Source organism: Salminus brasiliensis, chromosome 14 (genome assembly GCF_030463535.1).
Source record: "Salminus brasiliensis chromosome 14, fSalBra1.hap2, whole genome shotgun sequence".
NCBI classification, from domain to species: domain Eukaryota; kingdom Metazoa; phylum Chordata; class Actinopteri; order Characiformes; family Bryconidae; genus Salminus; species Salminus brasiliensis.
This window is the reverse complement of record NC_132891.1, coordinates 29756203-29827876: the sequence shown is the minus strand read 5'-3', so window position 1 is coordinate 29827876 and position 71674 is coordinate 29756203. Positions and strand designations below refer to the sequence as shown.

General features: G+C 39.4%; 5 protein-coding genes across 7 annotated transcripts in view; 1 reads left to right on the top strand and 4 right to left on the bottom strand.

Annotated features, from left to right (window-relative positions):
* The window catches only part of atp6ap1b (ATPase H+ transporting accessory protein 1b), an 11662-nt gene extending 2862 nt beyond the window's left edge, over positions 1 to 8800 (bottom strand). Inside the window, exons 1-7 of the mRNA XM_072696091.1 lie at positions 8660 to 8800; positions 5336 to 5462; positions 3632 to 3706; positions 2876 to 3066; positions 1992 to 2023; positions 1783 to 1868; positions 1378 to 1619 (exon numbers count right to left, since the gene is read on the bottom strand). Coding sequence (XP_072552192.1) covers positions 1378 to 1619; positions 1783 to 1868; positions 1992 to 2023; positions 2876 to 3066; positions 3632 to 3706; positions 5336 to 5462; positions 8660 to 8787 — 881 coding nt within the window. The 5' untranslated portion in view covers positions 8788 to 8800. The remainder of the gene's footprint in view (positions 1 to 1377; positions 1620 to 1782; positions 1869 to 1991; positions 2024 to 2875; positions 3067 to 3631; positions 3707 to 5335; positions 5463 to 8659) is intronic.
* A 2306-nt stretch (positions 8801 to 11106) lies between these two features.
* gdi1 (GDP dissociation inhibitor 1) lies at positions 11107 to 20016 on the top strand. Its single transcript, XM_072697020.1, has 11 exons — positions 11107 to 11599; positions 12701 to 12808; positions 12994 to 13093; positions 13514 to 13648; positions 13902 to 14100; positions 14972 to 15103; positions 15215 to 15314; positions 16455 to 16626; positions 16867 to 17011; positions 17102 to 17156; positions 17739 to 20016. Exons 1-11 carry the CDS (start codon positions 11555 to 11557, stop codon positions 17889 to 17891), a joined length of 1344 nt encoding a protein of 447 aa, XP_072553121.1. The 5' UTR covers positions 11107 to 11554; the 3' UTR covers positions 17892 to 20016.
* A 2289-nt stretch (positions 20017 to 22305) lies between these two features.
* Positions 22306 to 38679, bottom strand: itih6 (inter-alpha-trypsin inhibitor heavy chain family member 6). Its single transcript, XM_072697241.1, has 18 exons — positions 38584 to 38679; positions 35624 to 35659; positions 33062 to 33216; positions 31192 to 31302; positions 29715 to 29962; positions 28556 to 28725; positions 28337 to 28453; positions 28068 to 28239; positions 27695 to 27960; positions 26330 to 27611; positions 25355 to 25387; positions 25064 to 25081; positions 24900 to 24953; positions 24758 to 24778; positions 23691 to 23744; positions 23440 to 23553; positions 22923 to 23297; positions 22306 to 22574 (listed from the first exon to the last, which is right to left on the bottom strand). Exons 1-18 carry the CDS (start codon positions 38677 to 38679, stop codon positions 22306 to 22308), a joined length of 3591 nt encoding a protein of 1196 aa, XP_072553342.1.
* Positions 38680 to 40055: 1376 nt separating this feature from the next.
* On the bottom strand, positions 40056 to 55039 carry pfkfb1 (6-phosphofructo-2-kinase/fructose-2,6-biphosphatase 1). 3 transcript variants are annotated; one of them, XM_072696051.1, is made up of 14 exons: positions 54912 to 55039; positions 49715 to 49840; positions 49501 to 49597; positions 49341 to 49407; positions 48074 to 48148; positions 47854 to 47910; positions 47634 to 47755; positions 46895 to 47102; positions 45745 to 45891; positions 45560 to 45664; positions 43868 to 43997; positions 43691 to 43753; positions 43519 to 43583; positions 40056 to 42736 (listed from the first exon to the last, which is right to left on the bottom strand). In XM_072696051.1, exons 1-14 carry the CDS (start codon positions 55000 to 55002, stop codon positions 42677 to 42679), a joined length of 1413 nt encoding a protein of 470 aa, XP_072552152.1. In that variant the 5' UTR covers positions 55003 to 55039; the 3' UTR covers positions 40056 to 42676. The 3 variants fall into 3 exon arrangements, with proteins under 3 accessions (XP_072552152.1, XP_072552151.1, XP_072552150.1); XM_072696050.1 differs by lacking the exons at positions 49715 to 49840; positions 54912 to 55039 and having other exon boundaries at positions 48070 to 48148; positions 49501 to 49519; XM_072696049.1 differs by lacking the exons at positions 49501 to 49597; positions 49715 to 49840; positions 54912 to 55039 and having other exon boundaries at positions 48070 to 48148; positions 49341 to 49487.
* Positions 55040 to 68796: 13757 nt separating this feature from the next.
* Positions 68797 to 70215, bottom strand: LOC140577257 (P2Y purinoceptor 1). The gene has a single exon (XM_072697149.1). The coding sequence runs from the start codon at positions 70115 to 70117 to the stop codon at positions 69110 to 69112; it is 1008 nt and encodes a 335-aa protein (XP_072553250.1). The 5' UTR covers positions 70118 to 70215; the 3' UTR covers positions 68797 to 69109.
* Between the last annotated feature and the right edge of the window lie 1459 nt (positions 70216 to 71674).

Genomic DNA, 71674 nt, shown 5'->3' with positions numbered 1-71674 from the left:
GACAAAAGTATTGGGACACGCTTCTTAATCACTGAATTCAGGTGTTTCATTCAGTCCCATTGTCGCAGGTGTACAAAATCAAGCACCTAGCCATGCAGTCTGCCTGGCTGTCTGAATTTGAGCATGGTACTGTAATAGGATGCCATCAGCTATTAAAAACGCTTTTTAGGAACCACAACAGCAACTCAGCCACCATGTAAAGTTACAGAGCGGGGTCTTAGAATGCGGAGGTGCATTGCGCATAAAAATCTCCAATGCTCTGCTGACTCTGAGTAACTGCAGAGATCCAAATCTGCTGTTAGAGCTGCAAAGGGGGGACTAGGTTCATATTAATGCTTATGGATTTAGAATGAGATGTCATAGCTGCGATGTGTAGGTGGCCCAATACTTTTATCCACAAAATGTACTTAAAAGATTTGACTGTTTGATATGCTTTTAATGCAAGATATTAAATCCTCTACAAAATATACCTCCCATAAGAAACTAATGAACCACTGTCCAGTGGCAAAGCGCCCCTAAACAATAAATAGAAAAGAATAATTTACTTCTAATATAGTTCATTTTTGCAACCGCAAAGCGGTTTTTAATAAAAATGTTCAGGCTAATAGTTTTTTTTCCCTGACTGTTCTGGAACAACAAACCTTTAAAGCTTGTAACATGGATTAACCTATTGTTGCTTTCAAAATCCCAGTTGTTTTCCTACGTTTTGACATTATTTAAAGAATGAATGCACCAAAATGACTTGAAATGAAATCTTTTTACATTGATGTCCGCCAAAAATTAAGGTCTTTTTTCTTTTCTGGTAAAGCATTTTGGAGGTTCAAGGTTCTTGCAGTACACCGTCGATATATTGGCTTGCATGTAGCAGTTTTGCAGTGACTCCAGTAAAGAGCCCTGGCTCAGAATCACGGTTTTACGTTTCTAGCAACCCTGTTTAGACTATTGGTCCCCCAGAAGGTAAACAAGAGAATGCAGAGTCTGCAGTGTGGAGCTATTTTACAGTGGAACAAGAAAACAAACCAAAATATCTGAACTTTTATAAAACCATAACTGAAACACTCTTACCATTAAGAAAAGCCTCTACTAAACTAAATCAATCAGTCCAGAATGTCTTAACATAAAAACTGCTTCTAAAAATAAAGGGATTTTACTGAACGGATTAGCAGGTCATTTTATCAAAACTGTGTGACTGGGTTATTTATGCAAACACAAAGATCGGGTCGGTATCAGCTAATGTTCAGCATTAAAAGACTAAGATTGGGGGCAAAATGACCTGATCGGAACATTCCGAGCAATTTTATTGCTTCAAATGTGTCCAATAATTGACCAAACAACAACTAGGGAAAATTACAGCTTAAACAATATGGACCAACTGACCTGGACTCTGTTTCATTGCAAACTGAACCATCCAGGGAGATTGTGTTATTGAAAGTAAGAGGGGCTAGGTCAAACGGGGATCCTTGCTCATAGCTGACGTTCAGAACATTAGCCCAGAACAGAATACACGGCCCGCTGGTGGTGCTGTTAAAAAGAATGGGTGGTTTGACGGTTGCTTCTGCTGACATCTGCAGGAGCGAGCGTCCTGCAAATCCTTCAGTCATGTGGGTGTTCTCGGTGACCTATGGAGAATGGGAAACAGAAGGAAAAACCTGGATGTGTAATGTTGGGTACTGACGGACTGTTATAAAGTGTTGATAAGGTTGGAACCCAATTGTGGTTTGTAAACTTGTACAAATGAAAATAATCAAGTTCTGTAAAGTTAGGATACAGTGTGGCGCTTACATGGGAAGGTCTCAGGCCTGTGTAAACAGCAGTGTAAGGCAGACCCCGAGTCTTCAGTAAAGCCAGGACATCCCCAATGGTCTCATCTATGAAGACAGACATTGGAAAAGAAAGCAAACAGTGCAAAATTAAGTGATATTATGCAAAGATTATTCATAGTCAGACTGTCTAGATTGGTTTAAGAAAGGGACAGGAGAAACAGAACTCACCACTTTTCCTAAGGAGCTCCTTTGACTGAGTGCTGCCAAATAATGCAAGAGGTTTATTAGCTTTCCTCAGTCATTCAAGTCAAATTAATTAATGCAATATCACAATATGCTTATATTAAATAACTGGACCCCAACAACAGTTACAAAGCATGTCATATAATGTAATACACAATATATACAAAATTATTGGGACTCCTGTTCATTCGTAGTTTCTTCTAAAGTCAAGGTATTAAAAAGAGAGAGATCATCCTGCTTAGTCCAGGGAAAATGGCTTTCTTCTAGATTTTGGAGCACTGCTGTGAGGATTTGATTGCATTCAGCAACAAAAAAGGATTTTGAATGATCACCACCCCACCTCATCCCCAACTCTCCAGCTCATCCCAAAAGTTTTGGATGGCTCACCATCCATCATTCCAGAGAACACAGGGGGGGTGGGGGGAGAGGGGGGCTTGTATCCTTCCAGGCCACGCTGCCAGCAAGTTCATGTTTATCTGCTTCAGAGTGTCATATTGTAATGGCAATAATTCTCTACAGGGAGTAGACAAGCTGCATGTCTGCATTTGCACATCTGAGTCAGCAATGAAACTTAAAGTAATGCATTCAATGAAAGGAGTGTCCACAAACATTTGGACGTATTGTATATACCACACCAGATAACAGATGATAGGGAATTAGCAGTTTTACATTTAAAAAGTGCAGAACTAGATGATCTCTATGAGTGTCAACTTTGCACTACAGGAATTGTGAATTTTGAGTGAAGACAGGTGCAAACAAGGTCTTCTACTACCCATTTTGATCCAACGCCCCCCACCCCAACCCTTTGCAAAGTTCACCTCATTACAAAGAACATTAACGATTACATCCCTTAAAAAAACCATCTTTACCCAGATGTGTAGGGAAGGCTGAAAACCAGAAGAGAAGGCTGTGATGAGCTCAGCTGAAGCTGGGTGAGTCCTGCCAAATCAACACGGCGCGCTGGAACCCCAAGTTCCTCCTGAAAGAGTTCCTGCACTGAACCGGCAGCAGACCAGGCCAGCGATGGCACTACCAAGGGTGTAGATGCGTCCAATGCTGCCTGGAATCCAAATACATACAAATGTTAGTACATTTTAATATCATGCTCTAGTCTAGCTAAACAGCTAGGCTACTGCAATTGCAAAGACATGTCATTACATACATATATTACACATGCTGGGTATGGGCATCTTTATAGGTTATATATCAACTGCCCAAAAAAACCTGTTATCAATACCATCCATAAACCCCATAATATGAACCTTTAATATCATAATTAAATACTATTCCTAGTATATTTATGACTGCAGTTCAGAATGTGTCCAATACACAGCTAGAACATATTAGTAGTGTATACCAGTGATGGCGCAAATGAACTGAAATCAGTCACTGAGAATTTCTGTGATTACTTTTTTGCATCTTTGCTTTTTTTTTATAGCTTGCAGTGTGTTGTGCTTGGAGATGAGATAACTAAACAATTATTTATTTATTTATTTATTTAAAGATTTTCTATATCTAAACAGTAACTGAAGGCTTTTGCTAATAAAATATGCTGAAGCATAGGCTACGTTTCTCTGGATTAAAAACAGACAAAGTGTTTGCTGTTAATTCCATTTCAGACTTACCTCCAAGTTTACAAAGATGCTGTCTTGCTTGTTCCCGAACACACCCCCATATACAGTGAAGTCATCAATGCTTAACTGCGCAGAAGAACATAAGAGAGGGTCAAGTTAGCAAAAGTTAGTGAACCTGTGTTCTTGCAAATGCCTGCATGAGACTGTTGCTTTCACTTTCTCACTCACACACACACGGTTTGAAAGCAGAATATGTGCACACCATGCATTCAACCTGTCTTAGAGGTTGTGAGCTGTGAAAACGTCACAGAGAAGAGAAAGAAGAAATGAGAAGTTGGATACTGCAGGATGGAGGAGGGGTTCAGATAAAGGCCTTTCTCTCAAACTTCAGTTATTTCACAACTTCATTAAGATGTGTTATAACTGTAACAACACCCAGCCAGTGTTTCCCAATATCCCTGGTGTGTTTTAGTGTTTTCACTAGGGCTGGGCGATATGGTAAAAATACTATATCACGATATTTACAGACATTCAGGATACATGATATTTATCATGATACATGTGATCACAGATTAAATACATCAGTACTACTATTCAGATCCTCTCCCACACTGAATACAGTGATTTTAATTCAACATCTGCTGCTCTTCATTAAAAAAAGTCTAATTACACTGCCTGTAATGAAACCTGATCACCAATACCCTTGATGTGTTTAAAAAAGCATATTGTGAATCACAATAAAATGTTTTATTGTAGAATTTAATGTCCAATGTAGAAGCAATTCAAAACAAGGACTGCAGAAAACCTGTCGGGGCCCAATGTTAAAATTAAGGACCACCAGGAGCCATTCACCAGCCACCACTTTATTTAATGTATTTATTCATTTATTTATTTAAATTATTTATTATAGTTCTAGCCAATCACATTTAACAACGTATTGATGGATGCAATGATCCACAAATTTATACAGTGGTGTCACAGCAAAAACAACGATCAGCTGAAAATCTGCCTTACATTAACATCACTTTTCTATTTTCAGTTTATTATAGGTATTATTATTTATTCTTTTATGATAGATATATTCAGTTCATTATTATAGATATAGCCATGCTTCAGTATTTCAATCATAAAGTAATATATGAAGCAACCAACTAACATTTTAAGCTAATACATTAGCCACAGGTCAGCATGGCAGTCACAGTACAATAGTTTATTATTAGATATTTTACAGCTTATAATAAATTATAATAAACCATGTTAACTTTCCATTATTCAATTACATCCATGCAAAATGTGCCTTCCATGATCATGATTGTTCTATTTTCAGTTTATTAAAGATGTTATTAGTTATTAGTTTATGATGGATATGTTTAGTTCATGTGTGGCAGCCATGATGCAGTACTTTATTATATATTTTACATATTACATATATTTTTATTTATAATAAACCATTTTATTTTTCATTATTCAATTAAATCCAAGCAAAAAGGAGGACAAACAGAATCAAAGTAAGTATTCAGAAAATTCTGTAAAGTAGAGCTAGTATGATGTTTCGCTCCATCTCTATAAAGTACTACTGATTACAGTTCATCCACAGCTAAACCTTCCCGTGAGTATATGGCAATTCTGGGGTGCCTTCTGGAAACTGTAAGAGGAAGTGCGAGTCCGTACAGCTCAGAGTCACACTCCACTGAGACGACAGGACCAAGACAGGGTTTACAATGTCCACGCTGATGAATCAGAGGCCGTCCTCACCTCGTCCTGAAGAAAGAGCACCATGGTGTGCGGTGAGGTTGTCAAGGCAGATTTCAGATAGGACACCAACTTCCCACCGGAGACAATCTCTCCAGCTGCTGGTTCAGCCAGGGCCGGCAAAGAGTACCTAGGATAAACATAAGCACTTAGCAAACACTGAGACTGTACAGAAGCACAACTTCAGCTTCAACAATGAGTCACTGCTTGTAACTTTAATGGTCTCGGCCAAGCTAGGGCTTGGTTAGTGTTGGGCTAGACCTTAAAAGTCAGGGGACGGAGTCGCTAAAATTTCCTGAGAAAAAAATGATGAAGAATCTTAGGATAACAACTTAAGAAGAAGATTTTTCTTAATTAAATGCGACTCAAAAAATTTATTAAGACACTGTTTTGTTGTTTTCTTGTGTAGCTATTTGTGACATAGCCTATTATGTTACATTTTACAGCTTATAATAAATGATAAAACCATATTTAATATTCATTTTCTATTATTCAAGTAAATCAGTGCAAAATGGACATTAGAAGTGAAGGTGGACAAAAACTCCTGATGTGACAAAATGGAATGTCATTATTTTCCTTATGTAGAAGAACTTTAAGAACAACCTCCACTTTTTATCATTATATTATACAAAAAAATCTAGTAATTCAAGGCAAGTTTAGGACTACTGTAAGAAGATATTTTTATAATAGAATTACAATTATTATAGAAATAGAATGTTTTTAGTAAAAAATACAGATCCAAGACTAATTTTCTTTATTTTTGTGAATTGTTCCAAGTTTTACTAAACATTTTATTGGCATTGAGAAGAAACCAAAATGGAGGGTAGTATTTTTTTACTTTAAGGAACTCAAATTAGCTTAATAAGGTCTAAGGTTTTTTTTTCAAAATTAATTACACATTTCTAAATTATTTATTAATTCACATTACATTTTATTCATCATAACATTACATGTACATTATAATTATTATTGTTAATATAATTATAATTGTTATTGTTATGTTGCATTATTCACTGTAATTTTTATTTTGGGACCAAGGTATTATAAGTTAACAATAAATTTGTGATATGAAGACCAAACAAATAGCAGTTGACAAACCGTGAAGTCAGCTGGCTAAAATTACCCGCTAGTTCTCTAAACAGGCAATCAGGCATCACAAGATATATTATGGAAAGAGCTGCTTGGATTCCTTTTACTGGAGGACATGTGGCCCTGTGTTCATTCATCCAGAGAAAGATAAAGACAAACCCACACACATCCATGTTCCTCACCCAGACTAAATATCCCATGCAGATGCCGGTGCTATCACCTCAATGTTTAAATTAGCAGTACAAACTACGCATCATCTATTTCTGTAGAGGCTAAAAACATTAAACACATCATCAGATATCTGTTTAAAATATCTGTCAAATCATCTGTCCAATGGCAAGATTTTATTTTTAAGCAATCACCTGCCGATATTATATCTCTCTGATATCACTGCACGTTTGTGGTGTTGCACTGATATCAATATCGTACTGGTACTTACACACAGTATGAATATATATATATATATATTCATACTGTGTGTAAGTACCAGTACGATACGTACGATTTTTTTTTTTTTTTTTTTTTTTAGAAACCAACCATTTAAACACCCAGTAAAAGCCTGTCATAAAATAGGTATTACTATGAATTAAATGGTATTACATTAATTAAAGTATGGTAATTAATTAATTACCATACATTAAATGGAACGTTTACATTTACAGCATTTTTGTTTTTTATGTGGTGTTTTTTTGGTTTCTAAAACCAAACGTTGAGTTTAAGCAACTTGTTTAAGCACTTTTTATTTTTAAACTGTAATTACTTTCTCTGATCTGAAATGTGAATTTTGAACACTAATTAAAAAGCTGTTTGATGAAGCTTAGCATTATGATTATGCTCCCCTACCTGCACGTGTTTCTGCATTATGGCCATTTAAATGTTTTCGTAGCTCTGAAATCTTTCAGATGTGCAGTTCCTCAACCAGTAAATGCTGTTATTTTAAGTTTATTATATCTTATATTTATGTGCAACCTATAAAAAGTGGAACACTACAAAGGATTCAGAATTTAAAGACCTCTATCGAGTATTTAAGTCAGAATTGGTATCAGTATTGGTACTCTGTATCGGGAGATACTTGAAAATCTGGTAGATCTAGTAGACTGTAGATAAAAAATCTGGTATTAACAGAATGTGGAGCCACAAATTATAAACAAAGATCTCTGTACCACGAATAGGATAGTATTTAGATTTCAGTTTTTGAAATCTGCCATTACTGGTGCCTCACTATATATGATAAAAATTTCTGAAAATCACCCATCCCTCATCCGGACTGACCAGACATCTGCAGCAACAGAAACACTAACTGGATTTCTATTAAAGGTGGGTGGTGTGGCACAACAGATAACACCACTATCGGTCAGTGAGCAACCACAGCATGTGGGAGACTGGGGTTCGATTCCCGGTCTGGGTGACTATGCTGCGCTACACCAATAAGAGTCCTTGGGCAAGACTCCTAACGCTACGTTGGCCAAACCTCTGCAATACGAGTAACCTTGTAAGTCGCTCTGGATAAGAGCGTCGGCTAAATGCCACAAATGTAAATGTAAAGGCTTTACTATACCAACATCACCACTGTTTTAGGGCCACCAGTTTGCACATCCATAGTAATTATGTACTAATAAAGGTCATAATCCTAATCCATAGTTAATCCATCATTCAGGAATGTCTAATCCAGGTTTACTGAACAAAGACAAGACCTTACTCTCCTACAACTCATAAGGAGTGTTTGCACCTGTCAACACCAGCCTGACTGGCCTGCATCAAACAAGGTGGGTGAAGGGTGGGCGGCCTTCCTCACAAGCACTGGTTTAACCATTTTGCAGAACTATAACAACTGGCAATTTATCTAGCTTTCCCTGGGTTTTTCTAAGGGAAATCAAACAGTTTTAGCACGTCAGATATTAAAAATATCGAGTGTAGAACATGCACATATATTTCGCACTTAAGACAACAGCTTAGCTAGTGCTAGCTATAGTTATAGCCCGTGACTTCAGTACAGTAAGCAGCTGGACCTGGAGACCTGTAGCAGGTCCAGATTTACTGGTAAACTACCGACAGAGGTGCTGATGTTAACTTCAGTTAGTGAAGTGATAGTAGAAGAGATGGAGCTGGCGCTGGAGATGTATGCAGGAGAACTGACTAGCCCCGGTAAGTGTGAGCCCAGCGCCAGCTCGGCCAACAGCAGCCCGGCTTTAGCTCCAGAAAAGAGGAGGAAGCTGAGGAGCTAACAGCATCACCTACCCGTCGCTGGTCCACATGATTAGTGGCACTTGGGCCCTGCATGTACTTAACGAAATAAGAGTAAATAAAAGCGAAATTAAGGCCATCTTTAAGGCACTAACAGACCGACAACCGACTTCTTCCGTCATCTTCTGTATCACGTGAAACTTGCCGACTGTCATGTGAGCGACTGATGACGCGTTCCGTTCATGGACGTCCTCTACGTTGCGTCGGCCTGCGCCCAGCGGCAGCAGAGCTTCATATCATAAGGATCGGCATGAACGACGCTCGGCCAGCCGACATATGGTTTACATCTCCGGCTTCCAATGCAGCACATGTTATTAGAAATGCGTGATTTTGAGAGATCATATAAAGAAATGCAGCTTTTTAAATCACAAAAATACTTAGTTCCGCTGTGTGTTTTATCACGGAGGCACATGTCGCCCAAATAAATAAATAAAAAAGATTACGAAATGTTGAATTTTATATCGTAATTTTTAAATCTTATATCCTGTTATAAAAATTACAATAAAGATATAAAACATCTTGTCATGCAATATTTAAAATTAACACGTCGTAATTGTGAAATAAACATCTCGTTTAGAGATTTGTCATACAAGCGAGATATGTCGTAATTAACATCTCATTGATACATCACGTCGTAACAATGACGTAATTGCGCTATGAGATTTGTCATACAAATGACATCATAATTAACGTCTCATTGTTATGAGATCACAACAGAATAAAGACGTCATTATGAAATAAACATCTTGTTTAGATTTGTCATACAAGCAACATTTATCATAATTAACATCTTGTTTTTATGAGATTTGTAATAAAACATCTTGTATTTAACATATTATAGTTATATCACAACATAATAATTACATGTCATAATTATTAAATAAACATCTCGTTATGAGATTTGTCACACAAACAACATTTAATTAATATCTCAATGATATGAGATATAATAATGACATGTAATTAAATATCACGTCATAATAAAGAAATGTCATAATAATGAAATATACATCTCGGTATGAGATTTGTTATACAAATGACATGCCATTAACATTTCATTGTTATGTCACATCGTAATAAAGACGTTGTATTCATGAAATAAGCATCTTGTTTGTCATACAAGCAATGTCGTAATTAACATCTCATTGTTATGAGATGGCACGTCGTAATGTTGACATGTCGTAATCATGAAATAAACATCTTGTTGAGATTTGTCACACAAACGAAATGTGATTTATTTCTCATTGTTATGAGACATAATGTCATAACAACATGTAATTATTAAGTAAACATCTCGTTATAAGATTTGTCACACAAACATTTGATTCATGTAACTCATTGATATGAGATATTATGTCATAATAACATGTAATTATGAAATAAACATCTCGTTATCAGAGTTGTTAAACAAACATGTCATGTCTTACAAACAACATGTAATTAGCATCTCATTGTTATGGGAATGCTTTGTAATAATGACATGTCTTAATTATGAAATAAACATCTTGTTATAAGACTTGATTACATGTGGTTGTAAATAAAAAAATAAACATTGCATTGTCATGGGCAATCACCCTGTTAAAATGTACCGTAATTATGACAAAGAACATCTTATTATTTTGAGATTATATTATATAAAAAAACATAAATATCTTGATTTTATGAAATTTAGTATTGTTATATTGGCTAGGTTGTTTTTAAAACATGACTCAATGGTGCAGTTGGTTGAATTAATCCAGTTTTACTGTGTGCTTTGTTTAAACCACAGTAGAATCTATTAAAAACTATTACAATTATTGATTTATTAATAATCGAGTATTCTGAACAACACAGAAAGCTAAGTCTATGTTGTTTTAATGACATAGTATCTCATAATAATGTATGATACTTCACGGTAAAACATATACTTTCTGTAATATTCTGTGTCATAATTATGACATATGCTGTCTTTACAACATGAATATTGTAATAACGAGGTGTGCATTTCATAATTGACAAATGACATAATATCCTGTAATAACACCATGATAGAGAAGATTTTTAAAAATTGCTTGAGCATTGCTAGTATTTACTGCCACCTAAATTAAAAAAAAAAAAATCCAAACAGATTTATTTTCAAAGGGAAAAGGCTGGCTGGCTGAGTTTGTGGAATCATTAGCAATTATTATTTACAAATTATTTACACATTTACAATTATTAACATATTTAAGCTAATTACTTTTTTAATTACTACAGTTAATAGCAATGGCGTAATACAGGTAAATGGAAATTAAATATAACAATCATTTGCAGATCTACACCATCATAGTTTAGTTCATAAAGACCCTACAGATAAACCACCACAACCATCATCACCATCACCATCACCATCATCATCATCACCAGTGGACCACTTTCTCTAAGAGGCTTTTACCACAATGCTGTAGGCGGAGGGATACAGACATTTCACTCGGATCCCTGAGCCTGATGCTCCCTACCCCAGCCGCGGTCTGAGAAAATGAAAGTGATAGAAATGTTTATGTCTCTTATTAATATTTGACTTATTAAAACGGTCCACTTGAAGGACGTGTTTTCATCCACGCCTCAACCACTCATGTCGATGACACCACGCCGCTGAACAGGGGCGAGGAGTCTGCACTATATCGCGACGCGAATGTGTCCGAGCTCCCAGAGTCGGTGCTATGGCCAGGGCCATCTTTGGACGTCCTCGCCGGTCGCACTAAAACTCCAGTAATAAATCCTGACCTGTGCCACATTCACGGCATCTGAGCATCGTTTGCACCGACATACGTTTGCCTCGCAAGAAGCTAACTCGAATTAAGGCGTGGCATCTGATTGCTTCCCCTTTGCACGGTTTTCGGGACACACCAGGCTTCGCTGTAATTCAACATGGATGAGGAATATGATGTGATCGTGCTGGGCACCGGGCTCACAGTGAGTATATCATGCCTTAAACACAGCACGGCTGTATCTGAAGGGCGACGCCTAGATGCACAGATCTGGGCATGTTTCCCTGGCTGGATGAGAAAGGAAAAGGGGGGACTGCTGGAGGGAGGCTGGTGCCCAGTGTGTAAATAGATGCTGGGAGGCCGACTTGCTGACGCATCGCCTCCGGTGTGGTGCCGTAACGGTACTCCATGGCTTTAAGCTACGCGACCACCCAGCATTGTCCACACAGGCTCCATTAATCAGCATTACTAATGCTTTCCTCGGCGATTATCAGCTGAATGTCACGAGTTTAATGGATAACATGTTAAATAAATGGACATCGGGGCTCTCCTGTGCCTTCAATAGGAGTGGCATCAGGTGTCACGGTCGTGCGTCAAAAAAGGCAAACGCCTGGATGGCTCTCAGTAAGCCACACTATGGCTAAAGTTGGCAGAACTGGTGTAAAATAACCGGTCTCAGTGCCATGTTAGCTAATGGCTGGTGTAAACAATAGGCTGTACTCTGTGGGCTCCATTCAGGGTCTATAGACGCTCAATTTGGCGAGCTACGCTTTGCTAGCCAGCTAGCTAACGCTCCCCGGAGGTAAAAGCCACAAGCTGCACGACAAATGTGCTAAAACGAATATTTAATATAGCCAGATTAATTAATAAGTACCAAATATTGGCCCTGGGAAGCTGAAGGTGCGTGTGCGTTATGGCCGCTGAGCGGCGGTGTGCAGTGATGAAGGATCCTTGGGTGGGGTAAGGAGATACATCCCAGGGTGCAACGCGGACAGCCATGAGTTAATGAACAAAAAGAGCCTCTAAAATCGTTTATTTATTAAATAACATACGTAATCATTTTAATTTTAATGTACTTGGATATGTCTGACTTATACTACGAGGCTCAGTGATTTATTGTTAATTTTGTTAATGTTGGTATTTGTTTTCATAATAACAATACACGTCATTCACAGCAGTGCTAATCTCAAGCCTGTCTAAAATAAAATCACAATTAAATAATAAAAATAATCTTACACGCTACAGTGAATTAATGCAGTAATTAAAGTGCTTTAATTAATAACATTATTGTGATTATTTATTTCAGGAATGTATTCTCTCTGGGATCATGTCAGTGAATGGGAAGAAAGTTCTGCACATGGACAGGAACCCGTATTATGGAGGAGAAAGTTCCTCCATCACCCCTCTAGAGGAGGTAAGGTCGCTCAGCGTTGTGTGAACTGGTGTGTGGTCCACACACCATATTCTGTCTCCGTTAATGAAACTTTTTTGGGAGGGGTGAAGCATGTGTTATTGTCAGGGTTTCAGACGGGTATCATTTGGTATGCAGTTGACCTTTTATGTAAATGGTGACCTTCGTATGTGCTTCTTATCCGCCAGCTTTATAAGCGATTCGAGCTTCCAGATGGGCCTCAAGAGTCGATGGGTCGAGGAAGAGACTGGAACGTGGACCTCATCCCTAAATTTCTCATGGCCAATGGTAATAAAGCAACCAGATTTGAGGGTTGGCTAAGTGATGGGTTTGTTAAATACGTTGTAGAAGCTAGATGAGACCACTTTTCCTCGTCTGATACAATACCAAATCTTGAGTGTCAGGAAACTTTACTTTTCCAGTGTTTTATAATGCTAAGCTTTAAAATGAACAGGTTTCTATTGAAGCAAGGATTTTTAAGATGAGCAAGTAGGCCCAAACCATCATACAGTGTGAGTGTGTGCTGTCCCAAGCTTTTCTGTGTGCTGTCCCAAATTTTCTTCAGTTATCTGCTCGATACTATTAGATACACCCCCATTAAATCTGATATGCCATCACTGATGATAGTACTACAGTGCTTCGGAAAACTCACCCCAGTGTTCTACTTTTTTCCAATGCTAAACATCACATTCTGTCTGATTTCTACAGGGCAGTTAGTCAAGATGCTGTTATATACTGAGGTGACCAGATATCTAGACTTCAAAGTGGTGGAGGGAAGCTTTGTGTACAAAGGAGGAAAGATCTATAAAGTACCCTCGACGGAGACTGAGGCACTGGCTTCAAGTATGTATGAAGAAACACTGTGAAGTGTGTAATTTGTTCTCGTTCACTGAAGAAAGGGAGCACATAATTTTCCCGTGGATGAAATATTATTCAGGATACTTTTGTCAGTTTACCTTGTTTTGTGAATATTTGCATTAATGTCAAATATTTTCTTACTTCAACAGTTCAATATATGATTGTGTAGCAAAACCAGAACAACAAACAGTATCAAGGCCCTCCTATCTTACTATCTGTTGTTGTTTGTGTCCCCCAGATTTAATGGGAATGTTTGAGAAGAGACGTTTCCGGAAGTTCTTAGTTTTTGTGGCCAACTTTGACGAGAATGACCCGAAGACCTTTGAAGGGGTTGATCCCAAACAGACAACAATGGGAGAAGTGTACAAGAAGTTTGACTTGGGGCAGGATGTTATCGACTTTACTGGACACGCCCTGGCCCTCTACAGGACGGACGAGTATGAACAACAACTCATTTTACTACACAATTGTTATCCCTGCTAAATGACATTTACTATAGTCTATACTTTATAATATAATAATTATAATCCCTTACTATAAAAGTATTATTCCTATTGAGTGGTAAATATGTTAATAACTCTACATTTATTAATAACAAGAATACATTTATTCACTCTGTGCCATATGTTTAAATGAAACATTCACAACTGAAGCTCCAGTTCCAGCTGGTCCTCTGATGCCTCTGGGATAGTGTGATAAAAGATGAAGTTCAAGAATGAAGTTACAAGGAGTGTTTTAAGCCAGACTGTTACTTGAATGGAGCACAATACAGAACAGCCAGTCAGAACAGAGCTCATGTACATATATCAGCTTTAAGGACACAATAACAAAAACAGCCCTGGTCCAGATTCCCAAGAATCTGGGATCCCAGGATCTTGGTCCTGTTTAACTCTAACAAGAGAGGTCATGTAAAAATACATGCCTGTGCAAACATTATATGTAGACAAAAAATATAAAATATACAAGCACAGTGTGGGATAGGAGTCCCTTAAAGCTATTAAAGACATAATAGGCCTGTCACCAGTACATGATTATTTGGTTAAAAAAAACTTCTTTGTGAACTATGAAAAAAAATCCTTATACAGTAAACGCAGCCTGATAGGCCCTCCCATTTTTAAGTTTTTATATAAGGCTTTAATTCTTATATACAAGTTACCCCATTTTTAATTTTTTTAAATTCTGTAAAAAGTCTTTAATCATCAGATAATCCGTAGATTATTACTAATAATAACAGCCTTACTACTTATTACTATGTAATAAAAATGTAGCTGGAATATACCTTGAAAAAGTTTTTTTGCCTCCCCACAGTTACCTTGAGCAGCCGTGCCTGGAGACCATCAATCGGATCAAGCTGTACAGCGAGTCACTGGCTCGCTATGGAAAAAGCCCATACCTGTACCCGTTGTACGGCCTGGGGGAACTGCCTCAGGGCTTCGCCAGGTGTGCAAAACACAACCCGGGCATTGCGACCCAGTTGCCACAGCCCATCTGTATTACTGGTCTGAGCCATGTTAACATGATTGTCACATTCTTCTGTATTTGTCTTGACAGGCTAAGTGCAATTTATGGAGGAACCTACATGCTGAACAAACCAGTGGATGAGATAGTCATGGAGGATGGCCATGTCGTTGGAGTGAAATCGGAAGGAGAGGTAAACTGAGCTGTAGCTGAGCTGAGTCAGTGTTCAGATTTTAATACATGCCGATGAACTGTTACGCAACAGTTCATCGAAATTAAAAAACAGACCTCTAGTACACTCGTCCGCTTCTACTGAGGGTCTCTTCTGTATCATCTTCAGTGGAAGCCACTGTATACAGTCAAAACTAGGCATCTGGATGCAGGAAGTGTGGGGGGGACTTATGCTTAATACAACAATAAATCTGTTTTAATTAACTCTAGAGCTTCTGATGTTAGGGGGTAAAAGGGCAGATCAGCTGGCGTTAAAAAGTAAGTAACAAATGGAACTAGTCTAGGGTGAGTTTCCCAGAATTTGGCTTGACCCAACCTGTACTTCTTGGAATTGGGGTTTCCTGCAGTTCAGCATCTACCCACCAGAGGGTAATCACTAATTCCCTGTTAGGGATCAGCTTGTTCTGTAGACATGACGTGGAGGAATAATAAATAATATAATATGAATGATTTAATACACATATATGTCGTAAGTAAGTAATAAAAACAGCAATTATTGTCACTATTTACGATAATATATATATAGTTTATATTAAAAAAAAACACTGTATATTTGTATTAAATAAGTCAAATATACATGGTAATTCATTACAAAAATAATTGTATGAAAAAGTTTGTGTTGATGCTGCATTTAAGTATATAATAAAAAATCTTTATTGAGAAAATAAAAATACGGAAATTGCATCTAAAATGGGCTGAACAAATTAAAAAAACCTATTAAAGTTTCCTGTAGAGGATTTATCGACTTTTTTAACCAGAGAACAATGACAAACTCACCCCCAGGACAGTATATAATTAGATCCCTATGGTTTCTTTTAATATTGTTTTTAAAATGAGACTAAACTGGGGGCTCCTAAGTGGCATAGATCAGTTTAACCTCGGGTGATGCCAAAGCCATCCGTGGCCAGAGACTTGCTATGATGCAAGTAGTTGTTCAGTGTTGTACAATTGCTGACGATACTTATGATCAGCTCCATAAAGGGAGTAATTCATCCTGGTAGTGGTAAAACAGATTTAATGGAAAGTTAATAATGCAGAGAAGCACTGAGTATTGCTCGTCATATATATTTAGGTCCTCTATTTTATCTTTCTTCCTTTTTAGATTGCTCGGTGCAAGCAACTCATCTGCGACCCCAGCTACATTCCGGACCGTGTGCGCAAAGCAGGCCAGGTGATCCGGGTCATCTGCATCCTCAGCCATCCCATTAAAAACACTAACGATGCAAACTCCTGCCAGATCATCATTCCTCAGAACCAGGTTAACCGCAAGTCAGGTCAGCACCAATCAAATGCCTTTTAGTCACTGCATCTGTGCCATGTATATATCTAAGCATAGGATTCTCAAGTTTCTTTATTAGATGCACAGTATTGCCTCTAGGGGGCATGCTTACATTTTGTTTTTTAGATTAGTCTCAGCGTAGATCACAGTGTGAACTTTCTTCTTCAGAGTGTTTTGAACTGCTGGATTTGTGTGAGTGGATTGGAAATAATAATCTTTTATGGTTTGTGTACAGATATCTATGTGTGTATGATTTCCTATGCCCATAACGTGGCGGCCCAAGGGAAGTACATTGCCATCGTGAGCACCACTGTGGAAACTGCAGAACCTGAAGCTGAAATTGAGCCTGCTCTGGAGCTCCTTGAACCCATCGACCAAAAGTACCTAATTGTTTAGCTTTAAAACTGTAATGTGTTTTATTAAAAAAAATCAGATTCTTTAAAACAATTTCTATTCTGTCTGTATTCTAGGTTTGTGGCCATCAGTGACATGTATGAGCCAACAGATGATGGTTCAGACAGCCAGGTGAGGCCTAGCTCTTCTATTTTCATGTTTTCCAACTCAAACCATCCTGGAAACAACCTAAGAAAAGAAAACCTTGGGCCTCTTATTTTTTTATTTATTCAGGTTGGCCCAAAAAATTGTAATACTTAAGTATTTGGTTGTTATGTTAGTAGTGGTTTCTGAATAATATATATTATATTATATATTAATATAAAAAATGATCAGCAAGACTTACATATTTGATATTATCAGTGTTATTATCAACAGCGTTACTAGTTATTATCAAAAGAAGTTAAAAACTTCATGTTGTAATTTTAATTGATATCTGTAGTGTTAACATGGAATTTGAAAATTGAGCCCAGTGTTTATTTATTTTTTAATTAAATTAGTATTATTATCAGATATGTAATAAAAAAACAACATCAAAAAGTACCCATACCTTTTCTTCTTCTACTCATTTACCCATTCACAGTATCAGAAATTTTAACCAGGGGTTGCCCAGACTTTTAGATGCCACTGTGTGCTGGGAAAAAAAATACTACTACATATAATCATTTTAGCTGTACGACAGCAACAGTGAACTGTTTTTGCAATGTCTTCCAGGTATTCGCCTCACGGTCTTACGACGCCACCACTCACTTTGAGACGACCTGCAACGACATCAAGGACATCTACAAGCGCATGACGGGCAGCGACTTTGACTTCGAGAACATGAAGCGCAAACAGAACGATGTCTTCGGGGAGGACGAGCAGTGAGGGAAGGGACGAGACGGAGGGACGGAGGAGATGAGAGAGGAGGACGGTCAACAGGGGGAACAGACAGTGGTCGATCGTGAGGGTACCGCTTCAATTTAGACAGATCATTTGGATATAAATCAAAAGTGTGACCACACCAGGTCATAGGTGGTGGTCAGCTGCCCTTAACTTTCCTTCATTTTGTCTTGCTTCTTGTTCCCTTCCCTCCATCTCCCTCTCTCTCTCTCTCTCTCTCTATTTCTCTGTCTCTCTCAGTCTCGTTTTCAAGTACGTACACTTTAGCACAGAGGCACAATGCTCTTTCAATGCTCACATTCCCCCTCAACTCATCCTTCACAAAGCAAGGCTGATACCTTCATTCTAGACTTTTCCGTGACTGTGGTACGCATCGTTTGAGCTACATTCGAGGTCAAACATATCCAAGCCTTATTTGTTTGTGAGTGGTTTTAGTTTACGAATGATGCCTGATGTGTCTTTCTGTCATAATCCACTAACGTTAACGTGTGTCTCGAGTAGGTAGGAACTGTGAAATCACTAAAGAGCTCCAACAAAACCGAAACCCCACATGGTAAACCTGACTTTTGACATTTAACAGTAACCATTTAAAAAACTGGTTAACATTTTAAGACACTAACAGAATCACAAATACGTTTCAGACCTAGAGATTTTCGGTAACAGAGCCACGCTTTAGTTATAGGCAAGTACAAGACTTTACAGCCAGGTCTTCGCACCTGCAGATGTGCTGAACATCATTACATCAAAGTCATAACAGCAGTAGGGTACGTCTATTGGTGGACATGCATGCATCCTTCAGGAAACCTTTGTGATGAGAAACACAGAAAAGTCCTCTTTCCAAACAATACTGCTTTCGCTACACTTTACACACACTTCCCACTCCACACACAGTCCACAAACACGCTCAGCTTCTTTTATTATAGCATTTCTTCAGATTTGGCAGTGAATCGGGTTACTATGAGGCCTGGGTTACGGATTCTGCAGTATGGAATTGCAGAGCTCAAAGACATGACCTTTTTAGTTGCCCGTGTAGAAGGTGAGAAACGATCTGGCTGCATTCGGTATCTATAGCAGAATCAGCAGCAGCAGTTTATATAGGAATATAAAGAATTAAATAAATGAAATAATGAATATTGTGTCTTTCGCCGCTTGACACTTAACATATCTTCTAGTAGTTCTGGCTTTGTAAACTAGGCTGGACCCTGGTCTTAAAACCTCTGAGATCTTTGTTCTCTTTCTCTCTTTGTGTCAGTTTTAACCGACTTTGTGACTTTGGAGCCTGTGTGCTGGAGTGCGGTGTGGTTCCTTACACTCGGCATGCTTCAGTCACTCTGTAACACTGTTTTACACATAAATGTCAGTGTATATATAGTTAACATGTCATGTTGTGTTAGTAACCGAGATTTTTTTTTTTTCTGTTCCTTTCCAGATACTTTTACGAAAAAATCTTAAGTGTGCTCTTTTTTGTTCCGGTTTGTTTAGGTTTTTTAGTTTGTTTGTTTTAACGTAGATGATTCCGTTGACACTGGCCTCTCTGTGCCGCCTGAAGCTGTGCAGTTTTGAGTTCTTATCTATGCTGCTCTCAGTCTAGCTCATGCATCGGTCGGTCGTCCCGTATTGATTTCTGTCCGTCTGTGTTCACCTCCCACTTGTGTAGGATTGGACACCCCAAAACAAATCAGCAAGTTTCTTTGCGTTCATGAGCTCATACAGAGTTGCTTACGGTCTCTCAGACCCACTTACTGTGCTGCAAGTCCTGCATCATTCAATCTCTCATCAATCTTCTCTCACCTGTGTGTAATTATGATATATGAAAGACAATACGTTCTCAGTGGAAACTGAATCCAATAGCATCGGTCTTACTGGCAAGTATAGCTCCGTTCGGACTCATCTTCTGCATCCTTCGCACTTGTTTGATTTCTAGTAGCTGTTTGAATGTTCTTTTTTGTACGTTATTTATTTTCCATGAAGTGTGTCATGAAACTAAACACTTAACACTGACATGTGAACTTCAGACAAAGCAGTTAATGACTCTAAGTTGTGACTTTATCACAGGTGTTTTGAGCAGTCTTGTGCAATGAATGAAAATAAAATTCAAATGTGAATAAAATGCTGAGAAGCTGACTGTCTTTGGTCTCTGTTGGAAAGGCGACAGATTAAATGTAAACGCTTCTTTGTCAGACTATCACCTTTCTTTGGGAAGGTATTCTCCAAAAGTACTCAAAAGTCTACATTGACCAGATGACATGATGCGTGAGGACGTCCCTAACCATCCTAAAATGCCACCACTGAACCTACAGGTTTTCCAGAGAACACCAAAGACCAGGACTTCTGAAAGAGTGTGCTTTGGACAGATGAATCTCGAGTTTCCATGGGATTATTTTGGGACACTCATCCTTTTTAAAAGAGATCAGACACTCATTAGACTCTCACTAACAGATCGACAACAGATCAGTGATGTAGTAGCACCTGAACGCTTAGTTAGAGTGTCACTGAAGACGTCTACTGAATTCAGCTGTTCTTCACTTTATTTGGAGAGTTCGAGTTCAGATCTGTAGATGTTCACCTGAGAAATCACTGATCATCTAACAGGTCTAATACAGACCATCTGAACCTCCTCAGCCAGCTGCTATAGACCTGCTGCTGACACCAGTCTGAAGCTTCACTGGATTAGGCTGAGTTTAAGGGGCCAGGATGAGGGTTAGGAATAGGTTTTGGTTTGAGGTTAGGGTTAGAATGAAGATCAGCATAATGTTCTGGGTTAAGGTTAAGGTTAGATACAGGGCCACTGTGAGGGTTAGGTTTTGGGTAAGGCTAGGTTAGGTTCTGCTTAATGAAAGTCTACTTGACGTCATATCAACAGTAAATCTACTGAATGTCAGTAACGCCTCAACAGAACATCTTCAATTTATTTAACTCAGTGTATTCAGATGCTTCACTACCAAGACCTTTCCCCTTCCCTGACATCAGCTGTGGTGAGAGCTACCTGTAGGCCACATGATGACATTTGATGAGTGTTGGAGACTGGACGTGCCAGGCCAGCCTGATCTGGCCATGATGACAGATGTTTTAAATGTTCTCCTCTTGTGAAACTTCTGATTTCTTAACATCAGAGATCTTTTTAAATCCCTTTCCAGGCTCATCTTCATCTACAACCTTCTTTTTGAAGGCCTCTGAGAGCTTTTTGGATCTGGCCATGATGATACTGCTCATTTCAACAATCTAGAGCAAACGCTGGATCAGCTGGTTTAGGGCTATCATATTTGTAATTATAGATTAGTGAGTGTCCATTTATCACCTTTTGGTGTTTTTACTTCTGGAGATTAGCATGCTAACTGGTAGCTAATTGTAAAGCGTAAAACTATTGTTTAAAATGGCCCACTGGTTATCAGCTAAGTTACCAAGTTAGTGCCAAATTTTTCAGACTACTGTTATCAAATGTCAAAGGGAGGTGTGTTCATAATTTACCACAGATATGGGTTTGTCTTGAGTATTTTGGCAGAATTCTTGGGAGTTATATGTTACATCTGCAGGTTTGGGGGGTACTGGGGTGGTGAGGCCGGAAATCCTGGGCAGCACCCCCTGATCAAACCAAACTAAATGTCTGAGGTTTAATAAGACAGGCTTCTCCAAAGCTCCTCTGAATCTAGAATGAATTACAGTCTAACCATGTTCCAATCATTTGCAGCAGATTTTCTGCAGCTGATTTTAATTTGGGGAATTTGTAGTAGTAATGAATGTGGGGTGTTCAAACTTTTCCTTACAAGGAAAATGCAAAAAAGACATTTCTTCAGCTGTATACGTTTAGTATCTCATAATACTGTTCAAGTAAAGATCAAGCGTTCATATATTTAAATATGTTACAAAAAATGTTTAATGGGCTGTCCTAACTTCTCCAAATGTATTGACCTGTAACAAATATACACATGTCTTTTGCAAATTCATGTAAATTAGCGTTTAAAAAAAGATAATTTATGCATCTTCATAATATATTAAAATACAATCACTGGAAGCAAACTTTTCTAATGATGGATGCTACCAGAAATATAGTGTATTTACTGACTTTATATGATTATTCTTTTGATAATTTATCCTAAATCTATCTGTTCTCATTTTATATGCACCTTCTTTGACCATGCATTCAGTCCTAGATTGCTCCACTCATAGCATTTCTGACTTTTTGAAACTTTCCATGCAAGGTGCCACTGCTTCACACAAGGTGTCTCTAGTCCCTCTTGCTTTGTATTTTGTGTAGCAGTGCGTAACTCATGACTGCTTAAAATAAACAGGCTACATCACTGTTCCTCTCCGGTTCATCAGGTTGCACTGTCAGTGTCCCATTGTCCTTTTTGGCCCCATCGTGATTCCACAGAAATGAAGTCTTGGAGGGAGAGGACGTTTATAGGTAATCCACCACGTAGCTTTTGTATGAGTGACCCAGAAGTCGTTCTACTTCCACTTTGGGTACCACCCAACACTGGGCCATGTGGCGCTTACTTGCCGTGTCTTTCAGAGCCTTATCCTGTAGGGTGACTGGAATGTGCTCATCCCCTTTTTTCAGGAGGCCCATGGCCAGAGAGTTGGTCTTGCTTGTCTGAGCATGGTGGAACCCAGTGCCATGACTGTCCTTAATCCTCACCACCTCCATGCGGCTGTGTTGGAACTGTCCTGTGAAGATACAAGGAGAAGAGGAGGACATCATTAATGACTTGGAGATGAATCTAGGAGAATGCTGCTGCTAAATGAAGAGCTACACTCTACAGCTATGCCACAAATTGATTGAGTTCCAGAAGTGTGAAAGCCCCTCTTGACCATGTGCTAGCTGCTGCAGGTTCTCCTCTGAGGTCGAAATGTGGAAATGTGGGGACAAGTTTTCATATATCACAAATGACCTCTATAAGAGTTCCTCTACAGGATGAACCTGAGAAATACTACATTTTTCTGAGAGCTGTCGATGACTATAGAGCACCATGAACAGTACAGAACAACTTAGAAAGAAACGCCAGGGAAACATACCCAGTAGCCCTCGCGTGAGAGTGGACAGTCCGTAGCCCTCAGCGATGTAGAATCCCAGATGTTCCACTTGGAAGTAGTTGGGGTGACTGTACCGATGAAAGAGGACCAGGAAGAGTACGCCCCTGCCAAGCTCAATCCAACAACTCTGATGCCCATCAAGCACAATCTTCAAGCCAGGGCCAGTCAAAGATCCCTGCCGATTGGTTGGCAGACTTTTAAGTCCCTCCCCCTTCACTAGCACAGAGTTTGTGGTCAGTGTGATTGTGATGTTGCCTTTGGCAGCTCTGATGGTTATCTTGTCAAAGAAGGTACGAATGCGGTCCTCCTGTCCAAGCTTTGCAGGAGCCAATATCAAATGGCCGTTCACTGTAATGTCTGCAGCACAGAGTTTAAGAAGAGCATCACTAAAAAGTGGGGCTTTTAAATACCCATTTATCTAACCTCTAAAGTATACAGACTTAACTATAACCACAACTATGTTATGGCTATATTTGAAGTCAGCATAATTGAATTTCACCTTTGCTTGGATCTTCCAGAAGAAGCAACACATCGTTGGCTTCGCCGTCAACAGTGAAACACAGATTCTGGTGTGTTTTCGGGAGTGTAACAACAAAATGGGGGTCTCCATCCACTTAAAAAACACAACAGATGTTTTAGCATACAACGGATAATGTTAAAGGTCCCTCGCATTACATCTATATTGCTGTAATAATGATGACAGTATAAATTCACAGCTTTGCTGAAATCTGAAATCCTGTTATGATCTACCTGAGGAAGAGAAGACTCTAAGAAAACCTATCGAGGGAGTGCTGTCTGGGGCAGCTGAAACAAAGGGAAACAATTGGAGATTAAAAATTTCGTAACATGTAACATACAGCCAGGTCCATAAGTATTTGGACAGTGATAGAATTTTTGTCATTTCGCTTCTGTACATCACCTTAATTGATTTGAAATGAAGCGATCAGCAAAAATGCATTTCTTCTTTTTAAACATGTACCACAACTGTTGTTTTGTTTCTGTGACGGACGCCCAACCTCTCCAGGGACTCACAGGATTCTCCCACATACTGATAGAGGTTCCCTGATGCCCACAAATCATATACAATACCCTGGGTAATCGGGACGTTGTATAGCAGGATCGCTCGCGCACTGTTTTGGGAGCAATCAAATGATTGAGTGACAGAGATAGAGTTTGACACATGTAGCATCCCCTTTAGTTTGTCCTTGTGCTCAGTTGACCTGTCAGTGTTCTCTGTGGGCAGGGTTTACACTTGACCTCTCTCTCTCTCATAGTGCAGCAGTTCAGTTTCGTTCTGCAGCTTCCATATGGTGGGGAGTTTGAAAACAGGGAATATGAAAAGGCACTTACCCCTGGCCATGTTGCCCATGGTGGGCATCTTAGTGTAGGTTTACAGGTGTCATTCTTTTATTTTTGTAATTAATGATGCATATGCTAGCTGCTTGCTCTACTGCTCTATTGGTGTCCTCCATGATGAGAATAAACCCCCTGTGGACTTGCTTAAATCCCTTAAACCCTTAAATTTACCATTAAAATCACCAAAAGTATAACATAAGAAAATATAACAAGGATTCACCTACATATTTGGTAAGAGAAGGGAAGGCTGCTGAATAAATATACAAATATATTGTTGTCTGGGTGGTGGTGGTGGGGGAGGGAGGGTGCAACCTCCCTGAAATTAACCTCTAGACAAAACTGCAAAGAATTATGTCACTGTCTAAATACTTATGGACCTGACTGTATAATTACCTTAACACCATGTAGTGTTTTACTTAATGCACAAAATATGTATAGGAATAGTTAGTAAAACTACCTACCAGCTGCTTCTGCATCAGAGTCTATGAAAAGGTTTTAGACACAAAATATAGGAGTCATGTAAAAGCAGTCTTATTATAAATGGATGAGAAATGACATACAGCTCGAGTTTGTTGTAGCAATATTTGTGCTTATTTGACTTACATGAATCATAATGGACGGAGTAGTCATAGTCGTAGTCATATGTGACATCAAACTCTACACAATGGGTTTAAAAAAATGAGAAGCTAATTATAAAATATATTTACAAAACTACAAATCTAAAAATCTTGATCATCAGAAAGAATTACAATGTTGATACCACATACCTTTGACAGCTTCAATATCTGGTCAAAGGATAAAACAATATTTATGAATAATGTATACAGTACTTTGCATCTAAAACATCTAAAGAGAAAATCTTAATCATGTTTTATACATACATAAAATAAATGCATTAAAGGCTACAAAACGCCATCAAAAATGCAGCTCATGATGGAAAGTACTGACATTACTTTCCCATCTGACCAGATTCCGCCTGGTAGCACTTTCTGAAAATAGACCACCAGGACAAATGCCAGGTCAAGAATGAGGTAAGGGGCTAAAAGTGTGTGATTTACCTTTTGTCTGAAACTGGATGGCAGTAGAAACATCTGGCAGACAGAGGAGAGGGTGTTTAGGTTATTGGGTCAGTATCTATAACAAAGGCAAAAGGGCTACAGTTTTAAACTTATTCATTGGGTTATTATCTATTCACTGGGAGTCTCATAAAATGGGAGTAATAACAATGCTGGGTGTCCAAAAAAGGACTGTCTAAATACTACAAATACAATTTGTAGAAACTATTAATCAGTTGCTTTTCTGGGGCTGTGAGTGGCTCAATGGTTGAATGCGCTGCCACTACAGCCTGCGGGCCACTTTGCCATCAGCAACGGGAGTCTGAAAGAGCACAATTGGCTGTGCTCTCTCTGGGTGGGTAAATGGCGCTCTTTCCCCTGATGACTCTTAAACTACCACATTGACCGGCACAGGCATCTGTCAGGCAACTGGTGTGGGGAAGATGAGGACCTGGTGCTTTCCTCCAAGAGTGCAGCCTGGTGAAAAGAGCCATTGGCCGGCTTCACTTATATTGAAGTCCTTACCCTCCTAGTGTCGGGAGCATTGCAAATGCTAGGGGCGCTATGAACATGTGGGTTAATTGGCAGCATCAAATTGAGGAAACTTATGAAAGAGGTATTTAGTTTCTTCATGAGGTTAAACAACATATAAAGGTATTTAGGATAGTTTACACCAGTGAGGATAAATATGACATTTATTAGCCATATTAGCCATTATTCACTTTACATGTCATATCAGGAAATCCCGAAAGTACAATAATGTCCTTAAACCATTGCATTTAAAAAACACAACTTTCATGTAAGCTACTCAATATGAGATGCTGGTGAAAAAGGGAAAGATTAGGTTCTGCATTTCAACTTCCAGAAGAGCTGATATGTTATATAGAAATGTGCAGCTGCAGTATAATTAAGCCCTACTGCCAACCACGGAGAACCCAAATAAACTTCAAAGCATCTTTGCATGGTACTGGAACTTACCTAAAATGCCAGCAGCTTCCCACAGTTTGGGTGCATCTGTGAGACCTGGCATAGGTGCAAAGGTGGCAGCCACAAGGGTGGCAATGTCCAGATCCAAGTTTATTTCTGGATCATGGTCTCCAGGTGAGGCAGTGGATAATGGGACTGCCTGGAGATCTGCCTGGAATGTAGGAACTTCAGCTGTGGTGGAATTCTCACTGTCAGGTGAGGATGCGGATTTCCTCACAAGCAGGACTGGAGGTTTTGCTGGGCTGGATGTTGTTGTGATTTTGGCAGGCACAGCAGAAGTGGTGTTTTTAACGGTGCTGTGCAGTGCTGTGGAGCTCTTGATGGCTGGAGTAGCTGTCCTCGTGGAGTTGAGTGGAAGAATAGTGCTCGCCTTGAGGCCTGGAACTGCTACAGTTCTCGTGGTGCTGGTTGTAGTGGTGGAGGTCTTGCTAGAATGAGTGGCAGAGGTGGTTTTAGATGCACTGGGTGGTAATGTTGTGGTCTTCTTGGAAGCTGAAGGTCCAACAGTTTTGCCTGGAGACGGAGGAGTGTTAGCTGGGTGCCCTGTGGTGTGTAACCCTGGAGGAGGGGGATGTGGGCGAGGGGGCTTGGTCAAAGGAAATTTCCCTGCCTTGGGGGCTGAAATGGAGCTGGTCTTTTTGATCCCTGTTGCAACAGTGGTGGTCATTTTAGGGGTAGTATTGGAGGTCTGTGTGACCATGGTTCCCACACTTGCAGTCGTGGTAGGTCTAGTTGTAGTTGTGGTGGAAGTTGCAGCGGTTGGATTTGACTCCTCTGTGTCTGGTTTAACCACTATCAGTGAGGTCACAGGTGTGACAAAGTTATATTTCAGTGAAAGATTAGTGGCTTTCTCCATTAGCAAGCGCTGCACTACCTGGTCTGTGCTGTTCAGTTTAGCCAGCAGGAGCTCCTTGATTGTGAAATAGGCCCAAAGGCGATGCACAAAGGTGGGTATCCTGTCCAGTCCCCCTGTACAACCAAGTGATGCTGCTGTCCAATTCCCCTCAGCCTTGGCGAGTGCAAGCTGGTTCTCCACCTTCACCTTTTGCTTTGAGTCATTTGCTGTTAGGGAAACTTTCAGATCCTGTATTCCTGGCTTAATCCTCCCTGTGACCACCAACTCAGAGCCCTGGAAATAGTTTGGGAAGAGAGCTTGTGTGACATCATAAGCCTGATTATCCAGGTAGGACAGCTGGACATCTGACAGTAGTGGACTGGCCACCTCATCATAGAAGCCCTTTAACTGGAGCGCAGCGTCAGCATCTTCATATACCTGAGAGAACAATCATGAGATTTATGATGGTTTCACTTGTACTCCTGATGTATCACGCAGAATAGGGACTGATTGCAGCCTACCATGCGTGCTATGCCACGGTTCTCCAGGGATAACCTCTTCAGCAGAGGAAAATCTGCATCATCCCCAAATGCCAGACAGAACAGAGAGACTGAGCCCAGGGCACTCTGCGCATTATGCAGGATGAGATCCTGTGCAGTAACTCCGATGGTAGCCTCTCCATCAGTCAGGAAGATGATCATTGGTACATGTCGGGGTGACAGAGGTGAGGATGAGGAGGGGTTGACCAACTGAGCTGCAGAGAGGATAGCTGCATTGATGTTCGTCCCTGAAAAGAAAGATCAGAAGGGAAAGTGAGGGGAGTTTCCAGATATTTGAGTCTCCTGTGTAATGAGGGTTTAACATCATGGGTGCAAGAGTTGTGAAGACACCTACAGCCCTCAGCAATGATTTTCCTGACAAACTCTCTTGCATCCCGTATGTTCTGCTTCGTGGCCTGCACAGTGCGACCTTTCTTCCAGGTGTGGACCTTATCCGAAAACGTGATGAGATTGAAATAGTCCCCCTCACGGAGCTCACCCAGGATAGTAGACATGGCAGCCTTGGTCTGTGTCAGAGTAAAAGATCCTCATTCACTGACCTAGAATTCTACCTGCTTGTCGACACCATATTGCATCTCATTCATTGATTAGATGTTGAGCTACCTGTTTGATCTTAGTGCCGATCATGGAGCCACTGACATCAATGACAAAGATGACATCTTTTGGAACTACCGGCAGATCTCGTGGAGCAAAGTAATGAACAAAGTAGCCATCGTGCACCTGAAAAGAAAGACCAAAGGAACCCGCTATGAAAAGGTTTCTTCTGGCTAAAGCAAGACATGTAACTGGGATATGTTGAGAATTGAGTAATGGTGCATTAACCTGGATGTCTCCCATAATATCTTTCTGCTCCACGTCATACTGGATAACAAAGTCTGCATTGAGTCCTTTGGGGGAGATGCTTTTTTGCTGTTGCAGGGTGGGGCTGTAATGAACATGAGCACAGCATGGGTTCTGCTGCACTTGAGTGGAGGAAGGAGCTTCGGCCTCAGCTGCAAACATGAGCAGAGTTCCAGAGTTTCAATTCATTTCTGAAATCATTGAAGTCCTTAGAGAAACTGCCCCCTAGTTGACTAGCAGGACTGACCTGAGTAATTAACCTAATAATAATAACCTAATAACCTAATGATGCTGTAACATTATCAAAAAGATAATGATTAGTAATGTTTCTCAGGACAAAATGAGGCCTATTCATGTTTTAGCTCGAAATTGCATAATCACTTGGAGATCATTACCTATGTTTGATAAGAAATGGCTCTCATAGTGCCAAGATTGATATGGATGCACATAGAGTTAGCCACCTAGCTGTAGTATATATAGGGGCGGGGGGTGTGTGTGGGGGGGGGTTAAGGTAATACTGTATACTGCAGCCCACCGTACTTGCAAGTTAAGCGACAAGCTGAGTTTAAATAAAAGGGAGGGCAAGCAAACCTGGATGAGCCAATCCACAAAATGTGCCTGGAAACAGTCGAAAACACTCCTAGGACCACCCACATGACTTGTGCTCTCAGATATGAGGCTTTATTTTCTACAAGTGTGGGATTTGAGCCTCAGTTCGCTGGGAAAAGGGGCTAATATGTATTGCATGATTGATGTGAAATTGTGCAATAAAAAAAATTGTGTGTTTTTCAGTTTTGAAATAATGCAGGATAAAATTGTATTGAAGCCACGTAAACATAGAACCATCTGCGCTACTTACACCGCTTCCCGGCCCTGCTAATACTGTATGCGGTAATATTTTGAGACAGTATGTTTGTATGCAAAAAGGAAATACTGCCAAACTCTAAGTATTTGTATGATGTTAGTTACCTTAAAGCTAGCTGATTAGCAAGACTGATTAGTAAGTCAATTTCTGTAGCCTAGCTTGCAACAGTAGCTACACAAGATCATTTTAGTGAACTTAGGAAGAGTTCCAGCACCATCCACATTTCAATTTTACCCCAGATTGTAAGACAAACTGTTGACTTTCTTTGAATTGCACCTGGAACAGTGTTGGTGAGCAGCCGACTGGTCCTAAGTGGCAGGGCTTTGATGAAGCTGATTCCAGTCCTCTCTGCTATCGTAACATCCACGGAGAGATTCTGCACTGGCTGCCCTGGCTTCAGGCCCAATGAAAGCTCATAGTGACCCAGTCGCCGTATCAGTAGCTCCTCATAAGTCAGGGAGAAAGACATTTGGGTTCCAGGAGGCACACTGACAGCTACCCTGAACTTCTCAATCTCACGTTCCCTTTAAATAAGAGGCACAACATATAGCTTATAGCATGTATAGCATATGGGAACAATATATATCCATGTATATATATGAATTTAGCACAGGGTCAAAATATACATTAAACCCACTTAGATTGTTAATTCAGTACTACATCCTGCTAGTGATCATGATTGACTACAGTTGGTAGCTTCTCTGTGCCCCCTCTTGGAGTCATTTCTAAATAACAGCAGGTTCCAAGATCATCAGTTCAAACAAGTGTTCCCAAGTTGTTGGGAGGTATATCCACTTTGCCATTGTAAGGAAAAAGACCAAAACAGTCAGCTGAGAGGAAATTGGTTCGAATGGTTAAAAAACAACCAGGTTCAAGGTACAGATCTGCAATGAACTAGAAGTTGCTGGAACACCAGAGTCACTGTATACAGTCAGGGACTTTGGAGTACCAGCTCCAAAGTTGACACCTTTAAGCGTGACAAGCATTTGCAGCTGACCACATGGACAAAAAAAATAATCCCTCTAGTTGAAAGTTTTGTAATTGTGGCCAAATACTTACTCAGATGAGAGAAAAACTGAGTTGTTCGGCCACAATGGCCATAGGTATGTTTGAAGGAGTAAAGGTGAGGCCCCAAAAATTCTGTACCGACTGTTAGGCATGGTGGCCTGGTACATTGAATGGAATAATGCAGAAAGTGGACAGCCTCAGAATGATTCAGGATAATCTCAAATCATCAGCTGGACAGTTGAAACTTGACATAATTGAGTGTTCAAACTGGACAGTGATGCCAAATATGTATCAGAGGTAGTTGTGGACTGGATAAAGTAGGCTAACGTTATGCTTTTGGAATGGCCTTCTCAATGTCCTGATCTTAAGCCTACTAAAAATTTGTGGACTTTTCCTAAAGGTTGGGTCTGTGCCAGAACAGCAACCCTTTCTTTTTAATTCGGCCAATTCTGCCAAAAAGTGGTCAAATATCCAACCTGGACTCTCACAGAAGCTTGATGATGGCTGCCAAAGGCATCTAGACGCAACTTGCTGAAGGACATTTAACCATATATGTTTGAGTCTGATTTGATTTATTTTGACCCTGTGTTGATTTAGACTTGTGCACCAATCATGATCTCATTTTGGATCTGCATTTGTTTTGAACATGTGTAAACTGTTAACAGTCAGTGCTCACTTAGTCAGTGCCAAAAAAAACATGACTTAATCCCAGGAGAGAATGTAACAAAAACGCCTTCGGACTCACTTGGTGGCGACAAGTCCTGCTGCTTTGCCTTGTTTCTTGGCGGCATCATAGATCTTCCTGGCTGCAGCCCTCTCCTTTACTTCAGCCACGTATGCCTTACCATTAGATGTACTGAGGGGTTCGGTAGGAGAGAAGCAAGTTAAGACAGAGTTGTCCTAAAATCAGGTCAAATGCTCAAAAACACAAACAAGAGGCAAGGGCGACACAGGGGCGAGCAGAAAAAGTCATTTCCCTCAGAAAACACGCTTACTGGAAGACCCCAACCATCACCACATGCACACACACACACACACCCTGTTACCTCATATAGCAACAGAGCATTTCCCCAGGCTTTACACCCCAACAACTCAGCCAGTTATAAAAGCCTTGTATCCTCTTTGCGGCAAAGCAAAGGAACGAAGAAGCTAAATTTAAGGTTGACCTCTTTAACCAAACATATTTAAATAAAAATCAACAAAGACCCACCAAAATAAACTGGCAGGCCTGAAACAGAGCTTGTTTAGGGCAGAGCAGGCTTGAATGGGCAGTTTAACAGCCAGTGGAAAAAAGAGGGCAGAGGTATGTGTGCTATACGAGATGACTGTGCATAGCTGGGTGATGTGATGAACACAAGGCTTTCAGTTAACGTCTGCATAACGGTTCTACACTACACTAAAGACACACATATATCTTGATTGATTGACCAGAACCTCACATGTGTTACGTCTTGTTTATGTAAGTACAAGGAATTAGATATAAGTGTGTGAGAGTATTGTATTTACATGTGTACTGTATGGGTGTTTGTGCATGCATAAAAGTACGTGTGTGTACCTTGGCGACATGCCTTGGTAAACTCCAGTGGGCCAGAAGGGGAGGGGGAACACTCCAGCTCATGTCATTTTCTCTATTAACTCTCTGACTTCTTGCTACAAAGCCTGCTATTCATCTACACCCAAAGTTCCCTCGTTCCCGAACCACTTCCACCCCCAAATCCAGCTTCTGGCTGCTCTACCAGGCTGCCTTTTTCTTATTTGCGGGAAACTTATTTACACTACGCATTCTTCTGGAAGGAAAAGTGGCTTTCAGGCCTCTCACTCACACACAAACGTGTCTGCTTTCTTCAGGGGAGCTCGAGTTCCTGAGAGACGTCCTCTGAAGTTTTATTTTGGGATTACACCTCTTGCTGGCCCGCCTGGAATGAGGACCATGCTTTTTTCCCCTCAAACTGTTCTTTTTCTTTCCTAGAAGCTTACTAGTGCTATTTTCAAGTAATGCTTTGTGACAAATGAGAATATTAAGTCATTCTTGATTATTCATTTTACTGAGATTAATTGCAGTATGTTTATTAAGACTCTGAGTGACTCTTCCACATGAATTAACCATTAAGGCAATTACAACACTGTCATGTCACAGGGAAAAGAAAACAGAGATCATTCTGCTTAAGTAGTCAAGGCAGAATGAAAGCTACACTAGGTGTAACAGCTAAAGACAACAGCTATCCTTTACATTGTGTGAACATTTCCTGAAGATTTGCCTAATAATTTTGGAGGTGTTTGTTAAGGCAGTGGTGGTACACTGTCATACATAATGAAAACTCTCCAGACGCCATTAAAGAGCTTTAGGAGTTTATTAGTTACTTCAATACAAGATTTAATAGCTTGCTTACTTCTTGTTTAGTAACTATGGACTCTATTGCATCTACTGGTCCATATGTGAATCCAGGGAAAGAAACGTTGGACAAACCTGTTCCTTAATCTTCAGAGCAAACCACATTCCTAGCTCATTTGTTTGAAAGCCAAAAGAGGACCTTGAAATACTTACATTGAAGGTGCAGACATAATAGAATGGTTAAAACAAAGTAAAGAAATGAAAAGTGCCATTCGTGACTCACATGGTAAAGTTGGAGATGAAGGCAGTGGGTGGTAGGTCTACCTCAAAGGCTGCCTCTTTGGTGAAATGAAGCTGGTTCCACACTGTACTCTCCACAGTGGTGAACGCATAGCGGGAAACAACAGTGCATTGCACGTGGTAGTCCATGATCTTCAGCTAGGAGCATGATGAACACCAAAGGGACATATTACATAATGATAATAACCATTTTCTCCAATTTAGTCAAAGCCAAATTCACACAGTTAGGTCTTCTTTTATCACACACAGTGCCACCAAGATAGGTCAAGACATGTGAAGCACCACTGCATTATTTCGAACTGCTGCTAACAGCTCAATGCACCCAGAGGAGAAGGTGGTTATTTTAGCTAACAGACGCCTACTGTGGCTAGCATTGTAATGTTTGGAGATGATAGGGGAGAGGGAGGGTCATTCTACCCATACAGAGAGAGAAAGGCACTAGCTTTCTTGTCCATCCTGACTGCAGATGGCTTTGCCATTGGTGGGGTTTTAACTCATGATTTCTTGATGATGGTTCAAGACACCTAATCTACCTCTTATGCTTACTAACAAGCTCTTCCTGAGTCCCCAAATCTGAAATTTGCAGGACTGGGGTGCTCTAGGACTATGGTTGGGAACTTGAAGGACCATTCAGTGGATGGTTCTGTAAAAACCCATATAAATACACATACATGTGAGTGCATATTGTTCAAGGAACCTTCCCAATATGTAAAGGTTCTGGGCCAAATGCCTTTAAAAAGTGCATTCATCCCTTTCTAAAATAAGGTATTTCTTAAAGTTTATTTTTAAAATTTATTTGTGCACTTTGCAGTTTGTTAATCCCCTGCCGTCAGCCTGGCCAGTCCAGGGATTTGATGGCAGCCCACAGTAGAGTGAATAGCTCACTCTCTGTTTGCTTGGCCCTCACTCAGACCACAGTGGTCTGGCTACAAATGCATGAGGAGAGCACGAAGAAAAATGTACTCTTGTGTCGTTCAACAGCACAATTATACCTGGATAGTATCACCAATACTATTCACAGATGAACCAAGACATTGAAGAGACAAAGGAAGAACATGAAGTTCTAGCCCAGCTAAAAATTTTAGTTAGTAGAACATCACGTAAACATTTTGAACATTACGACTTTTGGTTCTTAGTTTTCCTTGAACTTTTTGATTAAACTTTACAATTAAATATGAGCTTTTCACATTTGATAGACGTATTTCAAAATTATTGTAAGTTATATTTTATATTAAATTCCTAAAACATTTTAAATCACACCTATTAAATATTATTTGTCAGTGTGATATATGTGTGATTATGTATCATTGTATTGTATTTATTGTATTTTTAGTTTTGGAAAAGTTCAAACTTCCATTGTTCCATTGTATAAGAAATGTTCTAAAAACATTGTGATGCAAACCATTAATATTTCTTCGGTTTTTCAAACGTTCCTTGAACATTACTACTATAACGTTACAGGGTAACCTTCCTGGAACCTTTCAAAAACAGTGCTGAACCTTCCTATAGTGTTCTCTGCTAGCTGGGTGAGATCCTTTAGGGTCTTTATATTCAAATGACATGTTCTTTCTATTGGGGAATGGGACCCGATTCTGTAACAAATTTACCCTGAACCAGCACACATTTACTCTGTGTGATGTCATGTTGCTAGCTGTGTATTTCTTCCTGTGGGATAATAAAGTGTTTGAGCAGTTTAGCATAAGCAAAGTGTTTCCATTAAGAAAAGTAATTTTTACAGCTTTTTAATTTGAAAAGGAAAACCATTGAATTGGTATCACTCTCAATCAGGGAGGCAGTCGTGGCCTGAAGGTTGGAGAAGCGGGCTTGTGCCCTGGAGGTCACTGGTTTGATCCTTTCGGGCTGGCAGGAAGTGGGGATGCAGGTGAAGGGGGGTGGTGAATGAACACTGCTCTGTTCTCCCTCATCTATGTCTATGGCTGAAATGCTTGTAAGCAAGGCACCTTTCCCTCCCATTTGCTCCATGGGTGATGAGGTGATTGCCCACCACACCAGGTGTGTGTTCTGACCCTTAGTTCATGGGTGGTCATTGTCATGAATAGGTTAAAAGTTGAGGACAGTTCAGGTTTGAGAAAATTAAGTCGTGCTATGTGGAACTATAGAACTATTGTTGCCCAAAGAGAGCAAAAATGACATGTCGTCTGTGCTGTCACATGCTGTGGATGACAGTGAAGTTGACTTAGACTTTGATTTGGATCTTTGACGTGTGACACTTGAGCATACTTGAATAGAAATTAGTGCTATTGTTATTTTGTTCCAGAGGCACCCCCCCCCCCCCCCCCCCCCCTAGTTGTTGGTGATTATTAACACAAGCAGTTGTTGAGCGCTCCTCAAGGCCCTGAAGCCCTGGCAGAACTGATCACTGCACACATTGTTAAAATTACAAGGACCACATGGGTTGCGTCACCAGGAACCGCACTATTGTTCTCTTCCAATCCAGAATGCAAAACACAAAGAAAAACACGTGGTTGACTAGTCCCAGAACTTTTCACAGCAATCAAAATGTGTCTTTAAGTTTCATACTTACAGCAGGTTTAGCTGCGTTGCTCTGACGCCTCAACCTCTGGACAGCAAACAAGACCACAATATTACAGTTAGAAAGATTCCCACACTCTTAAATATAACGGTGCTTCTGTGAGTGATGCCATAGAAGGACCACTTTTGTTTCCATGTTTATAATCGAGATGAGTGAGTGTGTGAAGAACCTTTTAAAGGTCTGAAGAGCCTTTAGTTGCTGAAAAGGTTATTTACCATTTTTAAGGTTCCTGACTCCCACATATCTCTATTATAAACAAGGTTCTTTATGGAACCAAAAGTGGAATTAAACGTTTTTTGTGGCATTGCTCACAGAACCATTTTGAGCACCTTTATTTTTAACAGTGTAGGATACAGGATAAGCTTTTGCATTATACAGACACAGAGTTAACATTAGATTTAGGTCTAAAATCATATGTTTGCACAAAGTCTACAGTCAAGGACATGTGAGAAGTATGTACACTTAAGTGTTTACACCACATGGGAAATGATGGAGCTGGGATTTTTTGTTGTTTAGGCTGCCGTGTTGCACAAGTGTGAATTACCTGGCTCTGAGATGAGCCTTAGCAACAACCTCGTTCAAGCATCCGGAGGAAGTCATTTAACCCCTTAACATAGAAAGGCCTATTACAGAGAGTATAGGAGTGGGGCTATTCTTTGGTAATAGAAGTTTGTAATAACACTGAGTTTAGCTACATAAAAAAACACTTTTAAAAAAGAAACTGCACTTTTAGGCACTCTAAGACAGAAGTCGCTTTATTCCCTTTAGGTAAAAACTAGCACTCCCAACATCTGATAAGCCACCCTCATTATACAAATATAGCCTAATCTGAAGAAAGCGTGGGCCAAGTCACCAATGAAGGCGCAGTTCCTTTTGCTCCTAGACGCCAGTGTGTGAGACCCGGTTAGGGCTTGATGTCATGCTGAAATAGCTTGAATCAAAGCCATTCACAGAATGGCTGGAAAAAATGGAGCTAAATATCAGTGCTGTATTCAGAAGGCCGGTGAGGGATTTTAGATGTTCATTTTGCCCACAAATCATAACTGTGTCAATATATTACCACACATCCTGGAGGGTTGCTGTAAATACACCATAAATAAACAGTCAAATGGAGAAGGGGGGGGGGGGGGGTGGCTAAGGGAGTGTGTGCTTTGGCTGTGCTGGCTGTAGTCAAGCATTATTGAGAAAATCACTTTTGCACACATTAAAAAAGCATTGTAAATTCAGTGTTAGGCAGTGTGTCGGTTCACATGTTTTACTAAATTGCCACTAATCAAATCAAATCAAATCAAATTAAGTTATTTGTATTTTACAACTGTTGTTGTCGTCTAAAGCTGCTTTACACAATCAGTAATTAGTAAAAATACATTTTTTTTGCTGTTTTTGACTTAATTTAAATCCTCCAGTCATTGTTTATGCTGTGTCAACATTTCCTGACAAATTGACCAATAGAAATCCAACTCCAAAATGACTTTCTTTAATTTTGTTTTTATATAAGGTTAGATTTTTGCAAAAGTTGAAATATATAAAGTGACTTTAAAGACAGATACCAAAATAACTGAAATAACTAAGCTAAAAATATACTTTTAGAGTATAATTGTCATTTAGCAGACACTACAAGCAGACATTATAAAATATGGAAACTTACCAATGGAAGCCGAGCCAATATAAAATACTGACAATATGACTATATTCACTATAATGTTCAAAACACAACATAATATAATACAGCTTCTACTGACTCACACCCAAATTCAATGTTAACAAGCAACACAATGTAACAACACTGATAATGAACAAATATGGGACATAAAATAGACGTATTTTAACAGAGAAACTGCTGTAAATCTGGCATATTTTTAACAGAGTAATTACTATAAACCTTACATGATTTTGGCACACAATAGTTTGGGCATCCCTGACCTGTTAGTGTGAATAGTTAAGTGAGACTGTGAAGTGGTGGTGCACTACTCTACTGTGCAGCGATACCTGCATAAATATGACTATTCCTGTGTCCCCACCAAAAAATCAGCATTAGAAGTTTAAATAGAACGTTTTGGCAGCAATGAGAAAATGTTAACTGTCATACTTGGGGTGGATCAGTCATGCTTTAGGCTAGTTATATTAATAAATAAAAAAGAATATTTCTCCAGTCCCTGCTGTGGATATGACAGGTGGATATAATGTTTTGGATAGATTTTATAAGAATAGTCGATATATCCAAACATAACATAATTTCTACACAGTCAAATGCCGTTTCTACCTGGAAACACAACTACATCTTTTCCTTTCCAAACAACCAGTTACTTCAAATAACTGATACCTTAAACTACACACACATGTTGAGGGAATAGAGATCCCTCAATGTAAAAATACAATGTGCAATACCCCCCCCCCCACAGCCCCCCCTCACACACACAAGTAATTTGCAACTACCTGTAAATAATCTGTAAATAATATTGTTATTGCTTTTTTACTTCTTATTTAATTTTACTTACTTATTATTTATATTGTGTATATATTGGCAATTTATCTACATTTTTGTAACTGAGTGTCTTGCTATCCCTGCTGTAACACTGAGATTTTCCCCACTGTGGGACTAATAAAGGATTATTTTATCTTATTTTACATTGATTGTTAATTGGCCTCCATAAGATTTTGGTTGTAAGTAATGTGATGACTTCTTTTTGTAGGCGAATCAATAGCAATTCAAGATTCTGATGGCAAATGTACTCATTAAAGACTCATTAAAGTAATATTAGATTTTAAAAAGTTAAGGTTTCTCTCCCACAGATAAAAGTTTCTAAACATATTCTCGCCTTGGGTGTTTAATTGTAGCAAATCAATCTTTATCTAATATATAAACTTTACATTCTTTCTAATGGGTTCTTGACACCCCCAGGTCTAACTAAAGAACCTCAGCACCTTCATTTTTAAGACTGTTCACTCACCTTGAGCAAGATACTCTCCTCTTCATATCCCACTGCAAATCCAGTGCTTGCAGTCACCAGCAGAGTCAAAGTAATTCCAACAAGGTTAATGCCCATTTTACTGATGATCTCTGTTCCTGCTCTCAGTTCATATGAGGCTCTGGTAGACCAGTCATTTGCTCACTCTGCTGCTTCCAACCTCATTCTAGTCACATGTGGTGTGTTCCAGGACAGAGAGCTGGTTTTGCTAGAGTAACTCAAACCCCTCCCTTCCACTTAAGGCATCAAGGTTGTCCCCAGACCAAGCAGAGGGGGAGAGAGATGGAGGGGAGGTTAGTGTGGTAAAGTTCTCTACGACATTACTGTTCAAAAGTTTGGAATTATTATTTTTTTACATACAACTTAATATAACTAATAAAGATATGACAAAGGTGCATACAAAATATATAATTGAAATATATAATATGGAGAGCAAAATAATATTAATAAAAAACAGTTTCAGCTGTTGGCATCCCCATTACTCCACCCCATTCCTTAAAGCCCCATTACTCCATCCCATCTCCTCAATGTCCCATTACTCTACCCCATGTCCTCAAATCCCTAATACTCTACCCCATCTTCTCAGTGTTCCATTATTCCACCACAAACTCCTCATCACTCCATTTCTCTGCCCCATCTACTGAACCCCAATCTCATCAACACTCCATTTCTCTATTCTCACAGCAGCAAACTGTTATGAACTAAATTCTAGATATTTTAGGTTATAATTTCAGAAAGCAATCATAATCAGAAAGCTACATTTAAATGTAAACATCATCTGACAAAACACCATCTCTCAGACATGGGAGTTTAGTGCCTGGTCTGGCCAAACACAAATAAAGACAAATGTATAGAGCAGGTTTCTGAAACAGAGGTTTTAGGGGGGTGTTTTCTGTTCATGGGCAGGAATGGAAGGTGCATCCATGGCGTTGTTGTGTTCCCCTACTTAACCTACTTAACCAATTCTCAATTACATAATAGATTTAAACTTTACAAACTGTACACTGGAAGTTATTTGCATGTTTTATGTACCATTTCAAAGAGCACTCTTCATCATTACAGACTTCTGACTTTCTACAAGTTATGCTATGAAAAGGCACAGGCCTAGCATACTGCATCTGTTTAAGGTATTTATCTGAAACCAACTTGGCTTTGTTAAAAATCATTGGTTCTACAGTGATTGCGCACATTTGAACCATGGTGTATAACCAGGCTCTTGTCAGCACCTCTGGATAAATGTCAGGGGGGTTGCTGTTGGCCTCCGTGTGGGCTGCTGGAAATTTCGCAGAGTCTTGCCATCGGTTCAAGTGCAAAAGAATCCACGAATTGTTAACCCACAAAGTCCTGCCCTTCCAGAGTGCACTTACCCATGCCATCCACACCACATGAACACTCAGGCATGATATTTAGTTAATTCTTTTATTAGCTACAGTCATGTAGAAACCTCCCTTCATTTAATAACACATACAGAAAGACTGACTGTAGGAAAAATAAAAATCCTTATATTATTAATTTGATTTCTTTTGCATCTACATACCATGAAGTCCTCACCATTTGGAAAACCATTAAAAGTAAATGTATGGTTAATATTTCTCACATGTACAGTTAAGTGATGGTATTGATGTTAACAGACCTTTTCAGCATTTGCTCATTTATAGTGGCATGCAAAAGTTTGAGAACTGCTGGTTAAAATATCTGTGAATTACTGTGAATAGCTAAGTGAGTAAAGAACGACCTGATTTCCAAAAGGTATAATAGACGCATTATAAACAAACATTTTAAGAAAGATCATATTATATTTCCATCTCTTACAGTTAACAATAACAATAAAGCCAAAATGTAGGCACCCTGCATGGTCAGTTCTTAGTAACACCCCCTTTCACAGCGTTTCACACTTTATGTAGCAGCTTCAGAGTCTTTCGATTCTTTTTTGGCGAGGTTTCACTTATTCTTCCTTGCAAAAAACTTTTAGTCCTGTACAATTCTTAAGCTTTTGAGATCTATTCAAAGATTTTTGATGTTGTTAAGGTTGGGGGACTGTAAAGGCCATTGGAAAATGTTCGGCTTACACCTCTTGAGGTAGTCCGTTGTGGATTTTAAGGTGTGTTTAGGATCATTATCCTGCTGTAGATCCTTTTTTAAAGACTTTTTTTACATACATGTGACATTTGCTTTCAGAATTTGCTGGCATTTTATTTCATCTGTTCCTCCTTCTACCAGTGAAATGTTCCCAGTGCCACTGGCTGCAACACGAGCCCAAAGCATGATTGATTAAACCCCATATGCTTACCAGTAGAGGGTGGGGAGTGGAGGGTGGGGGTGTTCTTTTCATACCATTCTGCCTCCTTTCTCCCCAAACATACCTTCACACATCATGGCCAAAACATGCTATTTTAACAGTCTATCAAATGCATCAGTCTGGTTTAGATGCTCCTTTCATTTACGTCATGTTCATGCAGGTGCACAGTACAATAGTGCACACCCACATTAGAGTTTCTTGCAGTCAAATTTGGCCATGATTTGCTTCTTTAGCAATCCTATAAGCAGTTTTCACTGAAGCTTTCTTGGTCTTTTAAACCTTAGCTTGACCATCCTTGTTCATTTAATTACTAATGGTAGGCAGCTGCTTAGAAGAGCATGACGACTGTTGATTGTTGGGAAGTTTAAAAAGGCAGAACGTTTATACCTTTTGGAGATAAGTTCATCTTCTACTCACCTAACTATTCACTGTAACAAACCAAGGGACTGTTTTAGTGACCTTTAGGCGAGCCATCAATCACGCATTGTACAGCTTGGTTTTGGGCATGTCAGTGTGTCTTTGCTATTGTAACAACAGGAAAAAGACACATTGCGTAGCTTGAAACGCGCAGAAGGCATGTACTGAGTTTATTAATTATTAATAGGTGTGTTTTGGGCATAATATACATTAAACCAATCAGCGTGTCACTTGCCATTCTCTTTAATAGCTGTGTGCGGTCTGAATTTGGTGGATTGCTATTTCAATGGCGCATTCTGCATGGTCTGGGAATCACACCTCGCCTCTAGAATTTTTTTATTTTGTATTCTATTTAATGTTGATGTAATGTTGTGTTTGCATAGCTGCCAACTGTGGGCCAACGGTGTCCATGTGTTTGTAAAAAGCAGGGGTGTGCATGCATTGGGCACGCGCCTGTTGACAATTCACTGCCAAGATGGCAATGAGCGTCTGACTGTTGATGTCGGCCTAGGTTGTTTTCACTGAGTGGTGCGCCTGTGTTTTCCATAGCAAACACAGCAATACGGCAGAAATGTACCTGATCACACCTCATTTCGAGACCACCATGCCCATCTGCATGGATATATCCACAAGCACAGTTGCTATTTAAACGATGCAGGCGGAATCCGTGAAAGTCGGCTGCTGTAAAATAGGGCCCCAAGTGTCTAAACATTTGCATGTGAAATTTACAGCAGGTTCTGCTAAAGAATCATTCATATTTACAGCAGTTTCTCTGAAAAACACACCTATTTTATGTTTCATTTCTGTTCTAACTTTATTGTCAGTGTTGTTATATTTTGTTTATGACAAACATGTTTTTGTTTGGTAGCTGTCCAGGGTGCTGAGAGCTGCCACGATTATGCATAATGACAACTCCAAACACTCATTGCACTGAAAAGAGCTGATTCTGCATTCCCTTCTATAACAGCATTTCTTCAACAGTCCAACGTCAGGTTAACAAAAGTCAAACCATCAAAGACATGCAATCACACAAGAGGGGTCTTAGGATTCCAACCTATTACTGGCCAAGGCACATTTCTTTTTTTCATTTTCTCTCTCTCTCTCTCGCTCTCTCTCTCTCTCTCTCACTAGCCATAACAAATGAGTATTTTTAGCATACTGAATACTAAGGTAATTAAAAATCCCTTTTTTGTAAACATTGGTAACCTGATTTTGTTTTTGTGTAATCATACTTTGACTTAACATAAGCAACGTAAACCATTTAGCTTCAAATAAAAAAAAAGAAAAAAAGAAATCTGTGCTACAAAATTATGTAAATATCATCCCATGATGCTACTGTCCGTATTTTTCCTGCTAATGTTAGAAATGTTCCGGGACGGTCCGAAGGGCTTCCTCCGGCCTTCTTGTCACATCCACATTCTAGACAAATGAGAAAAAATAATCCAGATTAGCTGCTGAAACTGATAATCTCTTATTTAGTTAAATTAGGTCTGTGTCGATTGGCCTTGTTTAAATGTTCCTTTGAAAACTCCTGATGTTCATGCAGGTGTCCCTGCATAGTAGAATAGTGCACCCCCACATCAGAGTCATCTAGCAATCCGACAAGCAGTTCTCTCTGAAAGCTTTCTTGGTCTTTCAGACCTTAGCTTGACTTTAACCAAGTCTTTTTTTATTATATTATTAATGGCAGGCAGCTGATTAGAAGAGCACATAACTGTTAATTGTTGGGACAAGGTATAAGGAGGCAGGGTGTTCAGGGCAGGGTGGTCTCTAGCACTAAAGCTGATGCATAGTCAATGCTTTGTCAGATAAAAGACCATATTAACCACACATTTCAGTAGACGTTATGATTGAAGTATACACTAATGTTTCATTTGGCCATGGAAAAAGAAGTTCTCTACCAGAACGATTGTCTGAGGCTGCATATCTTAGCCTGGGACCTGAAACACAGCGTCTTGCCTGATGTTCGGAAGTTGCCACATGATTTTACCCAAGACTATAAACGTGGTTTTAAAAGTTGGATATCAGTACATTCAGGTAAAGTCAGGTTAGTTATGTTCATGTGTGGAAATAACAATGTTTTGCTTTGGTTTGCATGAAATATATCAATAAATGAACGATGGCTAAATGCAATTTTTACTGTAACTGGGTACCATGATAACCCATTAACATCACTGTGCACAGCTCCTTCCTTGACTTACCGCAGGTCTTTCTCTGTGTGTGTTGACTGCTTTAATGTTTAAATAAAAAGACTCAACTTTGCACCCTATAAATGAAAAGAAAAACATTGGTCATCTATCCGAATACTAGTAGAAGAAAATCAGTGAAACATAAAAAGACTATAATAATATAAGAGAATAGTGTCTGCTGTACCGTAGGCCACTGGTGTCAGTTTGAGGACAGTATGCAGAGGGCATTTAAGATATGGAAGTTCATCTGTAGGGAAAACACAAATTCTAACTCGCTATTCATTTAACATGAGCAGTTCTTCTGTACAGTTAATTGCTGGTAAATGATTTAAAGACAACAGGGACAGGGACTGTGTCCAACCTGCAGTTTTGTCCAGAAAGTAGGCCAACAGGCAACGCATGACTGCCTGGTGACAAATGACCAGCACATTCTCCTGTCTCTCCAGCTCCATGATGACAGGCTCCAGGCGGTGCACCAAGTCTTCATAGGACTGCAGAGTACAGATGAAAACATTAGAGCAGAGCTACATTCTGTAGCTAAATCTATGGCGATATGGGGCCCTCTGTGGTGGAAATGTGTCATTACAAGCTGCCAAATTACAGAATTACCAACCAGTTTTTACTGTAATGAAAATACATTTTTGCTGCGCTCTGCTGAACTGATGATCATTTTGAAATATGTATATATTTTCAATAATAATGGTTTTAAAGGGTGTAATAATGCAATAATATCGATACTAATAGGCTAGAAAAGAATTTTCTGCTAAAGTCATTTGCCAATTTGAGCTAAACATTAATAGTTCAAAACAGTGCTAGAGTTTCTATGTAGTTGTTTAAATGATAATGGTTTTTTTGTATTGTTCAAAATAGTAAAGTTAGAGTTGGTAGTGTATTAACGCCAACGCTAGCCAGCTTCACTGTACTGTCATAGCACTATGTCACTAGCACTATAACATTTAGCAGTTGTTAAGGTGATAATAACAGTGTAATTTTCATAATAGGGCTGTTAGGGAGTTAACAACACATATAAAATAGTGGTATCAATTGATTAAAACGTTAAATGCCGTTAATCACAACAATATTCTGTGATTAATTTGGAATAATCAGAAGTTAAAATGATGATCAGTTTTATCAAGATAAAAAGATGATCAGTTATTGGGCTAGATTACGCTACGAGATAAGAGAGGAGCAGCTGAGTGTGTGTGTGTTAGAGAATGAGAGTTAGTTATGAGATTTAATCCATATTTCAGCATAAAGAAAGTGTAATCCACCCTCTGAGCTCAACAGCAGCGATGCTGTGTTAAATAAAACCGCTAACGTGTCTCTAGGCTCTGTAAGGAGAGAGACCTACAGGATTTGCGTTAATTATCACCTTTTACATAACATTTCTTTTTTTGTTCCATGTTTAAAATGCCAATATGATCTTAAACAGAATAGGACATGAACCTACTGGCACCATGCGTAATGCCAGGCGTGGGCTAGAGGGGTATAAAGCCCCCCAGGATTGAGCTGTGGAGCAGTGGAACTGTGTTCTCTGGAATGATGGATGGTGCTCCATCCAGTACTTTTGGGATGAGTTGGGAAGTTGGGGATGAGTTGGGGAATTGATCATCCAACATTTTGACATCACTAACACTCTTGTCACTAAATGCAATCAAATCTTCACAGCAATACCTCCAAAATCTAGTAGAAAGCCTTTTCTGGACAGTAGAGACAGTTACTAAAACAATCTATAAACTCATATGAAAGTATGGTGTCCCAATGCTTTTGTCCATATAGTGTGCAATTTGGTCTGCTTGGTTCCACTGATATGAAACCACAGGATTTTTTTTCTTGTATCAAGGGTTTTTCGGCTGTGGTCAATCACCATGTGCTGCTCTTGTTAAACAATCTCTAGCAAGATAACCATGCAGGCGCAAAAAGAGGGTGTATGGTCACCCTATCCTCAGCTGACTCAGTAATGTTACTTCTATAACTTTGAGTAAGAAAATCATATATTTAACTTGGGCAAATGAGGCATCATAATTTCTAAATTGCAGATGATTTTTTTTACCTCTCCCTTGGGATATCTGTAGCGATACTTGTCTTGGTCTCTCATGGCAAACTCCTCTGGGTAGTTCTCCTGGATCTCCTCATACGTCATCTCCTCACACACACCCTTAAACACACACAATAAGGCATTTAATAACTGTCCTATTGTAGACATAATAAGAGAAAAACACAGAAGTTGTAACTTACAGCATCGATTTCATTCAGGGCCTTCCACTGCTCATAAGCGACACCCAGAGCCTCAGCCGTCTGTATGGTTCTTTTCATGTGACTGGTCCACACTTTAAGGTCCTTTATGGCCTGATTTCTGATGAAATCAGCCATGACGCTAGCATACTGACAGACAAAGAAGAAAATGCAATGGAGCATTATTGTTCACAATACTGTTGTTGAGTCTAACGCAGGTCTGTAAGGAGTATAAAAGGAGTATATAATATATTATATACAGTATATATGTATAAAGCATAGTTTAAGACTTTTGTGATAACTATTATTATTATTTTGGGATGCACACAACTCAAATAAGATGTGGTGTTCAAGCAATGATTGACTGATACTTATGGGCCCAATGTTAGTCAAAAAACCTTTCCTGCACCCTTACACCACCTGGATTGCGGACACAAGACAGGTTGGGTACATGGGTTCATGACCCCACCATCTGTGTGCCTCAGCAGATGTATCAGACCAAGTTATGTTTTTCCAGTTGTCTATTGTCCAGTTTTGATAAGTCTGTGCTCACTGCATCCTCAGCTTTCTGTTCTTGGCTCACAGAAGTGGAAACCTGACATGGTCTTCTGCTGTTGTATCCATCCTTACCTTACCTTACATTCTTAGATGCTTTTTTTTTGTTCACCACAGTTGTACAGAGTGGTTATATGACTTACAGTACCCTTTCTGTCAGCTCTAACCAGTTGGCTAATCAACAAAAGAGTTTCCATCTACAGAACTGATGCTTACTGGATCTTTTTTTTCTGTATTGCACCAGTCTAAGTAAGGTCTAAAGGCGGATGGGCTGAAAATCTCAGGAGATCAGCAGTTCTAGAATGACCAAATCAGCCTGTCTGGCACAAACAATCCCTGAGGTCAAATTTTCCCTTTTTCTGAAAGTTGAGGTTAACATTATTATTATAATTAGATACTGCACAGTTCAACATAAGGCCAGCAGATGGTGCTGTTGTCAATGACACTTGTGCTCTTTTCAGGAACGCTTGTGATCAGCCCAGAGATGATCAGTTCAGTTCAACGACAATATGCACTTTAAATTGACCGTTCCAGCACTACAAGCTTTTTTTTCTCTATTGCCTCATGAGTTCCCAAACACAAGCCAGCCCCATCTCACCTTTTTGCCCTGCAAGGAGAGGCCTGAGTCACCTCCGATGCGGCCCAGCAGGTTCAGCTCGCTCTCGCCATGCCTGCTGAGGTAGATGGAGCGTGGGGTGACGTGGATGTTCATGAGGTAGTACACTATACGGCTCTGGATATGGTCCTGGACTCGGTTTACCAAATATCTGGAGCCCACGTTGAAGATTTTAATGTAGGAGAGATGCCTACAAAACAGGACACGAGAGAAGAAAGAACTGATGCACTCACACACTGGCAGTCCAAAAGAACTGCTCCAGCTTTGCCATTTTTTGGTAATGATTGACACTGGTACACTCCAACAAACCAAGTAATGCTTTCCTAAAATTGCTATTGTCAACAGACCTCCTAGTGTCTGAATCATTCTTGTTTCATATTTCACAGCTTGTATAATCTCTATAGAAAAGCATCGCCAATACAATCAGGTGCTCTCAAGGACCTACACATGAGTCTGAGGTCACCAGGTCTAATACCAAGGTGGGTATAAAAGCTAGGTATAACCGCTGTGTTTTGGTATTTGATATGTTTTTTTCAGTGCCAGTATGCATTAATACTATTGATAAAACATATATAAACAAACATATATTTTATGAAGGAAGCAAAAATAGATTTATAAGAGATTTTATTTCTGGTCATTTTGGGTCATTCATAATTTAATATTCTGGAAAACCGACAAGGCAAGTCACATGAGGGGCGTTATGATAGATCAGTCAATATACCTGTCCTTTTCCTCGTCCAGGCAAACATAGGTCGTCTTGTAGCATTCAATGCGCTTCAGAAAATCATCCAATGCCTCCTCTTTGTCACAGTCCTCGTAGTCCGGGCTGCTCAGTTTCACTTCCTGCAATGGCCCACCAAAGCACAGGTGTTTTTCTTTCTTTCTGCCTGAAAACTTGTCCAACTTCAAACCATGATTCTTATTCATCAATGCTTCCTTACCATTATATTTGCCTCAATTATGTCTGGGTCATCACAAATGGACTCGATGAAAAACACCTGAAAACACATGAGTCACTGCTGGAGAATTGTGTGAAAATGAGAAATGAGCAGGGGTTTAAGCTTGTTTTTATCAGTAAAATGAAATATTCATTAAGGTATTTTCTGAGTGAAAGATTGAGGTAAAGGCATCGTATGGGATGATTCAAAGCCCTGCACCTGCCTTGTAGCCCTTCTCTTTGGCAAAGCTGATGATGACCCCCCTCCTCTCCCTGGTGGTGTTAGTGGCATCAAATACCTGCAAAATGAATCCATCAAAGGCTGAGCTCAGCAAATCATATTCCAGATTGGCAATTGTGTTGTGGTGATCATGGTTAAAGTTGTACTTTTATCTAATTTATTTTCTTCTACTTTTTGTTATAATCAATTTAGTCATTTTTTTTGTGGTGTACCTTGTACTAGGATACAACAGCAACAGTCTAGCAGCCACCTAGCAACATCCCAGCAAGCACTTGGTATATCATAGCAAACACCTAGCAATATCATAGCAACCACTAAGTAACATCACAGCAACCACCTAGCAACTACCTTACACCTCCCAAACACCCTGCTACACTATAGCCACCACCTAAAAAAATTGAGCAGTTTCACTCTAGTTACCACGCAGCAACAGCCTTGGTCTGCACAACCATTCTGCATTCTACCACCTTGCAACATCATTGCAACTTCCTAGGACACCATAGAAACCACCTAGCAACACCATAGCAACCACTTAGCATCTAACTAACACCCTTAAAAAAACAACCTGCTATAAAATTTAGCAGTGTCGTCTAGTGAGCACGCAGCAACAGCCTAAAACTGCACATTCGTTCTGCACTTCCTTCAAGAAATTATCAATTTCAGATATTACCTTATTAATGCTTTAATGCTGCAGATTAGAACTATAACTATTAGTACTGAAGTCTGGGGACATTTGTATTAATTAAAAATAATTGAAATTATTAAAAATCATTTTGCAAGAAAAAGTATAGAGTATTATTCAATTTTGTGCATTTTTAAACATATTGAACGGCTGTTAATGGCCCTGCGGCAAAATGCAGCTCACAATGGCCATCGAGTATATTAATTGTCAGGGTGCTAGACAGCTGAGACGAGAGTATCTAGAACACTTTGACATTTGCGTCACCTGGTCATTTCAATTCATGATTGTGGAAGACAAGACATAGCCCTAACAAGCTATTTATATACACAGACCTGGTAAAAGATATCTGTAAGCTCAAATCTCTTGGTTGCTAAACTTTTGCATGGTGCTTCTCTCTTGTTTTTTATTCAGTAACAGATATATTGACCAGAGATGCCCACCGTACAATGGAGCTTATAGTTTTAGTAAATGGCTTTGATGACTACAATTAGGAATGAGGGGCAGGCTGTGCAGACTGTGCTGTGCCTGAAAAGTTGCAGATAGAGTTCTGGTAGTCCGCCTTACTCACTGCTACTTGTCCCTGCTCCTTAGCAAAGTAGTTGGCGATGTCTTTGAGGGCATTCGATGCGCAGGCCCTGCACACAATAGAGTCAGCTCTGTCACATTTCTTCCACAAAGCTCAGACACCAACACAGAGCTACCAAAACACGCTGTATCTTGCTCAGGACCTGCGGATCTTCATGGCCTCTTCATTATCTGGACGGAAGAATTCGTAGTTTTTGTAACTCTTGACCGCTTCCCTTCGGTACTGGCCCAAGTTAAAGACTGTGGAGAGGAAGATCACATGAACAGCTACCAACTTATTTCTTCTGATGTATAGAGGTATATATGCACTCCCTAGTTCGCTTTACAGTTATCCCTCTCTATAGAGGGTGTACTCACCTTGGGTTTGGACCCCGATCCAGTTGAGGTAACGTGTGAGCTTCTTGGAGATGTAGGTCTTTCCTCGGGCAGGCAGGCCTACCATTACAATCATGGTGGGAGAGTTTGTAAACTGGGGTCGCGATGCTGGAGAACAGTGAATTTCATCATGAATTACAACAAACCTTAACTGTTTCTGACAGCTAATCAATAACTGAGAGTTGTTAGACATCATTATACGTGCAAGCATATTTCAGTACAAATTTAAAACTATGAGTTACAAACTACAGAGAAAACCTGAATACACGGTTGGACAAACATAACATGCTTGTAATTCATTGTAATTAGCATTAGCACCAATTTTGAGGAATAGATGGCAAGAGGTTCAGTCACAATGTGTGTTCAAGTGGCTATAGAAACAGTGACTCAATGGTCTAATGCGCTGCCACTATGAGCTGAGGGTCGCGAGTTCGAATCCCAAGCCATGCCAAGCCAACTTTGCCATCAGCGGCAGGAGTCTGAGAGAGCACAATTGGCCATACTCTCTCCGGATTGGTAGATGGCACTCTCTTCTCTCATCACTCTTAAATTTATCCTAATGGCAGTGATCTCTTTCAGGCCATCCACAGGGCATGAGGGGTCAGTAAATGGTGATTAAAGTGAAAACGATGTTAATCATATGCCATGGCCGTCACAGGCACCAGATCTCAAACCAGTTGAACACCTAATCAAAACCACCAACATTAACTGAGGGAACACCTTTAGGAAGAGTGATGTTCCATCCCTACCAGTGAAAGGAGAAAGAGATGTGTAGTAATTGTGAATTAAGTGTTTATGTCGCTGCTGTCCAGTGAAAACATGTCTCTCGATTTTTGTCAGTTTTTATTTTTTTTAAGCTGCCTCTGTACACTGTGTCAGTATTTCTGGATGAATGGACCAATAGAAACGCTTTAAATTACTTGGATTAAACTCTTATTATTTTACATTGACTTCCATTCAATAGCAGAGCGCATTCAATTTTGTGCATTTTTCAACATATTGCACCAAATTGAGCCAGAGGAGGGTGAACGGCTGTTTTGCCTGCAGCAAAATGCAGCTCACGACCAGCTTTTGCTTGGCCATCAATTATAGTAATTGTCACAGTGCTAGGCAGCTGCTTAGACGAACCCATAGCTGCTGATTGCTGGGGCAAGGTTTGAGCAGTCTTTAGAGTATAGAGTCTTTAGAAAGCTTTGGCATTTCTAATCATGATTGTGAAAAAGACATAGCCCTAACAAACTATTTAGGTTCTCAGACCTTGGTAAAAGCTGCTTAAATCTTGTTGAGTTGCTATGCATTTGCATGGTACTCCTCTCTTGTTTTTTATTCTGAAATTGCACTTATTTTACATTGACTTCTATTCAAAGTTAAGACCATTTTTGCCTTCTCCTGTAGAGTCACCAATTTGGAGATACATGTTTTTCATTGGACAGCAACCAATATACAGAACTCACTGGCCTCACTGGCCTGCCTCCAAGCAGATCAACTGCACAGGATCACAGCTAATTGGACCCTCAGGTCTGTAGCATAACACAGGCATCATGTGGCGCTCAACCTATAGTGACCCCTCTTACATCATTGATTTTCATAGCATAGTTTGTTCATATCGTCTTTTTTAGTTTGTTAAAGGCAATTGTTTAACGCCTAAGTGTAAAATGCCAGGTAACTGATCTGCTACCTAAATGTCACTATATTATTAAGACTTCCCTTACTTTAATTTAATCAGCACTATTAATTCATTTAATTAATGCATGCAATTAAAAAAACAAATGATTTTGTCTGTGGCAGAATCAGTGTACAACATATCATATCATTATTAGAAAACAAATCAAGAATATGGCCTTTTAACTTCCAGTTAGTGATAATGATTGGCTACAGGTGGTAGCTTTTCTGTGCCCACATAAAAAGGTGGTGTTTGAAAGCTCTTGTATGACTGACCTCAATGGGAAAGTTCAAGGAGCTCAGGGCAGATCTGAGAAGGATAATCATAGATTTACACAAGTCAGGAATTGCTAATGGAGCCTTGTCTAAACAACTGTCAATTCCAAGATCACCACTTCAAACAATTATGTTTAAGGACAAGCTACTGGGAGGTGGAGCCCCTTTGTCAAGGTCTAAAAGATGACCCAAACGTATACATTCAGCTGAGAGAAAATTTGTTCAAATGGCCAGGAACAACCCAAGAACCACAAAGACACAGCCCTGCCATGACCTGGAAGCTGATTGAACACCCGTATCACTGTCTACAGTCAAGCAAGTTCTACATCACCATGGCCTGAGAGGCTGCCATCCAAGAAAGAAGCTGCTTCAAAATCAACACCTTCAAGCTTGGCCAAAGTTTGCAGATGTCCTGACCTCAACCCTATCAAAAATACATTAAGGGTGCTATAAAGTTGCTCTACAACTTTTCAACAGTTCAGAGAGGTCACTGAAAGCCCAACATTGCCATGGCATTCATGTCCATCGTGAGTGTTTGTACACTTCTGACCACAACTGTAGATCATGCAGTCAGAATACTATCTAACGATCCTGATCCACACCCTGATTAAGAGACTGTGACTCACTGTGTAGTGATTTCACCAACATGAGAGACAGCCAGATTCCCCACATCACAGCACTTTGGCTTCCATTAGTTTCACAACCTGTTAATCTTGCCTACTAAGCTCAGCCTATATTTGTATGCATTAGGAAACCTCAAGTCACTTATCACACAGATCACACAGGAGAACTTCTTTGATGTAATATACAGACTGGAGGCTGGACAAGGTGTGTGTTGTGGGTAGAACAGAAAAACATCATAGCAACCAAGGAATCAATGACAGGAGCCAGGAGAGCAGTGAGCTACAGCATACTAAATATTCTCTTTCACTTAGCAGGGCAGTTAAAGAAAGAAAAGACAGACCATAGAATAGAGATTACACAAAGACACAGTCCAGCTACAGGGGGAAGATGACCTCATCTAGTTAAAGTCTAGGACTTTATAAGAAAGGCTGAATAGAGGCCTAAGTTATTCAGTTTGGTATCTGTTAACTCATAGAAGTTGCAGGTATCGCTAGCACTGTCTCCCGCATGGTGTAATTCAATATTAATATAAACTGATATTAACTGTATAATGCTAGTTCAAAGAACAGCTTTTGGTCAGTCTTTGGTCAACCATTATCACAGACAAAAGCATGCAGTTATGGAACGCAATAATACTTTACTTGAACCTTGCTTTATAATATCACTGTCATAGGCCTGTCACAGTAATTACCTTCATCGACTTATCGGCATATTTTTTGCTGACCTTCTGCTGTCTCATCTGCTCTCTGTCAGAGGCAAGGACAGAGAGTTCTGTGAGTTCTGTGATCACCCCTAGCGACAGGTGAAGGCGTGTTAGCTAATAGCTGTTTTTTTCCCCAAAGACTGCTTAATTCCCGGCAGAAAGTTTGGAAGAGTAAGTCCACATGGACTTGGTTTCAAAGTCACGTTCCACAGCTCTGATGTGGGGATATTTTGGTTTCAAACAAAATTAACGAGGAGACCCCAGCAACAAAAATGAGCCTGTATTTACAAACAGTGGTTTTATTTTATTTATGTTTTATTTATTTAAAATATTGTAACTTTTTTATATATTCCAAAATTCATGGTGGTAACTGTATTATTGTGCTGTTATATTGTCATTATATTTATAATCAATATATAATTATAACATATTTCTTTATAATTATTTTTTATTATAATTTTATAATTATCAATTATTTCTGTGACAATTCATGATCCAAAAAATAGCTATTGTGACAGACCTACACTGTCACACAGAGACCTCAACAAAACTTTCCAATGGAAGTCAATGTCAAAAGCCATTTTGAGCATTCCTATTGGTCCATTCATCATGAAATTCTGACACAATGCAAAGAACAACTGCCAGATTAAAATGATCTATAAAAAAGTAAAAAATGTTGATGCACATTTTTTGTATGAACACAACAATAACTATGTCACAGATTATGCCCAGTAGTGTGAAAATGTACTGTTACAATTCCCGGCAACTGTCTCTTGACATATGCATATGTCTGATGTTATGACTGTTAATGTGCTAATTACATGCTAATTAAGAAGGCCATGACATCAAACAGTATCATATCTGTCATGACAGCTAACTGGTAATGACAACACTATACTGTCATATTAGTATATTAGCAGAGCATAGTAGAAGAGTTCAAGTATCACAGCACAAAACTTTGTATCTTCATTTTTGCCATTGACATCTGGCAAAACGTGCCCCTACTGTCAACATTTCATTCTGAATGGACAAATAGAAACACTCCAAATGACCGGAAACAAATTCAATGAAATAGTAACAAAAATGTTTACATTTATATACACAAATAATTATATCGTTGCAGTCCAGTGAAAAACATGTATCTCCAAAATGGTCAAAAAGTATCTTGTCATTTCAAAACTTGACTACTGCAACTCCCTTCTTGCTGGTCTTCCAGTGTTATCAAGCCCTTGCAACTGATTCAGAATGCAGTGGTATGCCTTGTTTACAGTTGTCCACATGAGATTTAAAACCCAGATACAGGTCTACACCGCCAAAAATGGAACATCCCTTCTGTACCTGATGTCAATGGTCATTTCATGATCAGTACTAAGAGCTCTTCAAGCTACGTGTCCAACTCAGTTTGACCCAACATCTTGACCCACCACCTCAAGATGCTTGGAAGGCAAGCATCTAGAGAACCCCCCTGTCTAGCACATTTTAGCCCTGCTTTCAACACACCTGATCAATTTGAGTGTATATACTGCATATAGCTGTTGAGTGTCATATACCTAAAGTTTCTGGGTATTCATACTGGCTTTCGTATTTGCCAGTATCTAAGCTTGGGTGTCTTTGGATTCTAGCCTATTTACACTGGCTAAGGACATTTTCTGGGTAAACAGTGAGTAATGTAATCCAGTATGTAACTAACTATGTAATTAATTGTGTAATTAGGTCATGGAAGGTACAGAGTATAGCAAAACATCAAAAACTATAGTTTACTCAGGGGTTTAAACTGAGTTTAACCCTCAAAATGAAGAGATTCATTCATTCTGCAGTTTTCAGTTTCTTACTGTTAACTAATACAGTAAACAGCCTCAGTCCCGGGAAGCTTAATGTAAAGTAGATGAAGACAAAGCTCTGCTCCACACTTACAGCCTCTCCTTTGGCTGGTTGAGCCTTCAGCCCATGGCACCCAGATCTTCAGCAGAGGGGTCTGCGTTAGCTCTGTCTGCTCTGCGGACATGTCACCATGCACAGGCCCGGCCTGGGTGTGCTTCTGATCTTTCCACACAAAGCGGTGTCCCAGTCAAACCTGCTCCTGCTGTAGTCACCTGACTGTCTCCTTGGAGAGGAATGGTGGGGGTAGGGTGAGGAGGAGGAGACAGGGTTGGCACGGTGACAAGCAGAGCAGTAGGGAAGGGAATTTATTAACTGTCTGGAGACTCTGGGTTGGAGTCTGTGGACTCTAGCTGTCAGGTATTCTGTTAAGCAGAATAGTCCATCAGAGATATTTAATAAACAATTGTTAATTGGTAACATATTTACTCAGCTTTAAGCTGTTTTAGTTGTTGACTGACACCAAAACAAACAGAAAAAAGTCAGAATCAGGTCTATCATATAGAATGCAAATGTCATTATGTAACTAATGTAATTAATGAAGGTTCCTATGCAAACTCTAATAGGAATGAATGAGGTGCAAGAGTTTGTGCACCCTTGTCTTTCACTAGTAACACCCAACCAACCTCATGTGGTACCAAGAAACACCTTAGCAACACCATAGGACTTTAGCAATTACCTAGCATCCTCATAATAACCACCTAACAACTACTACAAATTAGGTAACATCATAGAAACCACTTAAAATACTATCCAACTTCAATAGCAACCACCTGGTATACCATAGCAATCATTTAGCAATCCCTAAGAAACATCTTAGCAACACCATAACAGTCACTTGACAACACATTAGCAACTACTTAGCAACCCTGTAGTAAAAACCTATCAACATCATAGCAACCATCTAAGAACTACCACAAATTAAGTACACAACAACATTTGGCAACACCATAGAAACCACTTAGAATACTATCGAAACTTTAATAGCATCCATCTGCCATAGCAATTACCTTAACATCACCAAGAAACACCTTAGTAACACTCTAGCACCCACTTGTCAACACCTTAGCAAGGTGGTTGCAACCTAGCAACATCATAGTAACCACTTATCAACACCATAGCAACCATACAGAAACGACCACAAATTAAGCTGAGCAACCATTCTGCAATTGTTTCTATTTATATAATATACTGCTTTAATATTGGCATTATATTCTTCTTCTTCTTTGTCATCTTATTATTATTAACCTTAGTAATATTTGCCCCAGATTTTTCTTGGCTCTCTCTTTCCAAACGTTTTGTGATATTGGCACCGTTCTAAATTCTGTAGGATGCCAAGCAATGCAACGGAAGGCAGCAGTTGGCCTACAGCAGTCATCAACAGTCAGAGATGCTCTTTACCTGGAGGTCTCCGCAGGGCAGGATTTGGCCGCTAACAGGATCAGAGACCTGATCCTGCACTTTGTCTGGTCTTGGGCTGCTCTCCAGGAAACAAGTGGTTATCAAGAGTCACTGATATCCTGCCCTTAATTCTCTAGTTGGCCTCTTTGTTATAGGCTTGGTTGTAATCACTCACATTGCTGTGACTGAGTAACTGTAGGTTAGAAGTTTACTCACGTCCAACAAGACACAAATGTGCAATCCCAAGGGACCAGTGGATCATTAACCTATTTTAAGTCACTTATTGACAATAATTCAAAACAGTGGCCTAGTCACAGCCAGTGCAATAGGGATGCTGTGGAAGGCCCTCAAACTAGCTGTTCGTGCTTTAAAGTAGATCTGTGGGTTCAAAGTTTGGGCTCAAACTGTTGCAGAACTGAAGTTCTTGTTTTAGCTTAATTCATTTTAAGTGAGACAATACTTTTTTAAAGCAGCAGTATGTAAAAATTGTCATTCCCTCTACATTTGGGAAGTGTAATTTGTGTTTTGAGGAAAAAAGGTGTGACAGTAGAGTCATGTTTCAGGATTTTACACAAATATGACTGCAGTGTTACACAGTTTTCATAAGCATCGTATTGCCCACAGCGTGCAATTAGCAATGTACTGAGCCTGGTGTAGCAATGATAGCGGTGCTACTCTCCATATTACTGGTCAGTGAGGCATCACAATGTTTTTGAAGTTGTTATTTTATATAAATATATTATATAAATGCTACATATTGTTGCTTTAAGCCACTTTATGACAATGATCTGATACAGAAAAGCAACACAAGAAACACAATGAGGTGTTTTTGAGTGGCCTAGACAGAGTCTAAACTCTGTCTAAACTTCTGTAGAAATTCTGTGGAATGGCTTTGTGCAAGCAGTTCATGTCTGAATTAAAGTAGATCTGTGGGTTCAAATGTGAGCTCTAGTTGTCACACAACAGAGTGAGAGGCTGATGTGAAATGACAGGAAATGCTGGTTGCAGTTACCACAGCTATAGTTCAACAAGTTTTTCATTTTACATGGGCAGTTACTTTTTATATTGTTAAGTTATCTTAGTCTATACAAAATTTTTAAAAAAATCTTGAAATAATGAACCTCATACATCAACCAAATATACTGCATCTAAAGATATTTAATATTTGAATAATATCAAATCATAATTTTTAATATTGTAATAATCATGGCATTCTACTGTGATATTAATAATACTTTTATTCAGTGTGACAATAATAAAGTAATAGAGAAAAACATAAAGTGAACTTTTTAAACCATTTGTTCAAACAGGATGGTTTCTACAACATGATTCAAAAACCTACCACAAAATCCACATTAGACCACCTGAATAAACACAAACAAGCTTTTGGTATAGCCATTACAGTCCACAACCTAAATATAATAGACAATGTGTGGATAAACCTTAAAAACAAACAAGCAAGATGAGCCAAAAATATTAGAATTAGAGACCTCTCACAAGGCAAGAATAGTCTGGAAGTGTGAAGACTTTGAGCCACTTTTAAGGGACATGTTTTCCTGGACGAGTTGAGAGATACAGAACCTTCACTGATAGTATGAAGGATGTGGACTGAAGTGGTATAGCACAATTACAGGATTTTACTCAAATATGACTCTGGTTATGCAGCAATTATCAAAGCTTAAATTTAGCCAAAGTTTTTGTTGTGGTAGTTGTTGTTGTAGCTAATTGGATCTAGGCAACACATTTTCCTCATCTGGAACTGACATCATTACAAAATCAGTCTTCTCACTGCTGCCATCTGGCAGAAGGTACCGGAGCCATTACTGCCAGACTCTACAACAGCTTCTACCCTCAAGCCATCAGACTTCTCAACACCCAAGGACTGAGCTGAGACCCCCTCTTACCCCCCAAACACTCACATGCATACACACTCACATCTCTATTGATGCTCCCACCATGTGCCTACTTGCACAGCTATCAGGATACTTGCTGCTAAATACTGTATAAAAAAGACCTGTACTCTTTTACCTTATCTGCTGTGCTTGCAAGTTGTATATGTATAGCTGGATGTCATAGCATGTCACATACTTCTGCACCCAATGCCCACCACACACATTCAGTACTGAGTGCTGTGTCTGCACTGCACAGTCCTGTCTGTTTACAGTCTAATGTTGTATTTATGATAATTGTGTTGCTCTGGTTCCATGTTTGCAGATTTAGGTCTCTGTGCTGTATTGTTGCTGTTCCATGTTGCACCATGGTCTGAGAGAAACGTATTTTCGCTTCACTGTGTACTTGTACTCATGATGGAATGACAAGTCTTGACTTCAAATGTTCAATAATATAACCTAAAATAAATTATTTCTGTGTGACACCAACAAATTACTTCACAAATGTTGCTATAGCTTCTCCATAGGTCAAAAATAAAATTTGCCAACCTTCCATAAAGCTTGATCAACCTGGTTGACAGGAAAATAAAAAAACTGGTGCTTTGAATGTTTGCTTTGAATTCAGGTTTCAGGAAATGTGGAGGCTAATAAATAAAATAGGTTTCATCAACACAGTTCTTGCCAAAACAAGTAACCTACAAGAAAGCAACTGCGCTGATGTTGCACATTTTATTACCCTTCAAAACACCACGGGCCTGCTGGTGGGCCAAAAGTGTTATTAGAAACTTCTATTACCAAAGAATAGCTCTTCCAGTTTGTGCAGAAGTCCCTGTCGTTACTGAGCAATACACCTTAGTGTGTAATACTCCTTTCTAGGTTAAGGTGCAACCACTCAAGGGACTGCAGTCAATATCAACATTTCCAGTGTAGGTACAAAAGAACATAGGTGGGTTTGAACTGTTGATTTTTTTTGTTTGCTTTGCTGCTCAGCAACCATTACCAACTGTTAATGAACTGCACTGCGAGGCATGAAGAAGGCCTGCAGACAGACTAAAGTTAGCCAGCAATCTGGTCACGTCTTTGTGTTTTTCAAAACAGGAGCTCTAGTGTCTCTAGTATCTAAGGTGACATTTATGCCTCTACAATCTGCGTACAGCCTGATTTCCTGCCACAGGAAATTTGTGTGTGCTTTGAAAAATAAGAAGCTACTGCGCTCCCCTTTTAGGTGTTCTCTTATTTGATCTTAGAACATTTTAGACATCAGACTCAGTGAGGCTACCACTCAAAAACATTTACTACTTTTACCTGTGTTACAGCATGGTGAAGAAAAACATTACTTTGGACCAAAGTATTGGGACACCTGCTCATTCATTGTGTCTTTCTAAATGTTTTTCTAAGGCTATTAAAATGGGTTTATCCTGCCTGGTCAGGCGTGGCAGTGAAAAACCAGGAAACACTTGCAGGGATGGGACGATGCAAGACTTTAATAAGCATTGTTAGGGCAACACAAAAACGGGGTTTACAAACAAGGGATAAACCAAGACAGCAGCAGCAGGGACAAAACCAACAAACAGGGGACTGCGAAGAGTAATGAGCTTGAGTATACTAGAAATTAACAAAACCAAAACAGGGCCGGGATATTAATAACAACAAAAAGCCACAAGCCGGGCTTGGGCCTACACAAACAGGAACACAACAAAAAAACGTGAAGCAATGCTTCAGATAAGGACAGTAAGAAAAACCTCCACACAATGATGAATAACAAAGCAAAAACCAAAGAGGCAGGGAAATAAGGACAACCAAAACACTAGGACACCCAGGGAAAAAAGGGCTAAGTGCTAACAAGCACAGCTAACACAGAAACCAAACAATAACAACAAAAGCAGGTTAACCTGCGATAAAAAGAGCACAAGAGACGTGGCTAAGGAGGACACTACTTGAGCAGGCTGTGGAAATCTCTGGACCTTGGAAGTTTCAGTGAATTCACGGCAACCAGTTCATAAAGGCCTAAGGCTTTTGTAGCCACCGTCCCAGGTGTTGTGCATGAGTTTAACGGGGCAAAAGGCTACAGCCACTCTCCAGAAGCTTGGCTACTGACAGGGCTTTTGGGCAGAGCCCTGGGATTGTCTCGGGGAAGAGCACGAGAACAAGGTCCTGACAGCTTTATTCAGGGAAGAAGGTTTTCTACTAGATTTTGGAGGAGCATTGCTGTGGTGACCTGATGCATTAAGCAACAAGAGCGTCAATGAGGTCATGATGTTGGATGATCACCACCCCACCTCATCCCCAACTCCCCAACTCATCCCAGTATTGGATAGATCACCAACCATCATTCCTGAGAAAACAGAAAACTGCTGCACAGCTTAATGCTGGGGGGCTTTGTTACCTACTAGCCCACATCTGGTATTAGCAATAGCGCCAATAGGTTCATGTTTATATGCTTCAGAGACTCCTATTCCATTTGCAGTTGGTCTCTATAAATGAATCTTATCAAGTTTAGTATTAACTTTCTCTTATAGGTCACTCTCTTTGCAGTTAGCAGACACTTCTGTGTCTGAGCTTTGTCGTGTTTGAGGCTGAGATATTACAAGACAAAAAAAGCCAGTTTATTAGGCACACAGACATAAAATTGTTGTAATAATGTTATTAAACTCTTCAATAGATTAATAGACACAGCTAATATGTAATGATCAGCCTTCGATATTGCAAATAATAAATATACAGTGTTTAGTATTCTATCAGAATGGTATCTAAAAGGTATCTATCAGTCAGGCAGACCAAAAGAGATATAGAAAAACCTAGACTAGACTCTCAGCAAGGACAGTTCTCTCGCTGAGCCTACTGCTTAATGTCTGTCATCTGTTAACTAACAGCATCTGACATACAACAATATCACCAGTACCTGCACATGGATGCGGAAACCCATGCATGGTGTAACAGGCATTGAGACATTATTAAAGATCAAGAGTCTTCAGATTCTGATCTACATTACTGAGTCACAGACACAACATAAAGTTGCTATACTGTTCAAGAAAAAAATAGAATGGAGATCAAACCTCAAGATATCAACCACTTTTTTAGAACGTAAAATCACAGTCTCTGTAACCACTGTCTGAGCCAACTTCCGCTCTGGCCTCACATATACTGAACAAATGTGCAGGGCTATTAAAAGCCAGCTGAAGTAATGCAACCCCGTCAGTATGTTAGGGGTAGAAGTGAAGGGGGATTTGAGGCTGTTTTGAACTCTAGTGAGGAGTTGAAAGAGCAGTGGGCAGATAGATCTTAAATAGACTCATATATATCCAGAACTCCTAAATGGCGTCACAGAAGGGACCTCCAGAACATCTGAAGTGTGAAACTAAACTGTACTGGTTTGTGCCATTTTATAAAGATTTGCATCCTTTTGCATAACAACGCTTGAGAGTAAATCCTCCAGCCATGCTGGGAATGTGGTGTCTGAGGCTACAGAGCGTCCACCATAGTAACAAGGCATCATTCATAACTTCAGCTGTTCTGCTTTTGACATTGAGACGTGAACCCATGCACACACACACACCATATGTATACAGTAGTGTTTGAGCACTTAAACTTACAGGCTTACAGGGAAAATAAGCCAGTTATGAAATGCAAAAGCAGAATATTAATGTATAATACTATACATTACATATAATGGTTATATTAATATTATTATGTTATTTTTATTAACATTACTATAACTATATATTCTTGTTGGGACAAAACATTTTTGTTTTGATGAACCAATTTTACATTAAGGATTAAGAATGTTTTTGCTTCTCCTGAAAAATTAGCCATTCTGTTTCTAAAGGGTGTTCTTCAAGGGTTATGTAAATGGTTAAATGGTACTTCTGCCATGATAGAGAATCTGTACAAGGTTGTATTAAATGTATAAAAAGTGAATAAAAATGATTTTATATAGCACCAAAAAGGCTTTTACCAGAAAACCATTTTTGTACTGTAGTAGCTCTTTGCTTAAAGCTTATAAACACTATGTAACTCTATATAGTACTTAACATGATTCTATTTATCAAAATGTTACTCTTTTGATTATATACATAACTACAGTATCTTGTGACAAAATGTTGTTTTTATTAAAGCATGGCCACAAGAAAATACCATTTTATAACATTTTGTCACAAAATACAGTTTCTGGTGGCCACAGAATAGTATTTTGAGGCCACAATATGTTATCTTGAGGACATTAGAAACTTTATTTGGGGCCACAATATATTATTTCATAGCCTTAATATATTACCTTATGGACTTAATATTTTGTCTTGTGGTCTCAATATATTATTTTGTGTCCTCATAATATTAGAATGTTGAAGTTAATTAAGTTGGATCTAACTGATTCTATTAAATTGAACCCTGAACCTAATCCCAAACCCTAATCCTAATCCTAAACCTCACCCTAACTATAACGCTGTCAAGACTAAACTGTGTCTCACCAGATTTGTTTTGCTCACTCTAGATAATCTATAAAGAACAAGGTAACACATAAGTAGCATGCATTACACAGTATTCTCCAGATGTGTTTCTTTATCTTGTGCATTCTCTAATGTTTATCTGCCATCTGACCTCAGACGGGCCGTCTGCATCCTGTTTGCCTCACCTGCACTGTCACAGCGGGTTCGTCTGCGAAACTCCTTGGGAAACGCGTCCATCACAGTGGAGGAAACAGAAAAGAGAGAGTGTGAAGACAGAACCATACCATGAGCTGTATGATGCCTGCGAGCAGTGGATGCTGTTATTAATGTAACTGAGAGCCTTTGGGTAGAGCGTTCTCCCCCCTAGCCCCCGAGTGAAGGCCACAGACATATGATCTGAGCAGCCTGGCCCTGTCCTTTAATATTTGCCAGGTCCCAAGTTCACCACATACACACATGAGGCTCCAATCACAGGGGGCACAGGAGGCACATAATAAGAGCAAAGGTCAATGCTCAGAGGCCTGTAGCATTTACACACATTCTCCACTTACTACTGATGCTCAGGAGACAGGTTTATATGCCAGTTAGTGCCATAGGCCAGGAACACACTCAATTAGCACTACAGCCTCTAAAAAGTGAGTTTGTGATTGCAGCTTGTGTGTATCTGGCAATTAGTCATGTAAATTAATAATGTTATAAATTAATAAAAGCTGCGCTGTACCGTTTTATGCCACCATGGACCCATTTGAACAGTTACAATTTATTTTTAGATTTACTGTATTCAACATCTCGTAATTATTATGCAACAGTTTCACTCAACCTGTGCTCACACCGTGTTACAGATGTTGGACAAACCCAACGGGGGCATTGCTGCAGTAGCAATGTTGGGCGAGGCCCGTATTTGACTCAAGTATGCTGACCTTCATTATGCTACAATTCATTACAGTGTACTTGTCCCCAGAGAAAAACCGGCTCAGGAGTTTGTTCATCTCTGTGCTCTGTGCTCACGGGCTGAGATCAGATCTTGCATGGAGCCCCTGATCAAGGGAGATTAGCAGTGGTCTTGTTGGTCTTGGTCTTTCTGATTATTGCTCCCACAGTAGATTTCTTCACACCAAGCTGCTTGCCTATTGCAGATTCAGTCTTCCCAGCCTGGTGCAGGTCTACAATTTTGTTTCTGGTGTCCTTTGACAGCTCTTTGGTCTTCACCATAGTGGAGTTTGGAGTGTGACTGTTTGAGGTTGTGGGCAGGTGTCTTTTATACTGTTAACAAGTTCAGGTGCCATTAATACAGGTAATGAGTGGAGGACAGAGAAGCCTCTTAAAGAAGAAGTTAAAGCCAGAAATCTTGCTTGTTTGTAGGTGACCAAATACTTATTTTCCACCATTTTTTGCAAATAAATTCTTTAAAAGTCTTTAAACATTTTGACTCTCATAGTTGAGGTCTACCTATGATGTCAATTACAGGCCTCTCTCATTTTTTAAGTGGGAGAACTTGCACAATTGGAGACTGACTAAATACTTTTTTCCATAGTTCATAACAAAGACCTTTGAACAGTGAATACACCCAGCGATTCTCACAGCAGCAAACTGTTGAGCTGAATTATAAGAGTTCATAATTTTACTATCAAGAAGCTAAATTTGACAGACATGGGTGTTTGTTGCCTGCTCACAGCCAATAGACTGCTGGTGGGTCGAAGGTTTTATTCGAAACTTTTATCACCAAAGAATTGCCCCGCCAGTTTGTACAGAAGTTCCTGTAGTACCTAAATAAAGGCCTTAGTGTGTAGTAAGGCTTTCTGTGTTGAGGGGTTAAACATCAGGAAATAAAGTATGAGTTTTTATACAAACCAACAATTCAGTGTTTGAGTTACATTTTAAACTAATTTAGCAATAGATACATTATATGTACAAATGTTTGTGGATAGACCTTCTGATGAATGCATTTAGCTACTTTAAGTTGCACACAGATGTGTAAATGCACACACACCTATTTGCACCATGCCTAACGTCAGGCATGGACTAGAGGGGTATAAAGCCCCCCAGCATTGAGCTGTGGAGCAGGAACTGTGTTCTCTGGAATGATGGTTGGTGCTCCATCCAGTACTTTTGAAATGAGTTGGGTAGTTGGGGACGATGAGGTGATTATCCAACATCCTGACTGCACTGATGCTCTTGTCGCTAAATACAATCAAATCCTCACAGCTTTGCTCCTAGTAGAAATCTAGAACAAAGCCTTCCCTGGAGACAGTGATAGGGAATAGGATAGGGAATAGGATAGTGAATGAGCAAGTGTCCCAATACTTTGGTCCAAGTAGTATACATTCAAGATGAGTTTATTTAACAGAACCGGAAAAGTTTTGTTGGCTCCACATATGGAGTTACACCAGGGTCAGTGACCAGGAGGGTTTAAACATAAGTCTACGTTCCACCCATCTGAGCATGTAGGTTGGTTGGTATGTAGTAACAGGTGGCATTTGAGATTTATTTGATGATTTTATGTGCTGTTAAGCATGTTTAAATGACACGATAAGCAGAAGTTCAGTTAAGCAGTTAAGTTAATCTTTTCATCAGTAGTGGACAGAGAAGCTGAGTAGCCAGCAGATGTCACTACAGGCGCAGATGTTTGATGATAATAAACAACTGGTGATTGCCGATTTTTTTCAGTGTCCTGGTACATTTCTGGTACAGTTCATCTGCAAACAGTCATTTATTTTAAATGTATGGGACTCAAAATAGGTTTCAAATATATTCCATATATTTAAAAATATGGAATTACTGTGCATCCCTTAACTCATCGCTGTCACACGAAAAAAAAAGTTTTCCATTTTTCCACTTTTGGACCGAATCTGAATCTGGCAGTTTTGTTTATTTTGTACAATTTGTCAATTTGGCATTTTCCAAAAAGGGGACAAATATTTCAGCAATATTTTAGCATATATATGTAACATAACATATTTATGTCATTTATAATATAACATATATCTGTATATCTATATATTTGTATAGAAACCTATATTCAGATTATTTTATTTGAATTGATAAATTGCTCGTTTTGCTCTTGTACTCTTCTGCTTTTGCACTGATGTGCATATTACTATTTGCACATCATATTTAAAACAATATATAATCATACATATAATAGGTATACAGTACCAGTACACCAGTCTGGTTGAATATGTGCTGATCATCATCTTAAAAATATTTGATCCAAAAACTATGATGACCATATTTCAAGAAGGCCCAAATTGTGGGGCCCTGGCAATGTGTAAATCAGGGTGGAAATACCTACAGTAATTCATCTCCTTTCAGTTCAACATACAACCTAGGCCTACTAAAAACCCCTCACTACAGTGGATACCTGTGTGTCTCCAGTGTTTGGATCAAATGCTTTTGACTGGTACATATCGCTACTGTTCAATGAAAAACATGTATCTCTATTTTTGTCCCTTTCTAGTTTTCTCCATGGATTGAACCCTGAAGCTGCTCTGTTCACTGTATGAACAATTTTGGATGAACCTGGATGGACCAGTAGAAATGTTCTAAATTACCTGGAATAAACTCTTATTTTACATTGACATTTACAGTTTAGAACCTTTTAACCTTCTCCTGTAAAGTCACCATTTTGGACAGCGGCACTATATTTTGATATATTCCAAATCCTTTATAAGACACTGCCTGGCCAAAAAAAAAGGTCACACACTTTAATATGTTGTTGGACCGTCTTTAGCTTTGACTATAGCACACTTTCGCTGTGGCATCATTTCCCCAAAGCTTCTGCAACGTCACGACATTTATATCTGTCCAGAGTTGCATTCATTTTTCCCCAAGATCTTATATTGATGATGGGAGATTCGGACCACTGTGCAAAGTCTTCTCCAGCACATCCCAAAGATTCTCAATAGGGTTCAGGTCTGGACTCTGTGGTGGCCTTTCACAATTAGAGTCGATGAATCCTGGCATTGTCATCTTGGGATGTGCCCGTGCCATCAGGGAAGAAAAAACGGGTCATTCAGTATATTTAGGAAGTCAGCTGACCTCATTGTTGGGGCATGTAGCGTTGCTGAACCTAGACCTGACCAACTGCAGCATCTGCAGATCAAAGCACTGCCCCCACAGGTTTGTTCAGTAGGCACTAGGCTTGATGGGTACATCACTTCAGCCGTCTCTCTTCTTACCCAGATCAATCTGCAACAGGGTGGACTCTCCGGACTCGTCAGACCACATGACCTCCAGAGTCCAATATTTATGCTCCCTTGCAAATTTAAGCCGTTTTGTCTGGTTAGCCTCATTGACAGGTGTTTTTCTTAAAGCTACACAGCTGTTGATTCCCAATCCCTTTGAGTTCCCTTCACACTATGTGTGTGGCAATGCTCTTCCTTTTACTATGAAACAAATCCCAGAGTTCTACTGTTGCTTTTCTATGATTTAATTTCACCAAACGTTTAAGTGACCGCAGATAACGATCATTCAAGATTTTTTTTCGATTTCTGTAGATGTTTTCTCTGCTTGATGCATGCTAATAATAATAAAAATGTGACCCTTCTGAAACAGATTAACATATATTTTTTGACTATTTGCTGCTTCAGTTAGGTTGCCAGCTGAAACATAATCAGTTAACTCCAGGTGGTGACCTTTTTTTGGCCAGGCGGTATATATGTCAACGGAAGGCCATATATCAGATCCCCATATGGTATAATAAGCAGGCAAGTAGTTAGTTATGTCATGTCTTCAGTCAGGGTGTAGCTCTCTACATGATTGAAAACAGTTTGTGTGTAATTTCGATGTTCCTTTTTCCACTTTTGGTGTGATGGGGTGAATGTACTTCAGAACTTGCTGTGAAAGTTATTGTTAAAATTTTGCAAACACAAGACCACAAACCGCCCTCTCTCACTTGCACTAGACAGAGATCAGCATGGATGATGCAACAGGGTGAGCCTACGTTGAATGTAGCACGATTGGCTTGCAGTAATATATTATACCAATAAAGCTCACCAAAAAGAGGGTTTTACAGTACATCTACTGTTAAAAGTTCCTTAGGGACCTTATGGAGAAACCTTCAGGATTTTTTTTTTTAGAAGAAAAAGGTTCCTCTATGCATCACACAGTTTTAATTTGAAGAACCCCTAAATGTTACATATAATAAACATATACTTTTAACAGTGTACAACCATGACATTGAATACTTAGTGTTGGACAACCGTTTGCAGATGGTCCCTTATTGCGTCAAGTAGAGTTTCACTATTGTTAGTCTAAGAACCCTTACAGGACCATACAGAGCCCTTTTGTACAGCGTACTTTTGTAAGTCTGAGATAAAAGGTGATGCAGAAGTACTCATTTTTTAATGTTTTGTAAAATGATTGAAATGATTTGATCATTAGTTATTCTTAAACATTTACTTTTACATACTTGAATATTTTTTTGTGTAGTTGCATGCTTTCTTGTTTTTGACCTTTGCTAAGGTAAATGTTTGGCTTCATACTTCAAGGGGAGGCATCTTCCATCTCCCCCTTCAAAGGGCCTAGCACAATTAGTTTACCTAGCATTACTATTCATTTCTAAACAAAGTATGATTTATAAGGTTAAATGAAATATATAATGAAAGTAGAACATCAAGGTTGTTTAAGGTCCTTGAGAATTCTAATTAGCCATGGCATTGGTTACTTACAGCATGGACTGATTACGAGGTCTGTGTTTACATTTTTTGGAAAAACAATTTTTTGATTAAAAAAAATCTAACTGATCAACACCTACAACTAAATATATTTTGCATCAATCAAAAATGTTAAATTACTGACATGTATGTGAACTACTGATTGACACAACAGTTGATATTAATGTAAATACATGGATTAAAATTACTATAACTATAAAACTATAAATTATGCCAGTACCATACCAAATTATTAAAGATTAGACTTAAACAACCTAAAAGTAGAGTAACAACACTAATATTAGAATAAATACAAATACAGTTAATACAATGGTTTTCCATCACTGTGTTCTTTAAAACACCTCCAAAGATCTCCTCATGGGTGTCTAGCATTATTTAGACTTGTTTAGAGTTATCATGCAACCTGGTTTGGTAAGTCAGTGCTTAATGATGGCAAAACAGGTGAGATGGTGATAGGATTTAACACATTTACTGCATTTATGAATGAATTATAAACAAATGTATATGTGCTTAGATGGCCTATAAAATTCCCACAGTGCTGTATATAATATATGTATTTATAATGTATAATTCCACAGTTTATTGAACCAGGTCAAGTTAGTGAAAATTAAATTTTACTTGTTATTTAGTAACAGAAAACATTTAAAGTCTAACACAACGGTTTTCTATTTTAAATACTAATAACTTACTAAATCACTCACAAATACATAAACCACATGCTCTATCTGCATGATATACAATATCTACAGCAAAACGAAGCAATCTGCAAAAACACTAACACAAGCACACAATACATGTAGCAGAGTTAAACCAGAAGCAGTCACTTAGGGTGTGGGTGGAGGTTTAACAGATGCATTTCTAAATCTTGGTGAATTCACAATAGTGAATTTCGTAAAGTCTGGATAAGACTGAATCCTTACACACCTACAGCACCTCATCAGAATTTCATCACTGCTGAACAGATACACAAGTGGGTTTATGATACTGTTCAGGCATGCCATCCCATTGCTTATTTGGTTGGCGATGTAGATGTTGGCATACCAACTCCGACAAAAGTGCTTCATCTTCCAAACCCGGGTCTGCAGGTTGAGGTTTCTGAAGATGTGGAAAGGGATGAAGCAAATGGAGAAGAGCACAGCCAGGATCACCACCAGCTTTAGGCACCTCAGTTTCAGCATGGTATCGCCACAGTCCTTCTTAGTAGCTAGAGTGACAGCCACGTGTCCATAGCAGCACACCATGATCACCAGTGGGATTGCAAACCCGGTGACAGTTCGCGTAATGCTGTAGATCAGGTAGCCTTCTGCGCTGGTGTTCTTTGTTGTGTCAAAGCACTTTTTCTCTCCTGGGTTTGTTTTGTCAAAATACACATCAGGAAGACTCTGAATGAAAACCAAAACCCAGACCAGTGCAGTTATCCCAATGGAGTAGTGCTTTTTTATTCGGCCTTTCACCTTCAGAGGGTGGACGATGCCTAGATACCTGTACACGCTGATGCATGTGAGAAAGCCAATACTTCCATAGAGGTTGATGCTGAATAAGAATCTTGTTATCTTGCAGAGGACAATTCCAAAGATCCATTTTTGGCTATTACTGTAATATGCCACCAAAAAAGGCAAACTGAGCAGGTACAAAATGTCAGCCACACACAGGTTTAACGCAAAAATATTTGTACTTCCAAGCTTTGTCCAGTTGGTGAGCACAGATTTCAAGCCAAAGCAGTTGGCAACAAGTCCAAACACAAGAACGATGACATACACTGTGGGTAGAAAAACATCCGTAAACGCAAAGTTAACCCAGCCACAGCTTGCATTGGTGAAATTGCCCCCCATTCTCCAGCTCTTTGAATGGCCACAGCTTTCTAAAGAGTCCTGATTAAAAGGTTAGCCTGCATGTAAGCTGCAGGGCTGGAGAAAACCTTTTCCCTTTCTGAACACATCGGTTAGACACTGCCTTGTGTGACCATGAAACAGGAAGTGGTGTTTGCAGAAGCAAACGTTCTCGGCACACACCCGATTGTGAACAAGATTCTTTTTTTCTGTTTTGTTCATGAAGTGAAACAGTGGGTGGCCTGCGTTGATCACCTTGAACTGGTGGATCTCTTTTAACTGCTTTGATGAAGTGTGTAATCTATAGTTACTGAATTGGTGTACTGAACATGTGGTGCAGGTGTATGATCTAAAGGACACAGTGTTGCTTTAGAACTGTGTGGGGTTTGTGGTGACCTAATCTCTATCCCTATTTAACACTCGCACACGCTCTTTCGTGTCTAATTTAAGACTTGAGACAAAGTTTAATGTATTCATTCAGTCTTTTACAGTTCCCTAGTTTTTGTCACGGCTTTTGTCGGCTTTTACTTGATTATTTTAAATGTATTAACTCGAGATGAACACTACGTTTCACCCTAGCAACCTGCATCAATATATAATAAGTGCATGCATAAATATGTACAACAAAATATGTGAACACTAGTCACATTAGTCTTGAGTGCTAATATTTTTTATTGATCTTAAAGTCCTGAAAAAACTGAAATCATATTGTTGAGCTTGTTAGTCAGCAGGACTGGTCATATTAAGCATGATTCATCAAATCTACAGCTATGCTGCAGTAGAGCTGCCCAGGCAGTTGAAACTAAATCCTGGGGTGGAACTTCTAAAGGGGCTGTACACATTCAAAGATCAACTACATGTCTGTGTATGAATTAGGCCAGAAAGTACATAGTAGCCACTACAGGTCTAGCATTGTCATTTAGCCTTTTTAGCTTTGCTTCCATATGTGCTCGAAGTAGCCATTACGTTTAGTTTTGTAAGTGGACTGAGGGTATGAACATTTTGGGGGTATAAACAAAATTAGTCAAGACTGTTGTCACATCTCCCTCTGTACCCATCGACCGCCTGGACTCCAATTCCCAGAATCCTTCATCCCATTATATCACTACCACGCCATTCACCATCATGTTCACCAGAGTACTGATCTGTCTCACCTGTTTGCATATATACATGTTCTGTTCGTGTTCTTCTTTGCAAAGTATTGCCAACTTTCCATTGCTTACTAAGCGTTTATTTCTCTATTGCCTCGTGTACTGATTACTGCCTGTTTTCTCGGTTTTCCTGATTCTTGGTTTTGCCCCTTTTGTTTCGATTGCTTGGTTGTTAGCTCTTCTGGTTTTGACTCTGGATTGTTTCTCGGTTTATGTTCCTTATCTGCCCTGTTAGATCTGTTTATTGAACCTTGGTTCACTGTCTTGGTTCTCAGTCTCTCTCAAGGTCCTTTTATTAAATATTCTTATTATTATACATCCAGACTGGTTATATTAAGCATGATTCATCATCTTAGTTGAGCTGCCCAGGCAGTTGGAACAAAATCCTGGGGTGGTTTTTTACTTCTCT

Coding starts and splice junctions, on each gene's coding strand:
- itih6 (XM_072697241.1), bottom strand. CDS start 38,679: ATGGGCATTAACCTTGTTGGAATTACTTTGACTCTGCTGGTGACTGCA. Junction 27,612..27,694: donor ACCGTGGCATAGCACGCATG/GTAGGCTGCAAT, acceptor TTGTTCTCTCAG/GTATATGAAGATGCTGACGC. Junction 23,745..24,757: donor CTCTGATGCAGAAGCAGCTG/GTAGGTAGTTTT, acceptor CCTTTGTTTCAG/CTGCCCCAGACAGCACTCCC.
- pfkfb1 (XM_072696051.1), bottom strand. CDS start 55,002: ATGTCCGCAGAGCAGACAGAGCTAACGCAGACCCCTCTGCTGAAGATC. Junction 49,841..54,911: donor AACCAGCCAAAGGAGAGGCT/GTAAGTGTGGAG, acceptor ACTGTTCTCCAG/CATCGCGACCCCAGTTTACA. Junction 42,737..43,518: donor CACACAGAGAAAGACCTGCG/GTAAGTCAAGGA, acceptor TCATTTGTCTAG/AATGTGGATGTGACAAGAAG.
- gdi1 (XM_072697020.1), top strand. CDS start 11,555: ATGGATGAGGAATATGATGTGATCGTGCTGGGCACCGGGCTCACA. Junction 13,649..13,901: donor GACTGAGGCACTGGCTTCAA/GTATGTATGAAG, acceptor TGTGTCCCCCAG/ATTTAATGGGAATGTTTGAG. Junction 17,012..17,101: donor CTTGAACCCATCGACCAAAA/GTACCTAATTGT, acceptor TCTGTATTCTAG/GTTTGTGGCCATCAGTGACA.
- LOC140577257 (XM_072697149.1), bottom strand. CDS start 70,117: ATGGGGGGCAATTTCACCAATGCAAGCTGTGGCTGGGTTAACTTTGCG.